Source organism: Triticum aestivum, chromosome 4D (assembly GCF_018294505.1).
Source record: "Triticum aestivum cultivar Chinese Spring chromosome 4D, IWGSC CS RefSeq v2.1, whole genome shotgun sequence".
Lineage (NCBI taxonomy): Eukaryota > Viridiplantae > Streptophyta > Magnoliopsida > Poales > Poaceae > Triticum > Triticum aestivum.
The window spans coordinates 480,565,350-480,637,438 of NC_057805.1; the positions used below are offsets into that span (position 1 = coordinate 480,565,350).

General features: G+C 44.5%; 1 long non-coding RNA gene across 1 annotated transcript; it reads left to right on the forward strand.

Annotated features, from left to right (window-relative positions):
- The first annotated feature begins 10,914 nt into the window (after window positions 1-10,914).
- LOC123100432 (uncharacterized) lies at window positions 10,915-11,926 on the forward strand. The gene is made up of 3 exons (XR_006448398.1): window positions 10,915-11,081; window positions 11,440-11,525; window positions 11,607-11,926. It is a non-coding gene; the product is annotated as an uncharacterized lncRNA (long non-coding RNA).
- The last annotated feature ends 60,163 nt before the right edge of the window (window positions 11,927-72,089 follow it).

The following is a 72,089-nucleotide window of genomic DNA, read 5'->3' on the forward strand; positions in this document are numbered from 1 at the left end:
TGCATCCATGACATGCTTGGTTCTTATGCTATGGCTGAGAATGTATTTGAGCCTGTCATCTACAACCGAACCTGCTTCTAGGCTGCCATGCATCCCGTGCATTGCCGGCGATGGGGTTACTCCGGCCCGAACTCACAGCAGCTACCACAACGCAGAGAACAAAGATCTGGGAAATTACATGGTTAAAGCTTGAACAAATGAACAAATGAGATGTGCAAACAGATTGGGGATTAAGGGCATGGAAATTCAATCCAGCATGCAGACCTAGCCATGGATCAAGACTTGAAGGAGCCCCAAACCAAGCCTGAAGACGAACATCAATGAAAAATAAAAATTCGGATAAAATTTGCAAGCAACCACAAACTCTCCTTCAGCAGGCTGACATGATACATAGAAGTAGGCAGCAAGCCAATAGCATCATACTCCATCACTGCACCTTGAAACCGAACCTGACGCGCTCAAGCACGCTGACTCGCACAACGGCCGCCACAACACAAAGAGAAACGAAGATCCGGGAAATCGCACGGATAAAGTTTGAGCGCATGAGGGGATTAAGCGCTTGGAAAGTTTGAAGGCATGAGGGTACGTATTAAGCATATGGAAAGATTGCTATGATCGACTGGCTGTATGCAGCGAGGCGAACACGGCGGCTGCTTCTGCTGCGGCGGCGGCGTGTGTGAGAGGGTTTTTTATTTTCTGAGATGAGGCGATGGGGAGTTCGTTTTTAGGGGAAGGAGATGGGCAGTTTTTTTAGGGGAAGGAGATGGGGAGTTTGTGACCTACACAATACGATGTAGATTAGGATAGAGTCTTCCATGTATTCTACGTTTACAACCATCAAAGATTGTGGGCTTTAGAAAGATTTTTTTTTTGAAGGAGATGGGGAGGTCGTGACCTACACAGAATTTTTTTATTTGACATGACCTACACAGAATTGGGACAAAGATTAACGTACATTGCATTGCGTATTTTACTAAAGGGCTTAAAATAGACTGGTTAATTTACACCGTTATAATTCGGTCCCACCAGATTAACGGCTCCTAATTACTGATTAACGTGGTAATTTCTTGGGAGTCGCTAATTAGTATAGAATAAGCATGGGCCCCACGGTTAATTGTATTAAATACATCTAGGGACGTTAGTTTCTTCTTCAATATTGTGGGGAAAATACAAAAAAATGGGACTTCGATACAAAAAGAAGAACACACAACTTAAATGGTGACCTACAATTTAATTTTTATATAAGTAATGTCTACTGCATATTGTATCGCTCTAGTTTTTGAACCTCTTGGATAAAAATCTGTCAAAATGTAAAGGTCCCCAGATCAAATTTGGCGTAGGCAATTGGACAGGCGCCCACCAGACTCTAAACCATGAGCCGATGCACTTGGACCTCTCTAGAGGTGCAGATCAAGATGCTAGAAACAACTGCTCGGGTGTCTTGCCGTAAAACTTTGTCTCCAATCTCCATGTACGCCAAGGTCAAATCTGATTAGGTAATGATCATCGTACAAAATCTATTTCTTCTTCAATATAATGCAAAAAATACAAAAAATGGGACTTCAATGCAAACAAAAGAACACGCAACTTAAATGACGACCTTCAATTTAATTTGTATATATAAGTAATGTGTATTGTATATTGTATCCCTCTGGTTTTTGAAACTCTAGGAGAAATATCTGTCGAAATGTAAAGGTCCCCAGATCAAACCTGGTGTAGGCAATTGGATCAGTGCTCACCAGACTCTGAACCATGACTCAATGCACCTGTACTACGCCAGAGGTACAGATCAACATGCTAGAAGCAACTCCTTATGCGTCTTGCTGTACAACTTTGTCTCCAATCTTCATGTACGTCAAGGTCAAATCTGATTAGGTAATGAACATGGTACAAAATCTATTGTATAGGTTAGTAACTATCGAGGAAAACTACAGAAGGTTAGTAACTATAGAGGAAAACTACATGAAGAACGAATATCAGAAGAAGAAATAGCCGGAGCTTCATCGAAGACCAGAAAATCTGATCAAATTGTGACGGAGAACTCAACATGTATACATACATTTTTTATGATGCATATGCGCTAACACAAATATCTCCTAAACATCTTACTTAATACCTGAAAATCCGAGCAAATTGTGAAGGAGAACTCATCATGTCAGCATTCATTATTTATGATGCATATCCACTAACACAGATATCTCCTAAACATCTTACTTAATTCAGCACCAGCATCCCCAATATTTTTTACATCGATTCCAGTTCCATCTGGTGCAGCATAAAAGATAAATGTGGAAGTGGAAGATATATAGATTAGTTGAAAGATATGATTGCGCCTATCAATTCTAATTAAACCGTCTGGCATCCTGGCTCGCTGATCACGTTTCACCCCTGTACATATCTATGCATGCATCCATGACATGCTTGGTTCTTATGCTATGGCCGAGAATGTATTTGAGCCTGTCATCTACAACCGAACCTGCTTCTAGGCTGCCATGCATCCCGTGCATTGCCGGCGATGGGGTTACTCCGGCCCGAACTCACAGCAGCTACCACAACGCAGAGAACAAAGATCTGGGAAATTACATGGTTAAAGCTTGAACAAATGAACAAATGAGATGTGCAAACAGATTGGGGATTAAGGGCATGGAAATTCAATCCAGCATGCAGACCTAGCCATGGATCAAGACTTGAAGGAGCCCCAAACCAAGCCTGAAGACGAACATCAATGAAAAATAAAAATTCGGATAAAATTTGCAGGCAACCACAAACTCTCCTTCAGCAGGCTGACATGATACCTAGAAGTAGGCAGCAAGCCAATAGCATCGTACTCCATCACTGCACCTTGAAACCGAACCTGACGCGCTCAAGCACGCTGACTCGCACAACGGCCGCCACAACACAAAGAGAAACGAAGATCCGGGAAATCGCACGGATAAAGTTTGAACGCATGAGGGGATTAAGCGCTTGGAAAGTTTGAAGGCATGAGGGTACGTATTAAGCATATGGAAAGATTGCTATGATCGACCGGCTGTATGCAGCGAGGCGAACACAGCGGCTGCTTCTGCTGCGTCGGCGGCGTGTGTGAGAGGGTTTTTTATTTTCTGAGATGAGGCGATGGGGAGTTCGTTTTTAGGGGAAGGAGATGGGCAGTTTTTTTAGGGGAAGGAGATGGGGAGTTTGTGACCTACACAATACGATGTAGATTAGGATCGAGTCTTCCATGTATTCTACGTTTACAACCATCAAAGATTGTGGGCTTTAGAAAGATTTTTTTTTTTGAAGGAGATGGGGAGGTCGTGACCTACACAGAATTTTTTTTGACATGACCTACACAGAATTGGGACAAAGATTAACGTAGATTGCATTGCGTATTTTACTAAAGGGCTTAAAATAGACTGGTTAATCTACATCGTTATAATTCGGTCCCACCAGATTAACGGCTCCTAATTACTGATTAACGTGGTAATTTCTTGGGAGTCGCTAATTAGTATAGAATAAGCATGGGCCCCACGGTTAATTGTATTAAATACATCTAGGGACGTTACTTTCTTCTTCAATATTGTGGCGAAAAATACAAAAAAATGGGACTTCGATACAAAAAGAAGAACACACAACTTAAATGGTGACCTACAATTTAATTTTTATATAAGTAATGTCTACTGCATATTGTATCGCTCTAGTTTTTGAAACTCTTGGATAAAAATCTGTCAAAATGTAAAGGTCCCCAGAACAAATTTGGCGTAGGCAATTGGACAGGCGCCCACCAGACTCTAAACCAAGAGCCGATGCACTTGGACCTCTCTAGAGGTGCAGATCAAGATGCTAGAAACAACTGCTCGGGTGTCTTGCCGTAAAACTTTGTCTCCAATCTCCATGTACGCCAAGGTCAAATCTGATTAGGTAATGATCATCGTACAAAATCTATTTCTTCTTCAATATAATGCAAAAATTACAAAAAATGGGACTTCAATGCAAACAAAAGAACACGCAACTTAAATGACGACCTTCAATTTAATTTGTATATATAAGTAATGTGTATTGTATATTGTATCCCTCTGGTTTTTGAAACTCTAGGAGAAATATCTGTCGAAATGTAAAGGTCCCCAGATCAAACCTGGTGTAGGCAATTGGATCAGCGCTCACCAGACTCTGAACCATGACTCAATGCACCTGTACTACGCCAGAGGTACAGATCAACATGCTAGAAGCAACTCCTTATGCGTCTTGCTGTACAACTTTGTCTCCAATCTTCATGTACGTCAAGGTCAAATCTGATTAGGTAATGAACATGGTACAAAATCTATTGTATAGGTTAGTAACTATCGAGGAAAACTACAGAAGGTTAGTAACTATAGAGGAAAACTACATGAAGAACGAATATCAGAAGAAGAAATAGCCGGAGCTTCATCGAAGACCAGAAAATCTGATCAAATTGTGACGGAGAACTCAACATGTATACATACATTTTTTATGATGCATATGCGCTAACACAAATATCTCCTAAACATCTTACTTAATACCTGAAAATCCGAGCAAATTGTGAAGGAGAACTCATCATGTCAGCATTCATTATTTATGATGCATATCCACTAACCCAGATATCTCCTAAACATCTTACTTAATTCAGCACCAGCATCCCCAATATTTTTTACATCGATTCCAGTTCCATCTGGTGCAGAATAAAAGATAAATGTGGAAGTGGAAGATATATAGATTAGTTGAAAGATATGATTGCGCCTATCAATTCTAATTAAACCGTCTGGCATCCTGGCTCGCTGATCACGTTTCACCCCCGTACATATCTATGCATGCATCCATGACATGCTTGGTTCTTATGCTATGGCCGAGAATGTATTTGAGCCTGTCATCTACAACCGAACCTGCTTCTAGGCTGCCATGCATCCCGTGCATTGCCGGCGATGGGGTTACTCCGGCCCGAACTCACAGCAGCTACCACAACGCAGAGAACGAAGATCTGAGAAATTACATGGTTAAAGCTTGAACAAATGAACAAATGAGATGTGCAAACAGATTGGGGATTAAGGGCATGGAAATTCAATCCAGCATGCAGACCTAGCCATGGATCAAGACTTGAAGGAGCCCCAAACCAAGCCTGAAGACGAACATCAATGAAAAATAAAAATTCGGATAAAATTTGCAGGCAACCACAAACTCTCCTTCAGCAGGCTGACATGATACCTAGAAGTAGGCAGCAAGCCAATAGCATCATACTCCATCACTGCACCTTGAAACCGAACCTGACGCGCTCAAGCACGCTGACTCGCACAACGGCCGCCACAACACAAAGTGAAACGAAGATCCGGGAAATCGCACGGATAAAGTTTGAGCGCATGAGGGGATTAAGCGCTTGGAAAGTTTGAAGGCATGAGGGTACGTATTAAGCATATGGAAAGATTGCTATGATCGACCAGCTGTATGCAGCGAGGCGAACACGGCGGCTGCTTCTGCTGCGGCGGCGGCGTGTGTGAGAGGGTTTTTTATTTTCTGAGATGAGGCGATGGGGAGTTCGTTTTTAGGGGAAGGAGATGGGCAGTTTTTTTAGGGGAAGGAGATGGGGAGTTTGTGACCTACACAATACGATGTAGATTAGGATAGAGTCTTCCATGTATTCTACGTTTACAACCATCGAAGATTGTGGGCTTTAGAAAGATTTTTTTTTTGAAGGAGATGGGGAGGTCGTGACCTACACAGAATTTTTTTTTTGACATGACCTACACAGAATTGGGACAAAGATTAACGTACATTGCATTGCGTATTTTACTAAAGGGCTTAAAATAGACTGGTTAATCTACATCGTTATAATTCGGTCCCACCAGATTAACGGCTCCTAATTACTGATTAACATGGTAATTTCTTGGGAGTCGCTAATTAGTATAGAATAAGCATGGGCCCCACGGTTAATTGTATTAAATACATCTAGGGACGTTAGTTTCTTCTTCAATATTGTGGGGAAAAATACAAAAAAATGGGACTTCGATACAAAAAGAAGAACACACAACTTAAATGGTGACCTACAATTTAATTTTTATATAAGTAATGTCTACTGCATATTGTATCGCTCTAGTTTTTGAACCTCTTGGATAAAAATCTGTTAAAATGTAAAGGTCCCCAGATCAAATTTGGCATAGGCAATTGGACAGGCGCCCACCAAACTCTAAACCATGAGTCGATGCACTTGGACCTCTCTAGAGGTGCAGATCAAGATGCTAGAAACAACTGCTCGGGTGTCTTGCCGTAAAACTTTGTCTCCAATCTCCATGTACGCCAAGGTCAAATCTGATTAGGTAATGATCATCGTACAAAATCTATTTCTTCTTCAATATAATGCAAAAAATACAAAAAATGGGACTTCAATGCAAACAAAAGAACACGCAACTTAAATGACGACCTTCAATTTAATTTGTATATATAAGTAATGTGTATTGTATATTGTATCCCTCTGGTTTTTGAAACTCTAGGAGAAATATCTGTCGAAATGTAAAGGTCCCCAGATCAAACCTGGTGTAGGCAATTGGATCAGCGCTCACCAGACTCTGAACCATGACTCAATGCACCTGTACTACGCCAAAGGTACAGATCAACATGCTAGAAGCAACTCCTTATGCGTCTTGCTGTACAACTTTGTCTCCAATCTTCATGTACGTCAAGGTCAAATCTGATTAGGTAATGAACATGGTACAAAATCTATTGTATAGGTTAGTAACTATCGAGGAAAACTACAGAAGGTTAGTAACTATAGAGGAAAACTACATGAAGAACGAATATCAGAAGAAGAAATAGCCGGAGCTTCATCGAAGACCAGAAAATCTGATCAAATTGTGACGGAGAACTCAACATGTATACATACATTTTTTATGATGCATATGCGCTAACACAAATATCTCCTAAACATCTTACTTAATACCTGAAAATCCGAGCAAATTGTGAAGGAGAACTCATCATGTCAGCATTCATTATTTATGACGCATATCCACTAACCCAGATATCTCCTAAACATCTTACTTAATTCAGCACCAGCATCCCCAATATTTTTTACATCGATTCCAGTTCCATCTGGTGCAGAATAAAAGATAAATGTGGAAGTGGAAGATATATAGATTAGTTGAAAGATATGATTGCGCCTATCAATTCTAATTAAACCGTCTGGCATCCTGGCTCGCTGATCACGTTTCACCCCTGTACATATCTATGCATGCATCCATGACATGCTTGGTTCTTATGCTATGGCTGAGAATGTATTTGAGCCTGTCATCTACAACCGAACCTGCTTCTAGGCTGCCATGCATTCCGTGCATTGCCGGCGATGGGGTTACTCCGGCCCGAACTCACAGCAGCTACCACAACGCAGAGAACAAAGATCTGGGAAATTACATGGTTAAAGCTTGAACAAATGAACAAATGAGATGTGCAAACAGATTGGGGATTAAGGGCATGGAAATTCAATCCAGCATGCAGACCTAGCCATGGATCAAGACTTGAAGGAGCCCCAAACCAAGCCTGAAGACGAACATCAATGAAAAATAAAAATTCGGATAAAATTTGCAAGCAACCACAAACTCTCCTTCAGCAGGCTGACATGATACCTAGAAGTAGGCAGCAAGCCAATAGCATCATACTCCATCACTGCACCTTGAAACCGAACCTGACGCGCTGAAGCACGCTGACTCGCACAACGGCCGCCACAACACAAAGAGAAACGAAGATCCGGGAAATCGCACGGATAAAGTTTGAGCGCATGAGGGGATTAAGCGCTTGGAAAGTTTGAAGGCATGAGGGTACGTATTAAGCATATGGAAAGATTGCTATGATCGACCAGCTGTATGCAGCGAGGCGAACACGGCGGCTGCTTCTGCTGCGGCGGCGGCGTGTGTGAGAGGGTTTTTTATTTTCTGAGATGAGGCGATGGGGAGTTCGTTTTTAGGGGAAGGAGATGGGCAGTTTTTTTAGGGGAAGGAGATGGGGAGTTTGTGACCTACACAATACGATCTAGATTAGGATCGAGTCTTCCATGTATTCTACGTTTACAACCATCAAAGATTGTGGGCTTTAGAAAGATTTTTTTTTTGAAGGAGATGGGGAGGTCGTGACCTACACAGAATTTTTTTTTTGACATGACCTACACAGAATTGGGACAAAGATTAACGTACATTGCATTGCGTATTTTACTAAAGGGCTTAAAATAGACTGGTTAATTTACACCGTTATAATTCGGTCCCACCGGATTAACGGCTCCTAATTACTGATTAACGTGGTAATTTCTTGGGAGTCGCTAATTAGTATAGAATAAGCATGGGCCCCACGGTTAATTGTATTAAATACCTCTAGGGACGTTAGTTTCTTCTTCAATATTGTGGGGAAAATACAAAAAAATGGGACTTCGATACAAAAAGAAGAACACACAACTTAAATGGTGACCTACAATTTAATTTTTATATAAGTAATGTCTACTGCATATTGTATCGCTCTAGTTTTTGAACCTCTTGGATAAAAATCTGTCAAAATGTAAAGGTCCCCAGATCAAATTTGGCGTAGGCAATTGGACAGGCGCCCACCAGACTCTAAACCATGAGCCGATGCACTTGGACCTCTCTAGAGGTGCAGATCAAGATGCTAGAAACAACTGCTCGGGTGTCTTGCCGTAAAACTTTGTCTCCAATCTCCATGTACGCCAAGGTCAAATCTGATTAGGTAATGATCATCGTACAAAATCTATTTCTTCTTCAATATAATGCAAAAAATACAAAAAATGGGACTTCAATGCAAACAAAAGAACACGCAACTTAAATGACGACCTTCAATTTAATTTGTATATATAAGTAATGTGTATTGTATATTGTATCCCTCTGGTTTTTGAAACTCTAGGAGAAATATCTGTCGAAATGTAAAGGTCCCCAGATCAAACCTGGTGTAGGCAATTGGATCAGCGCTCACCAGACTCTGAACCATGACTCAATGCACCTGTACTACGCCAGAGGTACAGATCAACATGCTAGAAGCAACTCCTTATGCGTCTTGCTGTACAACTTTGTCTCCAATCTTCATGTACGTCAAGGTCAAATCTGATTAGGTAATGAACATGGTACAAAATCTATTGTATAGGTTAGTAACTATCGAGGAAAACTACAGAAGGTTAGTAACTATAGAGGAAAACTACATGAAGAACGAATATCAGAAGAAGAAATAGCCGGAGCTTCATCGAAGACCAGAAAATCTGATCAAATTGTGACGGAGAACTCAACATGTATACATACATTTTTTATGATGCATATGCGCTAACACAAATATCTCCTAAACATCTTACTTAATACCTGAAAATCCGAGCAAATTGTGAAGGAGAACTCATCATGTCAGCATTCATTATTTATGATGCATATCCACTAACCCAGATATCTCCTAAACATCTTACTTAATTCAGCACCAGCATCCCCAATATTTTTTACATCGATTCCAGTTCCATCTGGTGCAGAATAAAAGATAAATGTGGAAGTGGAAGATATATAGATTAGTTGAAAGATATGATTGCGCCTATCAATTCTAATTAAACCGTCTGGCATCCTGGCTCGCTGATCACGTTTCACCCCTGTACATATCTATGCATGCATCCATGACATGCTTGGTTCTTATGCTATGGCCGAGAATGTATTTGAGCCTGTCATCTACAACCGAACCTGCTTCTAGGCTGCCATGCATCCCGTGCATTGCCGGCGATGGGGTTACTCCGGCCCGAACTCACAGCAGCTACCACAACGCAGAGAACGAAGATCTGGGAAATTACATGGTTAAAGCTTGAACAAATGAACAAATGAGATGTGCAATCAGATTGGGGATTAAGGGCATGGAAATTCAATCCAGCATGCAGACCTAGCCATGGATCAAGACTTGAAGGAGCCCCAAACCAAGCCTGAAGACGAACATCAATGAAAAATAAAAATTCGGATAAAATTTGCAGGCAACCACAAACTCTCCTTCAGCAGGCTGACATGATACCTAGAAGTAGGCAGCAAGCCAATAGCATCATACTCCATCACTGCACCTTGAAACCGAACCTGACGCGCTCAAGCACGCTGACTCGCACAACGGCCGCCACAACACAAAGAGAAACGAAGATCCGGGAAATCGCACGGATAAAGTTTGAGCGCATGAGGGGATTAAGCGCTTGGAAAGTTTGAAGGCATGAGGGTACGTATTAAGCATATGGAAAGATTGCTATGATCGACTGGCTGTATGCAGCGAGGCGAACACGGCGGCTGCTTCTGCTGCGGCGGCGGCGTGTGTGAGAGGGTTTTTTATTTTCTGAGATGAGGCGATGGGGAGTTCGTTTTTAGGGGAAGGAGATGGGCAGTTTTTTTAGGGGAAGGAGATGGGGAGTTTGTGACCTACACAATACGATCTAGATTAGGATCGAGTCTTCCATGTATTCTACGTTTACAACCATCAAAGATTGTGGGCTTTAGAAAGATTTTTTTTTTTCAAGGAGATGGGGAGGTCGTGACCTACACAGAATTTTTTTTTTGACATGACCTACACAGAATTGGGACAAAGATTAACGTAGATTGCATTGCGTATTTTACTAAAGGGCTTAAAATAGACTGGTTAATCTACACCGTTATAATTCGGTCCCACCAGATTAACGGCTCTTAATTACTGATTAACGTGGTAATTTCTTGGGAGTCGCTAATTAGTATAGGTATAGATAGATAGATAGATAGAGGTATAGATAGATAGATAGATAGAGGCGTCGTATCCTATGAATCCTCAAGTTTCATGTATCCCTGCATCCGGATCGTTTTAGTCGTCCGATCTAAATCGTCGCGTTAGAGCTGATTCCGGTGTATTTTTTCATAAATAAGCCCGCAACCTCTGTAAGTCAGGCCTGCGAATTTGCACGGGCACCCCTGTCCCACCCCACGTCGCAGATCCGATCACTACGGCGGCGACCCGCGGACAAAGACGGAGACCTCACCGTGCGCCCTAAACACCGACGACATAGGATACTGATCGATTGCAGTTGGGTTCATCTCGATCTCCTGACGCGGCCGCCGTGTACTTCTTGGTGCGAGGTACGCATGTCAGGGTGACTTGATTTTCTCCCGATGCCCGAGCGATCTGGAGCTAAGGTGCCTCACCTAGGGACTACCAGGTAGCTAGCTCGCCACAACTCACAACACGCAAACACACACATGCAGAAATAGAATTGGTGTGGATGGCCATGTGCAGAGTTGACCAGATCAATAGACCGTATTCTCTTATAGCTTTGCCTAACTAGTATAGAAAATTATTAATTTATTAAAAGGTGAGCAGCCAGATTTTGATTGGCTGGTGGCGTATGAGATGTGGCCAAAATATGGATTTCATATACTGTACATGAGTGATTCTCGTTTCAGAGTCTAATTCTGTATCTGTTTGTGGCTTGTGCAGCAATGCAATCTACCAATAGCTTGCAAATGCAGTTGGAGGAGGAAAGATTTACCACACCTGTAAAGAAAGCAAGTGTTCCTCTCCCCGTGAGTCAATTGCTTCCTGGTTGTATTCACTTCAGTAATTTATACACAACGGTGCTTACTAATTCATTCTTTATGTTTAAGTGTTCGTCTTTTACACCGGAATGTGAAGAGAATTTGAAGCCTAATTTAGGCATGACATTTGAAGGATTAGAGGCTGTTGAGAAGTTCTATAAGTTTTATGGACATGAAGTTGTGTGGTAATGATACCTACAAGATAGAATCATGGGTTGAGCACTACAATCATGGTCACTTGATCAGATCAAATCGTCAAGTTATTGAGAGTGCAAAGAATGCATTATACACATGTAACAAAGCAAGCATAGACACCTGTCAGACATACAGGCTTCTCCAAGTCAGCGAGGGTTCCTGCAGTGAAGCACACTAGGCAAGAGGAATATGAGGCATTTATTGGTTGCAACATCCCATGCCCGCACCCCGGCATCTGACAACCACCATGTCCTGCATGGTCCTCCTTCACCACCTTCCAGGGTCGCCACCCCGACATCCACTACCCTCAAGAGAGTCGCAATGCCTCTCGAACGCCCGCCCCTCAACCCTAGACAAGTTGCACGAACCTACAAGACCCACGAACCGTTGCACCATGATCCGGGGCCGCTGCCGCGACATCCATGTTGTTGACTCCAAGAGCCGCGCTAGCGGTGTTGGTGTTGGAAATATGCCCTAGAGGCAATAATATTTGCATTATTATATTTTCATGTTCATAATTACAGAGTCTATATTCTATGCTATAACTGCTATGATCCTGGAATATGCGATTGAGTGGAAAACTCATACGCATGTGTGGAATGATAAATGGTAAAAATAAAAGGTTCCTAGTCTCGCCTCTAAGACTAGCTCAAGTGTTGTTGGTGATCACGTTTCTGGATCTCAGAATATCGCTAAGTGTAACGATAGCCCTAAAACAACATTGAGATTATGACACACTACTTTCTTTGGACCTTGCTTCTTCACTTAATGCTTGCTTTCCGTCTTGCCTTTGCCCAGTGGCTTTTGGTCCCCATCGGAAAGTGCTGAATGGATTGCTCCTTGCAAGGGCCTCTCGACGGGAGTGATTCCCCGAAAAGAGATCGTTCCCAGCATCCTCGAGTTCGAAGTTTCAGATTCTTGGATGAGTGGAACATCATTGAGACAAATCATCTCTACCCGGGTACATAGCTTCATCCAAACCATGGATCCACGAATTGTTGGCCTTGTATCGACCAAGGGAAAAAGAAGGAAAGAATCTCTGAGCGAATCCAAAATTACGATTTTCTGGGTCTAATGAATAAATGGATAGAGCCTGGCTCCAATTTTGGTAAAATAAAAGCAACGAGCTGAACTTCCTTGGAAGAACGAGCATATTGAATCGACCCAAACTTGTTTGTTATGAATTGAGATAATATCATCTGTAATCAATTGTAATAACACGAGATGTTAACATATGGTTTTTCTCCTTAGACCATGAGAGTATCGTAGTCACTTTTTACCGTACAATCGACTTTGGGTTTGCTCAAACGTCACCTGTAAGACGGTGATCATAAGGACAACTTATGGGTTCATCGGAAAGTTTCACAAGGGACTAGATAGCTCGAGAGTGTGAATTGCTCCTCTGACGATGGAGAGATATTCTTAGGGCCCTCTCGGTGTGATAGCATCCATCATCGTCTGGCCAGACACAGGTGACCACGTCACGGGGATGCCAGAACACGACAATGAGAAAGAAGAAGAAAATCGGTAACGAGGATTTTGACATAATGAGAATGTGATGACTCAGGAGGATACGATGCATCCGGGGTTTTGGTAAGTATCGCGAAGCAAAGGTAACATCACATGATAACCAAAGGTTCACTAGAATATCATTCGTGTGCTCATAGGGATCGATATGGACGTCCACGGTTCCGCTATCGGTCATTCAACGAAGGGGTTTCGTTCATGTCTATGAGCTACCGAACCTAAGGGGTCACAATCTTAAAGAAATCACGATCTGATGAGTGTTAGTAGGATGAGAGTGATGAGAATATATTTGTGGAACTATTTCATAAATATTCAAAATAGTTTCAAGAGGATCCGGAAGCGTTTCGGGGTCACCGGAAGGGTTTCGGACAGTATCGGGTAATACGAAGTATTACCGATAAATAATATATAGGTGGAAAATGTATATGGGGCTGTTAAATTATATATAAAAGAGTATTGTATTTATAAGAAGTCTTTTATATTTAATTTAATACCAACGGGCCTTAAGAGGTAAAATAAGAGAAAGAGAATTGGGCCACCAAAGCCCAAAAGGAAGTGGCGCCCCCTTTCCATGTAGGGGGGGGGGGGGCGAATCCTACTTGGGGAGGAGTTGGAATCTTCCCCCTTTGTTGGCGCACCAAGAAGGGTCCTTCCCTCCTTGGTGGCTACCCTCCCCCTCCCCTCTAATCTATATATACTAGAGGAGTTCCTCCCTTTGGACATACAAGTTTTGGAGCCTCCTCTAGTTCTTCTAGTTCTAGTTCTAGTTAGTCTTAGTTTACTAATTAAAGATATGATAATCCTCTTGTCCTCATAATTACAAGCCCCATGAGGTTTTAATCTTCTCCCCCTAGTTCTCCGGCGATGATTAGCTCTGGACGGCGAAGCGCTACCGGATCGTGAAGGTTGCACGCTTGCAACCAAGTAGAGAGACCATGCTTTTGATCTTCTGTTCGAAGGACTGTTCGTGGACAGTTCGCGGGATCGTTCATGACAGTTCGAGGGACTCCAAGTACAATCTACACCAACACGTTCATCTTCCGCTGCAACTCGGTGACGGTAACGATCGTGATCCCAGCCCGTTATGCATCTTTGTATTGATCTTGGGTGTGCATAGGCACGGAATTTTTTGTTTCCTACCATGTTTCCCAATAGTTGGCCACCAAGCGCCCTAGGGTCCTGGACAGGCACCCCAATGACATCAAGGCACTACTAGGGAAAAGCCTAGCATTAGCGCAGGTTTTTGGCCTATCAGTAGCGCGGGAGACCGCACTACTGATATGGCGCTACAGCTAAAGGTTCACAGTAGCGCTGGTTCACCCGCGCTACTGCTATATCCACTTAGTAGTAGCGCTTCCTACAGAATGTGCTACTGGTAATTACTAGTAGCGCGTCTCATTGCCCGCGCTACTACTATTATCCCGTATTCTATTTCTTTTTTATTTCATTTCCTATTCATACACCTTTATACAAGTTTTCATACAGTAGCAATTTAGAGATTGTTTTTACATCATAATGAGTTATTACATCACTGGGTGAAAGAACCGTGGACTAGTTTCAAGTGGATGGACATCCACTTGAAACTAATCAGCGGTTTCTTTCACCCAATGATATAATAAATATCATCATCATCATATCATTAACAACTTATCATCATAATACATCATTGTCATATAACACCACCTCATGATCACCAATTTCATCAATGAGACGTCATATAGTAAGTTGTTCACTAGTCATAATCACAACTCCTCACCATCATCATCAACTCTAACACATTGTAGCACATAATAAGACATTGTACCTAGGACCTACTTCTCTCTGATAGGACCTACTACCCTCTCTTAGGTAAAATAACATAAAGCAAGATAGGCCCTGACTCTCCATTATGAAGAATGGAGATTATCCTATCTCAAATTCTTGCGCTTCGCACAATGTTGCTTCCAAGTAGCTCCCTACGATTGACCATACATTTTCCAATCTTTGATTGTCATGTCTTAATCAGTTTTAGAAATCCGGTATGAACAGGAGTGATTCGTAGGATGACCTGGCCGTAAGTTCAAAACATCAAGGCGACCTTTCAGAAACATCAGATGAGGCACACAATCCTTAGGGATTTTCTGTTGAAAAACATAGAAATAACTTCGTAGTTAGCAATGTGGTTCAGTTTTACAAGAATTTATGCAAAAGATGCATGGATGTCGTAATAGTAAAAAATCTTACCATGACATCTCCATGGATGTTACCGTAGTTCAACATGTGCACTAGTGGCACGTATTGACCACAATGTGGAGGAGTTTGATAATAGATATTGTAATTTTCAAGATTAGTAATAAATGAGATCAGATGATATTTCTCCTGATAAGTTAATTCTGAGCCATCGGTGTAGTAGGTTCTGACTACCATCTTCCGCACATTCTTTGAAGAATGAAAATAAGCTATCAATGGAAATAAGCTGTCAACTATTTTGAAATAAACAATATAAATTACTTAATAACTATGTTTGAGAAACTCACATAACGGTAGAATTGGAAGCGTATCAACAAGGACCCAAATGTCCATATTGTCTTGGGCAATGTCAGGATCACCAAGATCCATGGTGACAAGCATACCCTCATGAAAATCATACATCTTGCAAAGTGCTTCCCAATTCGGGAAACCAAAATGGGATACGCTCTCAGAATTGTGTAGATTTACATCAAAATCCATACCATAATGGGTCCTTAGGTGAATTTTATTTGTTTCCATACTTTCATGATCTTCAAAATCCATCCTCTCCAAGACATAGCGTCTTGCATGGCATGGGATAAGCTAGTCTAATTGTAAAAGACGAAAATTACACGTTTAAGTAGTAGAAGTCGTGCTTAATTATGAAAAAAACACTTGTCATTGCGTACTGTTTCAACACCGAAGGTCTCCTGGAGCTTAATGCTGAAGCGTCGACCTTCGTCCAGGTGAGGCCTGTCGCACAGACCCCGGTCGTCGTTGCACCAGTCGCACTCCCTCGGGAGACTTTCGTCGTCCGATGACGACATTTCCTATGTTCATAATTCAAAGATTAAACTTGTACAATTAAATATATGTACTATAAAAACTAAATTAGATCATTATTATTCATCATAGGTTGACTATCGGTCTGTCGAGTCTTTTCTTGAAAACTCTCAGCTCACGTGGTGTATACATTCGACCATGGGTGATGGTCGCTCCTCCATTCGTCCCCAAGTGCATTACACTAAAATGTCTAGCATAGGGGAACGAAGGAGAAGCGACCCCCACGAAAATAGTCGGGATTCTTCGTCCTCTCATATATGGTGATGACTCCCTCACTGATTCCTCTCTGACATTTGCGACCGTCGGTGATGGTCATCCCTCCCTTCCTTCCCGTGCATTACCAAAAGGTCTATCACGAGAAAGAAGAGGAGGAACGACCCCCACGACAACAGTCGGGATTCTTCGTCCTATCATATATGGTGGAGACTCTCCCTCACTGATTCCTCTCTGACATTTGCAACCGTCGGTGATGGTCATTCATCCCTTCCTTCCCGTGCATTACCAAAAGGTCTATCACGAGAAAGAAGAGGAGGAACGACCCCCACGACAACAGTCGACATTCTTCTTCTCTCATGTTTGGTGGAGTCCCGACAGACTTCAAGTCAACCTGAAATGTCGTTCAATTATCTCCAATTTGAGCATTCAATTATCTCAAGTTTTAGTATTCAAATTAGCATGCATTCAATAAGCAAAGCTAAATCATCTCTTGTGTCTGTACATCGTCGAATATTATCACTAACACATCTCGAATAGTATCATACATATAACATCACTAATACAACTAGAACCCTAGCGAATAACGGGTATCGGCGCGGGCGGTGGACACCCAAAGAGAAGGAACCATCACAGGATCATAGCTCCAGTGAGATCCCTGAAGAACCTGCCAGGTATTGGAGAACCTGCCCTCCAACGCAACCATGTAGCGACGGACGTGCTCGTCCTCCTCGCTGACACGGTAATTTACCACCTCCGCGGTGGACGAAAGCCTCTCCACTATCACTGGCCCACGCGACCGCCACCAAAGAAGGTCTGGGTCAACGAAGGGCTACCTCCTCACCAAGCTGCGCTCCCCGAAAGGTAACACCTCCCAGTACCAGCCTGACGGAGCCCAGTCCCGGACATGGCCCCTCTGATCAAGCAGGCCTCCTCTGCCAAGTCGACGACGAGGATGCGAGATAGGCATCATCGACGTCGAGAACAAATGCTTAATTATGAAAACAAAATTCATAAACACTTTGCGATATATCGAGAAATGACATAGAAAAAATGCCCTATGTTTTGCCAAAATATCATTGAATTCCCGTTCTGGCAAATCACAAGCACTCGATATGTCCTACATTGTAGCACAAGTCGTGCTAAAATTCATGAAAAAAAATCGGCATGACCTTTGCCAAAAACAGGACATATCGAGCGCCTGAAATATGCCGGAACGGAAACGAATCAACATTCCGGCAAAACATAGGCCACTCGGAGGTACAGTGCAAACAAGAACACCAAGACATCCTCTATATTCAGAATGCATCATCATCGACATCAATGACATGGCGACTAGCACTAGCATTTTCATCATCGACATTTACAACACATTATCGTCTATATCAACAGCATGAGGATTTGGCTATTCTCACCTAGAGGTCTTAGGGGGTCGGCGATGGGGATGACTGCGGGGATGAGGCAGGGGCAAACACTTGATTTCTGCATAAACAAAATATATTCTATCAATATGTGTAACGCCCCCAAAATTTAACCATGTTTTGTTTATTAAAATGTTGCTAAGAAATTTTTTTTCTGGATTTATTTTTGATCTCAGAACCTCTCTTTTCTTCTAAGTTGTGGAGTTTTCACCCCAAGTGAAAACTTTCCTATATTTACTGGACTTGTTTACCCTCTCAAATAAAACAATTCTTTTATCAGTGGGATTTTTTATAATTATTTTTCCCTGAGCTTTAGTTCTCTAAAATGGGTGTTCATAAGTTTTAGGGTCCCATTTGCACTGCAACCCTTTGATAAATTCTTTTAAAAATCCCATCAAAATTTGGGGATGACATATGATGTCCCTAAATCACTTTTATGCAAAAATATCCTTTAGTCATTTGGAGATTTTGAGCTTTACCCCTAGTTTTCAAATCTGGTCCAATTGCACTTTTGCACTACAACCTATTTAAATATTTCTTTAAAACTTCCACCAAAATTAGGGGATGTTAGTAGGAGTATATTATTCAACTTTATGCAAAAACCCACTGGTGTTCTTTGAAAAATTTGAGCAAAACACCCTCTTTTGCTCTATGGCCCAGTTTGGTATTTTCTACTGCAACCATATTTTAACTTGCCCTTGTACCCATGATTCTTTTTCCTGCTTATCGACCACTCTACCAAACCCTTAAGTCCAGGAGAGTGGACCCATTGGAGTATTTTTAGTCCATGCAATAGTAGCCTTTAGTTTCTGCCCAGATTTGGTTTTCTCAAAAACTTGCACTAACAAGTTTTTGTTTTTGACAAACTAACCTAGCCACCCTCTTTATCATCTAAAGAGACTATGATCCGGAGATTTTGGCCACCCCAAGAGTTGCCTAGATGCCCTTAGCATTCTGTCAAGCACCTTGTGTGCATGGTCAGAGTTGACATAATTTTTAGTTTGCACACTGGACCTGCTTGCTTTGCCTAACCAGCATGTCTCAGGGCTCTACGCTAGTCTATAGCTCCACACTGTTAAACCCCATGTGGATTGGAGCCCTCTGGCATGCCACGGCATTTCGCCGAACAGCTCGCGTGCGTGCGCTGGGCGCGCCCAGAGCGCACGTTTTGCACGCGCGCGCACCGAGTCGCCGCGTCCCACTGCTGTTGCCCCGCGCTCGTTCTGGCCCCTCCCCACTCGCAGCCGACGCGCCCCGACTCCTCCCTCGCCGCAGAGCCGCTCCTGGAGCTCCACAGCGCCACCACCGCAAGCCGCCACCGCCGCTCCGACAGCTTCTGCCATGGACGGCCGCCCGAGCCACTCCAGCGCGCCAGCTGCCCCTTAGAACAGTCCATCCTCATCCGCTCGCCCTGCCCAACCCGCTAGCCTCCACCACGTCGCCCTGCCAGCAACAGAACGACGGTTCGCCGGCGAGCTTATCCGCAGCCACGGGACCGACGTCGCCGCCTATATATAGGCCCTTCTCCGACTCCCCTCGACATCGAGCAGTGCTCCAATCCTTCCTTAGAGCTACCCCAAGCCACAGATTGACCGGAAGAGGCCATCTCCTTCACCTCCGGCCGAGACGCTTGCCGCCGCCCTTCTGTCTATTCCGACACCACCAAAGCCCCTCCCTTCGCCCTATCACCACCATTAGGTCCACCATGACCCCTAGGATCCTTTCCAGCATTCAATTTTGCCCGGGAGTCGAGGTGTGCAAAGCTTCATCCCCTCCCGAAGCTTCCCCTCCGCCATGAAGGAAGGGCTACCCGCCCTCGAGCTCCGCCGCTCCCCTAACCTCCTCCAATGGATGCGCCATCTTCCCCCAAGCACGTGCATATCTAGAGCGCATCGTTTGGTGCCCGTTGTCGCCGGCAATCCTCGCCGGAGCTCGCCTCTGTCTCTGGCACAGCCGCGCGCGGAGGGGAGAAGACGAACCCGACAGGTGGGGACCACCTGTCGGTGAGCCAGCCCAAGCCGCTAGTGGCGCAACCCGGCTGATACGTTTGCCCTCTGGTGGAAGCGTATTTCCGGTGAGTACGTCTCCCCTTCTCTGGAAACGTATTCTTAGCCGATGCGTTTTCCTTTTTCTGGTTTTATCCAAACAGAACGTTGACTAAACTTTGACTGGGCTTATCTTTTCAAATAAAACTCCAAATGCATTGATTCTTTTTCCTACCTGTCTCAAATTCTGTCTAGTTTATTTTAGTATTTATTTGAAAATTTTCCAAACAAGTTTTTTGTACTGTTTTGAAACCATGTGTTAATTTGAATATTTTCAAAAATAGGATTTTTGGAGAGAGGAGAAAACTTTCAAAAGTTCTGGAATGCACCCTGCCTCTCCACAACTTGAAGGCAAGCATTCTGAACCCTGGCATAATATTTTTCTGTGTTGTTTGATACGGTTACAACACCACCTTGACATGGAGCACTCGTTATTTTATGTGACGATACAGTCATACGCATGAGTGCATAATGAAGATTCTTTGCTGTTAGAAATGGATATGCTTGTGATAGTAATCATCCTCGTATGCTTTTCATGCATACCGGAAGGAAGCCGGGAAAGTCTCTGTCTTGGGTAGACACGAGCTTGTCCCTAGTTCCTCGTCAAGATGAGTGTGTCCGGTATGGCATGATGAGGTATGATGAGTAGTGACTCTATCTGTTAATTGAAATATATTTGTTATGCTAATCATACAGGGAATACTTGGACCTCCTGAGTCGGCCGTAGATCGAGTCTTGTTCCAGTAAACCCCATACTTGTTTCGTACTACCACTTGTCCCTGCCGCAGGTAGGGTACGGTTCAGTAAGTTGTGAACCCCTTCCTAGCACACACCGTACAGAGAGGCCATGGTGGAAGATACCGGAGGCCTCCGGTAGGCATGCCACCTGGTCCGGGGGCATGGGTGTTTCCGGTTGGGACGGAGAGGGGGGCACCCCTTAGTAGCGCGCGTGATAAATTTTGTGATCCCATGCTAAGTCGAGGTTGTAGCCTCCCCACTTAGAGTTTTGCTTGACAGGTGCCGTGGGTGATTCCAGACACCGGTAAGTTAAGCTGGTGTGTGCAGGTCAGGTGTGTTTTCAATTAAAAGACCGTAAATGGAATTAGTCCCGATGGACTAAAGGAATCTGTTACTCGTGGGTAAAGAGTACACCCTCTGCAGAGGTTAAATCTATTCGAATAGCCGTGTCCATGGGTAAGGACAACAGTCTGAGATGGGTCAAGTATCGGTCTTAGTGACGGTCTTCGGAGGAGAAACTACTAAACCGGAACATGGATCATGACTTGTGACTTATGATGATTATGATTATTGTTATATTGGACTAACCCTTTTTATTACTTGAATTATTGAGTATCCCTGGGACGGTTCTACCTCCTGGATATTCATTGTGATTACTTTTTTATAAGCCCTTTTTGTGGTGTCGCTCAGACGCCCGACTGTGGCATGCTTGTTATTTGTTTACTTTATAAGCCCTTTATGTGGTGTCGCTCAGACGCCCGACTGTGGCATGCTTGTTATTTGTTTACTTTATAAGCCCTTTATGTGGTGTCGCTCAGACGCCTGACTGTGGCATGCTTGTTATTTGTTTACTTTATAAGCCCTTTATGTGGTGTCGCTCAGACGCCCGACTGTGGCATGCTTGTTATTTGTTTACTTTATAAGCCCTTTATGCGGTGTCACTCAGACGCCCGACTGTGGCACGCTTGTTATTTTAAATTATTTATAAGCCCTTTATGTGGTGTCGCTCAGACGCCCGACTGAGGCATGCTTTATATTATTATCCTTTCGAGGCGTCGCTTCGGACACCCGATCGGTGCATTCTATTTCTGCTCCCTTATTGCATATTCATATGAACAACCTGCTTGCGTGCATCATGGAATTTTGTTTATTTCGTGAATGACATTGTGATCATAGAATATTTCAGAGCATGATTATCATTCGTTGTATTATACCCGTGTTCATAATGTTTGCGAGTACATTCAAAAGTATTCACTGGCTTGTCCCTGGCTATTTTCTTGGCCAGATTTCTTGCTTGGAGAGGAGCATTACGATGACAGCCCCGGAACCTAAGCAACGGTGATAGCAGCCTCGCGAAGATAGGAGTTATCTAGGTCAGCTGTTCCTGTGGGAAATGGAGTCCCATAGACGCTGATGAACCACAAACCGCTTCCGCCATCAACCACTAGAAACCATTTGTTGTACTCATAGGCCACAATGGTCTTGTACTACATATTTTGTACTTTGCTTGGAATTTCTGTATCAAGTTGGTGCCTCATCAGTTAACAGTAATCCTGGGGCTGGTGAGCACAAGGGCCATTTTCTGGGAAATTAATATCCCGAAAATCGGTCCTGACAATATGTATCTGATAGTATTAACAAATATGACATGTTCATTCTACCAAATGAGTAAATAGTTTGAGTATCACTAGAAACTATCAACTATGTCTAAAAATAATATACTAAAACCCTAGTAATAATTCAGTTAAGTAGAAACTATCAACTATGTCTAAAAATAATATACTAAAACCCTAGTAACAATTCAGTTAAGTAGAAACTATCAACTAAACCCTAGAAACTATCCTAAATCAAAGTGTTATATATGACCAGAGGCTTATATCAACTAAAAAAATATCAACTATGTCTAAATTTTTACTAATCAGTTAATCATACTAAATCAAAATTGTTATATATCAACTACAAACTATAAGTAAATCAAAATGTTGCATGTCAACAAGAAAATATCAACTAGCCTACTAAATCAAAATGTAGCAGGCTGGAGGGGTTGTGGATGGAGGAGGGTGGAGGGAGAAGGAGGGGCGACTGGAGGAGGGAGGAGGACGGAGGAGGAAGGCGGAGCGAGGAGGGGCCGGCCGGCGGCGAATGAAGGAGTGGACGAAGGACGAAGGAGGAGGGGCAAGGAGGATGGAGGACAGAGGAGGAGGAGGGGCGGGCAGGAGGGGGAGGGGGAGGATTACCGAGTACAGGGAGGAGGTGGAGGTGATGGCGGCGCAGAGGGAGGAGGGGTAGGCGACGGCGGCCGGCAGGGGCGAGGGCGGCCGGCGAGGGAGGACCGGCGCGGGGGGATTGAGGGAGGAGAGTGAGTGAGTGTGAGTGTGAGTGGAGAGAGGAGAGTGGCGGCCAGTTGGGGAAGATAGGATGGCTTAGCAGAAGCGCACTTTAGGGAAACACGCTACTGCTAAACACTTTAGCAGTAGCGCCTTTCACCCAAGAAGCGCTACTGCTAAGCCCGTAGCAGTAGCGCCTTCTGCTAAAACGCGCTACTGCTATGTCTAAGCATGTAAAATTAAACATCAAGAATACATTGATCATCAATGATCTTTTTGTGTACAATCTGAATTGTCAATATGAGTCCTCACCTGTTTAGAAACCGGAGAAGACTCATATTGCAGCCACAAACTCTACACACAGAGTTCAATGAAGACCAAGTGGTTGTGATAGTTTGAGAAGTAACATATTTAAGGTGGTAAAAACCCTCTTTGCGGAGCGAGATGGTACTAAATTTAGGTGCAAGGAGTGGAGTAAACTTAGCAGTAGTGAGCATTGTCAAAAGGCGCTACTGCTAAGATCAATAGCAGTAGTGCTGTTTGTAATAAGGCGCTACTACTATAACTAGCTTGGCGGCAAGGTTGTGGCAATTATAGCAGTAACGCAGCTTAGTACAGGTGCGCTATGATACGTCTCAACGTATCTACTTTTCCTAACGCTTTTCCTCTTGTTTTGGACTCTAATTTGCATGATTTGAATGAAACTAACCCCGGACTGACGCTATTTTCAGTAGAACTACGATGGTGTTGTTTTTTGTGCACAACTAAAGTTCTCAGAATGGAAGAAAAATTTGCGAGGATTTTTTATACAACAAATAAGAATTTCTGGAGCCAAGATCCAACGGAGGGGGGCACCCGGGTGGGCACAAGCCACCAGGGCGCCCCCCATCCTGGCGCACCCAGGTGGGTTGTCCCCACCTAGTGGCCCCGCAGACCCTGACACCGACGCTGTAAAATCCTATTTTCCAGAAAAAATTAGGGAGAAAGAATTATCATGTTCCACGAGACGGAGCCGCCATCACCTCATGTTCTTCATCGGGAGGCCAGATTTGGAGTCCGTTTGGGGCTCCGGAGAGGGGGATCTTCGTTCTTCGTCAGCACCAACCCTTCTCCATCGCCAATTCCATGATGCTCCCCACTGGGAGTGAGTAATTCCTTCATAGGATCGCTGGTCGGTGAGGAGTTGGATGAGATTCATCATATAATCGAGTTAGTTTTGTTAGGGCTTGATCCCTAGTATCCACTTTGTTCTAAGATTGATGTTACTATGACTTTGCCATGCTTAATGCTTGTCATTTTGGGCTCGGGTGCCATGATTTCCGATCTGAACCGTTTATGTTATCACCATTATATCCATGTTCTAGATCCGATCTTGCAAGTTATAGTCACCTACTATGTGTTATGATCCGGCAACCCCGGAGTGACAATAGTCGGGACCACTCCCGGTAATGACCGTAGTTTGAGGAGTTCATGTATTCACCATGTGTTAATGCTTTGTTCCGGTTCTCTATTAAAAGGAGGCCTTTATATCCCTTAGTTTCCAATATGGACCCCGCTACCACGGGAGGGTAGGTCAAAAGATGTCATGCAAGTTCTTTCCGTAAGCACGTATGACTATTTACGGAATACATGCCTAGGTTATGACTGTCACATGATGAATATCATCTAACAAGTCACCGATCTAATGCCTACAAATTTATCTTATATTGTTCTTGCTAAGTTACTACTGCTATCGTTACTGTTGCACTTGCTACAAAATTACTGCTATCACTGTTACTGTTACCATTCTTGCTGTCACTATTATCAAAACTATCATATTACTTTGCTACTGATCACGTAGCTGCAGATAATTTATCTCCAGGTGTGGTTGAATTGACAACTCAGCTGCTAATACCTTCAAATATTCTTTGGCTCCCCTTGTCTCGAATCCATAAATTTGGGTTGAATACTCTACCCTCGAAAACTGTTGCGATCCCCTATACTTGTGGGTTATCACGCTACTGCTAACTTTATTTCAGCAGCGCGTTTCGTTGACACGCGCTATTGCTAGATAGCAGCAACGCTTTATTTTAAAGTGCGCTGCTGGTAAGATTATGTGTATAGGCTTTTCCCTAGTAGTGAGGCATGGCTCCACCACATAGAGCCAAACGTCAGGATGTATATCGGGGCCACCGCCTCGGCTTCCACCTCTGGAGATCCGAGAGAAGAATCACTGGTCGGGGTCGCTGCCTGGCATACACCAACCACCCATAGCAAAATCGATAGCACTGGCCTACGCAACATCGTTGTTCACAAACCCCGTCGTGGACCAAGATAGAGCGCCACGCACCCACTGGCCCGAGCATGGGCGAGCAAACCAGAGGTAGGGGCAAGCCACCTGCTCCATGACCATGGCACCAGGAGACGTCGTATGGATGGGGAGCACTCTAGCAACGTGGGAGGAGCGCCAAGATCCCATCGAGATCAGCAACTGCTATCGCGCTGCCGCGAAATGCCTTAGCAATGACGCGCAAGGCCTCTGCCACAACCCGCCACAGCCATGCGCTCTGGCCGAATCACCACCGGCCACCTCCTAGCCCAGCACCGAGCACGTGCCACGCCACAAGCCACCCATCTGAGACCGCTGCCCCAGCGTCCGCAACAAAAGTCCACCTGTGCGGTGTCGCGTCTTGACCACCACAACATGCCGCACCTATCCCACCCTCTACACACCGGTCATCTGCTAGATCCGCGGACATGGCACCACAAGAGGGAAGCTCTACCGCCTGCCAGCTTGAGAAGAATGCGAGGAGGATGCCCACAATGCAAGGACCACGTGGACTTTGCCCGCCGGTGAGCACCGACGATAGCAAGGAGAGGAGATTGAGGAAATGGTTGGGTTTTGTGGTGGCTAAGGTTTGCCTCCCGTGTTACCCAAGCCATACTACGTAGGGTTCATCCTCAGGATAAATTGAAGTTATGATATCTAGTGCTAAACCAACTCATAAAATCAATTTGATTTGGTCAACAGTATATCTACTGAACGAAACACCATTGTGCCCCTCTCCTCACAAATCTTTGTATATTTTCCACACATGTGTGGAGTGAAGTGTTCAATTAGAACATGAAAATGTGACTCAATTGGTCTTACTTAGTCTTCGGGGCGGAGTCGAAGAAGGGCGGAGACTCTCGAACAAGGAAAAGGATCCCTTCAAAAGAATTGACCGAGGAGCCGTATGAGGTGAAAATCTCATGTACGGTTCTGTAAAGGGACAGTAAGGGTGAAATCACACTACTACAAAATAACCCATCAATGAGGCGCCATCTCTCTAATGGGTCATCCAAACCATATAAGACAATGATTGCTCTCTTGTAAGAGTGGTTGGGTATGCCCCAAGTCTAAGAGTGATGTAACCAAGCAATAAGTATTTTCTTCTATACAGAATCAAGGTTTATCGAATCAGAAGGAGTTCTCCGAGCAAACAAATTCACTGGTACCCTGCACACAAAAGACAACATGGACTTGCCCGAACACATGAAGAAGGTTGTCAAGCTTCTTGTCCTACTAGTTACAAGGTTAAATTGCACAGGATAATGGCAGTTGGTAGAAAGGTAAAATGGTACAACAAAGAATAGTAATTGTAACAGAGATCTAAGGAATAGAAAATAGTCCTACCCAGGGGGTCATAGGTTTACTAGTGGCATCTCTCATAAGCATAGCAAAGTAGTGTGGTAAACAAATTACATTTGGACAACGATTAAATTGCAATATTTATATTTATGACTATGATCATTCATGGTATAATCTCATATAGGCATTAGTTTGTGATATGTAGACCTTTATCCAACTGCATCTACAACTAATACTCCACCCCAATACCATTATCCAGCAAGCATCTTAAAGTATTAAGTTCATGATAAATGGAGCATTCCAATCAGAAAGATGACATAACATCGACAGTAAAATATCAAGGAATGTGACATGAAACCATCGGTTTATCCTTAGTGGCAACAATACAATACGTGTCTTGTCCCTTTCTATCACTGGGATATAGATCACTTCAATATCATACCCACTAAAATGCACCACACCCTCTCAAGAAATATCTATCGAACTTGGCCAAGGAAGATAGATAGATCAGAGAGCAAACAAAGCTATTCAATTACATAGCAAATAAAGTTTAAAGTATTCAATTGAATTCAATGAACAATCTGATCATAAAATGATAGTTCATCATATCCCAACAAACACACCACCGATTATATCGAATTGATCCCGGTCAAGATCATGTGAGGAAGCTCACGAGAACATGGTATTGAAGACTGTCGGTGTCAAAACCGGCAGATCTCGGGTAGGGGGTCCCGAACTGTGCGTCTAAGGATTGAAGGTAACAGGAGGCAGGGGATATGATGTTTACCCAGGTTCGGGCCCTCTCAATGGAGGTAATACCCTACTTCCTGCATGATTGACTTTGATGAGTATAAGGGTTACAAGAGTTGATCTACCTCGAGATCGTAATGGCTAAACCCTAGATGTCTAGCCTGTATGATTATGATTGCTACTACGGACTAAACCCTCCGGTTTATATAGACACCGGAGGGGGCTAGGGTTGTACAAGGTCGGTTTACAGAGAAAGGAAAATACATATCCGAATGCCTAGCTTGCTATCCACGCAAAGGAGAGTCCCATCCGGACACGGGGGAAGGACTTCTGTCATGTATCTTCACGGCCCATTAGTCCGGCCCAGGTCACATAACCCGGACGCCCGAGGACCCCATGATCCAGGACACCCTTAGTAGCCCCTGAACCAGGCTTCAATGACGATGTGTCCGGCATGCAGTTTGTCTTCGGCGTTGCAAGCCGGGTTCCTCCTCCCAATACTCCAAAGTAATCTTCTGAACACGAGAACTGTATCCGGCTCTGTTGAACAGTTAAAACCCACAACCGCAAGGGCATAATACTCAATCGAAAAACATGGCATGTCTTTACTGACGGTTTTACTGGTGAGACGTTACGTCTGGCCACTTCATTATTTCGAATCGTTTTTCGACTTCCCGTTTTGCATTTTGAGACGCAACCTCCGGTGACACGTCTTGTCAAAGCAGAGACCGTGTCCCCTTATTGCGGGATTGTCATCAATGGGGGCTTGGGTAATCCAACCGTGCCATCCGCACAACCCCTTGGGAATAGGCAAATTTTAAGGCTTGTGTGGGGTCACTTGATATTCGTGCCCTTTATAAAGGGATAAGGACCCATCTTTTTACCCCACGCCTTCTCCTTTCTCAGCTCTCCCATCCTTGAGCTCCAGTGCCCAAGTCTCAATCTTTCTCCCTTGCCACCACGTACTCCGGCCATGTCTGGATCCGGCTCTCAAGGCAAGTGGGTGGCCTCTTCCATGACCAAGAAGGATATCCAGGGACTCCGGGAGGTGAGGTACTTGACCATGGAAATCGCACACAGGCTCCCGGCCAAGGGGCAAGTCATCCCTACTCCAGAGCCCGGTGAGAGGGTCATGTTCATCCCTCACTTCCTCCGTGGGTTAGGGTTTCCCCTTGACCCCTTTGTTCGCGGCCTCATGTTCTACTGCGGGCTAGATTTTCACGATCTAGCCCCAAACTCCTTCCTCCACATCTCAGCATTCATCGTATGTGCGAGGCATTTCTCCGCATCCCCCCACACTTCAGCCTACGGCTCAAGGTCTTCAACATGAAGCCGAAGGTGGTCGACGGGGAGCGCGCGGATTGCGGCGGTGCCATGGTGAGCAAGCTTCCCCACGCTACCTGGCCTCAAGGGGCCTTTGTGGATACCGTCAAGACATGGCAGCGGGAGTGGTTCTACATCACCGAACCCCGCGGCACCAAGTGGGCGGCCACTCCTGCATTCAGATACGGAACCCCGCTGCGGCTCGCGTCGTGGACCAACAAGGGTCTGGACTAGGGATCGTCTGATGAGGTGTTGATGCTGCAAAAGCGCATCAAAAGTATCATAGAGAAGAACATCCGCCTCACTAACATGATCCAGGTGATGCTCGTCCGCCGAACCCTTCCCTGCCAGCGATGGCCTCTCCGTTTGTGGGAGTTTAATACGGAAGGGCCGCGAACTCTACAACAATTCTTTGGCACGACGCACAAAGAGATCTGGAAACAGCTCTTCAAATCTCAAAAGTCGTGGCCGGGGACGTCCGAGGACGTCGGCCTTGACTGTAACCATCCGGCCACCCCGGTAACGGTTATGTTTCCGCCTATAGCTTGGTTCATTAATCCAAGGGGATATACTGATAATTCCATCCTTTAAACGGGTCTGGACAAAGACGGCAGAGCGTATCAGGTGTCCAGCCCCCCTTCCCGAACACCCAGCTGATCCTCTCTTAATGAGGATGTGTCGGGGTCAGATTTCCGGGACATAAATCCCAGTAAACGGCCCTTGTGTCATCACCAGCCCCAGGATTACTGTTGCTGGTGGACATTTCCTTGCAGAATTCCAAGCAATTACAAGAAATTGGGTACAAGATCACAAAGGTCCAATGAATATAACAAGGATCTTTAGTGGTGTATGACGAAAGCGACTCGTGGATCTCCAGTATTGATGGGACTCCATTCCCACGGGAACAGCTGACTTGGATAACTCCTATCTCGCACGGCTGCTATCTTCGAATCCTAGGCTGCAGGGTGTCGTTGCAGTACTCCTCTCTGAATCATGACCTGGCCAAGACAATAGCCAGGGACAAGCCAGTGAGTACGTTTGAATGTACTCACAAACATGATGAACAAAAGATATACCCACTACTAGGAAAAGGGCTATAGACAATATGCACACTAATGGCGCACCAGACATGTGGTGTGCCAGTACTATATAGCAGTGGCGCACCGTGTGCTGGTGCGCCATTAGTGTGATAGACACTAATAGCGCACCACAACTCTGGTGCGCCACTACTAACAATTTTTTTTCTTTTTTCCAAAAAATACTAATGGTGCACCGTGTGCTGGTGCGCCATTAGTGTGATAGACACTAATGGCGCACCACAAACATGGTGCGCCACTACGAACAAAATTTGTTTTTTATTTTGTTTCTCCAAAAATACTAATGGCGCACCGTGGCACAATGCGCCATTACTAGTGTTAACTAGTAATGGCGCACCAGTCACCCCGTGCGCCACTAGCTCTCCACCCCACATCCATCCACCCACCCATCCATCCATCTAGAGAAACGGCACCCTGCAGCACGGCCTCTCCCTCTCCCTCTCCCTCTCTCGCTCGTCTCTCCCTGCTCCCTACCCCCACCCACGAAACCCTCGCCGCCGCTGCCTACGCCGCTCGATTCCGGCGTGTTCGGGCGGCCCTCGCCGGCGCGCAGCACAGATCTGTGCTCCCCTGCCGCCGCTCTTCCCTTCCCTCCGGCTAGATCCGCCTCTCGCGGCCCCGAGAGCTCACCCACGACCCCTCCCCATGGCTAGGGTTTCGAGGGTGGCGTCCCCTCCAACTCTGGCGTGTCGCTGGCGACTCTGCTCCGCCCTCTCCGACGCCCACCGCAAGTCCCACGGGCAGTTCCGCCTCGTGGTCAGTGCTCCTGCACCCGGTGGCTGCGGGGCGGACGCACGCGGCGGGTAAACTCTGGCGAGACGGCGGTGCACTGCATCGGCTAAAGCACCCCCATGGTGATCCCCTCTGCACTCCTCTGTTCCCCCTTTTCCTTGTATAATGATGCTTCACATTGCTTGATATGAATGTGATTTTGGTCAATCTTCACTTCCGCCTAGCTAGCTAAAAGAAACATGTGTTTGTTTATGTATGCTATAACAAATCCCGTACGTGTATGCTAGCTAAAAGAAGCAACCAAGCTAGTAGCTTAATTGATATACAGGAAACTAGCTAGATGTGCGTCCCTAACAATGTGTTCATCAGGCCACTCTCAGGTATCGTTTGAGTGCGCCAATTAGTTCGGCCAGCCTCTGTGGTTTATTCTCATAGTTGCTGGAGTGCTTCTATTTGTGAAAAATTCGACGCAACAAAAAAATGTTAATCAGTCCGCTCTCTCAAAGTCAAGTTTGGGTTGCTACATATGAATGGATTTCTTTTCTTAGTTTGGGAGCTAGGTACTGGTGGAGGTGGTGTATCCATAGATAGCATACACTTGCGCATTTTTTTGAGTTGTTCTGTTGCGAATGAAAACAACCATCATGGATCTCCTCTGTTTTCAAGCAGCTTGCTTCTCCATGTATGCCTTATGCAGCATATTCATCTTGCTCCTCTTTTATTCAGTAGCAACGGAAGTTGATGAAATTTAAGTGTCGTGTTGTTCTAGAGATGTAGGGAGGGAGGGACGTCCATGGATTGGACTGCAAGGATTGGATGCAAACCAATGCACATGCGGAGGAGAGATGCAAGCCATGCCATGACCTGAAGGTCCCTGCCGTGAACCCCTTCCCCTTGACGTGTATAATCATGCTCAACATATGATTTTTTTTAATCTTCAATTTAGCCTAGCTAGCTGTTGTAGTACTTGCTTGTCTCCTTCCAAATGTTGCCCCAGTCTGTTGAGTTTCTTATTGCTCCAGGTAGTACTGCTATATTTCTGCTCTGCAATTTGACGTGCATGGTTCCAGGCTCCCAGTCTACCACTTTTGTTGCTGTGATGTCGAGCTCTGCTTTCTTTATTATCACGAGTTGCAAAATTAGTAGGAAGTAAACTTTTGTTAACTTGTTGGCTGAACCAATGAAACTACTGTTATATTTGATTTGTCGCTCAACTAGTTCTGCAATGATTGGATTGAATGATGGCATGACCCTACTGTTATCATTGCAATTATCTTGGTCTTATAGATGTTATTGTTCCTGTCATATAGCACATGCTACTTTCTTTATTAGTTGGCTGCTGGTTCTATTTGTTCATATGTATAAGTGCTAATGTTTCTTTGTTATCTTATAAAGGATATAGTCCTTCATTTGTATATAGTTGTAACTCTCTTATTGATCAACATATATTGATTCATCTCTTTACTGCAATTACTCTGTAGTTGATGACTTGCTCCCATAGTGGTATAAAATTATAGTTTCTCTTTCAAGCTGGTATTGTGTTTGATATATACTAGTCTTTATCTAAATACCATGTATTGGTATTTCTTGTATGGTTTAGTACACCATCTACTGGTGGTTTAGTTGTATATTGTACAGGACATAGTCCTGATGGTTGCATGTAGTGATAATTCTTTCTTTGCATTAGCTATTTCATATGTTTCACGTGATTTAGATGCATGCTTATACTCCTATCTATACCAGGTGCATGTGTTGTGCTTGTGTACCTATATACAGAATAGTACCCATGTGTAAGTGGGTGTATGTGTTCTGCTTACAGCAGATGTTTAGTAAATGTGCTATCAATGGCCTATTTCTTCTTGCAGGTTATGGACTATATCTTTCCTTGCCAATTCCCTCTCTCTTAAATCTGATTTGGACAGATGCTACACTGGTCTCTTGACTTTCTTTCTTTCTCTCCTACTCTCACTGATAAGAACAGGTGCTCCTTAATCTTGCCATGCCAATGATGGTGTCCTGAGGTTCTCATCATTACTTAACAACAGATGCTGCACTACTTACCATGTAATTCTGGAAATATATGCTCATATCTAGTTCTACATAAAAAATGACAGTATTGACATGTTATAAATAGTTTATTTGTCTTTCTGTTTATTTTGTTACATTTTGCAGGGATAAAGTGAAGAAAAGAAGAAAAGATTACTAGAAGATTAGTTTTAGGATTTTCTTTTATTTCCTTGCAATTTTTCTTTTATTGGAAACTTGTAAAGACATTGTAATATTCTTACTATAATAAAAATTATGATTCTATTTCATTTTTTGTTTTTGAATTATTTTTCCTTATAGGTTGTTTTATGTAAATTTAGATTTTTTTTGTTTTCCAAATACATTACTAGTGGCGTATTTAAGCCCTTATTAGTGGCGCACCTTCCTTTATTACTAGTGGCGCGCCTATAAGGTTATTAGTGGCGCACCTGGAGGGAATACCAGTGGAGCACCGAATGATATACTAATGGCGCACGGCGTGATGCGCCATTAGTATCTGGTATACTAATGGCGCACCAGTGGTGCGCCATTAGTATTTAATACTAGTGGCGTGGTACTAGTGGCGCACCAGTAGTGCGCCATTAGTAGGCAAAACTGGTACTGGTGCGCCACTAGTAGGCCTTTTCCTAGTAGTGACCGGATGCATATGCTCATGATGACTTAAATTATATGCATGTGCTGACTGAGTATTAAAGCATGGCATGACAAATATTCATACAGTGCAGAAGGGCAAATCAGTCATGTTATTAGTAAATCAAAGAAATGTAATGGAACGCCGAGCGTTGGACCGCCCGAAGAATTCCAAGAGAAATGCCAAACGGGTGTCTAAAAGAGAATCGGGCGAGTCAGGACCGCCCGAGAACTCAAGCGACGCCACGAGAGGTCTTGAAATGAAATGTCAAATGGGTGTCTAAAAGCGACACCTCGAGAGGTCTTGAAAATACATGCCACAGTCGGGTGTCTGAGCGACGCCTCATAAAGGGCTTATAAGAAAATAATCACATGAGTATCCAGGTGGACTGGCCATCCCAAGTGATGCTGACAAATGAAAATAAACTTGAGTATCCCGGGTAGTCTAGCCATCCCAAGTGATACTCAAGATTGCACATAAGAGAAAAAGGTTAGTCCACAACAATATCCATGTTAACAATAATATTCATAATGGCACCAGTAGTGATAGTAATTATCCAGCAAAAGGAACCATGATCACTTTAATTATTTCCTCCGGAGACTGACACTAAGACCGACACTTGACCAACCCAGACTGGAGCCCTTAACCATGGACACGGCTATTCGAATAGATATAACTCTGCAGAGGGTGTACTCTTTAGCCACGTGTATAGGATTTCTTTAGCCAACACCGAGACGCTGACTAATTCCCGTTACGGCCTTTGGATTGAAAACACACCTGACCAGCACACACCAGATTAACTTTCCAGACGCCAGGAATCACCCAAAGCATCGTTCAAGATAAATTCTAAGGCAGGGAGACCATCGTCTCGAGTAGCATGGGATCACTATTAACACGCGCGGATTACAAGGGGTGCCACCCTCTCGGCCCAGCCGGATACACCCATGCCCCCTGGCCCGATGACCGGCATTGCAGCCGGTACCTAGAAACCCTCATCGTGGTCTCTCTGTATGGTGTGTGTAGGGAATGGCGTTAACAACTTACTGAACCGTACCCTACCTATGGCAGGGACAAGTGGTAGCACGAAAGCAGTATGGGGGTTACCGGAACAAGGCTCGATATATGGTCAACTCAGGAGGTTTAAGTTTTCCTGCAGTGGTTAGCACAATATAATTCCTTTGCAGTACCCAACAGGGTCACCACCTGGTATGTCCCCACATACCCTCACTGATCATTCTCGTCACAACGAGATTTCGGTCTCACGGTCACTTTTCTCGTGGCTGATTCTTCCTGCAAATTATCCTGGACCAACACAGGCACATAAGGCACATGAAAGTAACCGTACTCACTTATACTTCATGTTTAAGTGAAAATAAAACACCATCAAGGGGGATCATGCATGTATGATTAGTACCCTGAAAATTTTATATGAAATCAACATATTCATAATTCAATTCTACATGCAAGCAAACAAATATGCATTCACCATATCACGTGTTCAAGATGCTTGCCTTGAGCATGCAGAAAGATTGGGTGCACTCCAAAACTTTGAAAATTATATCTCCCCTCCATTTTCCTATTTTCAAAATAATTCAATTACCACATAAATCCAAAACATTGCAAAAAAGTTGTTTGGAAACTTTTGAAATCAATACTAAAATAAAATATATGAAATTTGAGGAATAAAAGACAAATAATCAAGACATTTGGAGTTCATATGATTTTCCTATGGATTTACTAAGCTGGAATATTAAAGGAAGTGGACTATTTAGTAGATCCAGCAAACACCAGGCCTAGGAAAAATGTTCACCCTATCTGGATAAATAGAGCATGATTTTAAGAGTAGGTAGAAATTTGAATCATCGAATTTGGATATGAAATGGATGCTCTGGATTTATTTGGAATCCGCCGGAAAAAAAGGGAACAGATATTACTGTGATGAGCTGAGAAGAAACGCGCTCTATGCGCGGTATAGCCGCCTGGCGTTACTAGGCTAAGCTCACTCGCTCGACCACGCGGGAGGGCAGCGACGTCGAAGGCGTACTCGCTAGAATACACTTTCCTCGCGGGAAAGAAACTTCAACGGAACATGTCTCCACTTAAGACGAGCTGGCGCTGCGCTGGGTCACTGACAGTGGGCCCGACAAAATAGAGGCGCCATTCCAGCGGCCCTCGCCGGCGAACGGCGGCGAACGACGAGGATCGGAGCACCTGGATGTGTTCAAGGGGTCGAGGCGGACCTGTGGGTACCCTCCATGGTCGCCGAAGTGGACGGAGTCGCCGACGGCAAGCTCTCCGGTGAACGGCGGCGTCGGGGGAAAGAGGTGCTCCGCCTACGGCGGCTCCCGGGGCAAATTGAAGGTGGGGATGGATTCATGGGGCGAGGAGGGGGTCTGTGGTGAGGATAGTGGAGAGGGGGAAGCTGTGGTGGCTTCAGAATCAACGCGGCAGTGGCGGCGGCCATGGTTGCCGGAGTTGGGGGAGACCACCTTTTCCGGTCGTGTGGCTGCTCATGGGAGATCACTGAGGGAGAGGGAGGTGTTTTGTTGCTGATCGAGGGCCTGGGGGTGGCTTTTATAGCCCGTCGAGGCTGGTTCCCGTGGTGTCCAAAGGATAAGCACGGCGGCGGCGTCCATTACGGCGAGGGCGGTGGCCACCCGCAGTTACTCCTGGGAGGAGCTGGACTGCTCGGGACGCGCCACGCGGGTTGGAGAGAGACGTGGCCGTGCGGGACTCGTCAGGCGACGGTCCTGGTCGTCGTGGACGGCGGTGGACGGCGCTAGGGGCCAAGCGAGTGTGTCGGAGAGGGTCTTGGTGGTCGGGCTAATCCAGAGGTGGATCGGATTAAGAGGGGGAGGCAGCAGAGACACGGCAGGAGCTCGGTGCCGACGCGTGCAAAACGCATGCTCTGGCCGTGCCCAGAGCACGTGCACAAAGTGCTCGATGAAATGCCTTGGTGGTCTAGGAGCCTCTGATGCTAATGAAACTTTCCAGATAGTTGAATTAGGGTATGATAGAGCTAGTAGACAAGGTGGTTCAATCAGATGATCAGGTGCCCAATGCAAGTTTATGAACTTGCAGAATTCTGTCATGCACATGAGGTGTTCGACAGAATGCTAGGGCTGGCTAGAAGACTCTTCTGGATCTGAAATTTAGCAGGATGGGGTCTCTTTAGATGATAGAGATGTTGGTGGAGTTATTTTGGCAAGATGAGAAACTTTCTAGTGCAAGTTTTACCAGAATTCAATTCTGGACAAAAACTTCAGGGGAGTGTTTGGTGGACTTAAAAGATGCAAATAGAGCTGATGAACTGGAGTTAAGGTTTTGGTTGAAAGGACTACAAGATGGCAAAGTTTTAGAATTAATGGAGATAGGAAAATTAGGGTTGCAGTTATAACTCAAGAATTGGACAGAATTTGAAAAGGATGTTTCACTCAAAATTTTCAAAAGACCTAGTTATGTTTTTGCACAAAAGTGTTTTATAAGCATTACCTGACCTCTCATAATTTTTGTGGGATTTTAAAACAATTATTTAAAATAATTGTAGTGCAACAGAAGCATTTTAAGTATTGAAAATGCTTTTAAAAGTATTACTTTGTGGAATTTTTTTATTATGAAAATGTTTCCTACTGTTGTTTATGATATAAATAAAATGATTTACAAAACAACTAAGGAGCACAACATTCTACAAAATAGTCTTCTATGGAGGGAAGAATTTTGGAAAACAGAAAAGGCTCTGAGATTAATAAGTGACCTAGTATAATTCAAAATTTATTTCTGGCCAAATTTTAACTAATAAAAATTTGATTAAATTTTTGGGGTGTTACAGGATGCTGGTACCGGCGCCATACCAGGCGTCAGTAAAGAAGGACAAGAAGAAGAAGAACAAGGAGGCCGAAAGTGACCTCCACCATGAAGGTACTTTGGACACTATGTCCGAAGGGACCGAGGCTCCCTCTTCTCACGAGGGAGACGAAGACGCGGACGACGAGGAGGAGGAGGAAGAAGATAACCCTCCTCTCAAAGGGAAAAAGAGGGTGGCCTCCACGGATCTGGAGGCGGGGGCGTCCAAGAGGGGAAAGTTATCCCTCTCGGATGACTCGGATTCGGACGATGAAGCTATCCCCAAGCCCCGCTCCCGGGCCAAGGCCCTTGCCGAATCGTAAGTACCTAAGGATGCGTTACATACATCCAATCCTTTATGAATTGTGAGAATAATATTAAACCATGTGTTTCAGTCCGGCCCGCGATCTCCCTCAATAATCCTCCTCGTCGGGGGATTTGCCGCCGGAGATGATGGAGAGCGAGATGCCTCCGCGAGCTTCCTCACCCCCTAGGTCGGATGACCTTGAGGTGTCATCCCAGAGGATTTCTCCGGATCGCCAAGAGGTGCAGGGGACCATCAAGACGGCTCGAGAGGGTAACATCTCGGCTGTCAAGGGCACGGGGGGCACAACCACCGTGGACACCGGCAATGGGGGCCCTGGATTGTTCGGCCCCCAGCCAAATATTGCTTCGGAGACGGATCTGGAGTCGAGTGAGCGGCCCCTTCAAAGGAGGGGGAGCGCCTATTCCTACGGCAACCTCCATGAATCCGGAGACGCCGAACACTCTGATGGACGCACTGCAGAGTGCATCCGTCTTGGAGGAGCACCGTACCTTGATGGGTACGGTGGTTGAGAAGATTAAGTCCGCTAAAAGCGGGCTGAATGAAGCCTTCACGAGCCTACTAACAAGCTTCGAGGTATGCAATGTAATGTCTTTAGCCGCTTTCCATATGAAAAATATGCCTGTATATAGATAGTAGCCCCTGAGACTCTGGTCGGCCCATGAAGAAGGGCGAACAGAGGATATATAGATATCCGCAGGAAGTAACATACTTATTTGATAGGAAAAACAGGCTTCACTGTTAGCGGCAACCGCCCAGGCCGCTGAGGTTTCCGAACTGAAGCGGGAACTAAAGCTGGCCGATGATGATATTGTACTTATCAACAAGCGGCTCGATGAGGCGCAACGTATGTCTCGAACATCCCGTTTGTGCCTATATTAATGTGCGAACACTAAGTTGAAGCTGATACGTTGTTATGTGCATAATTGCAGATGGCACTGCTGAGGTCGAGACCCTCAGGGGTGATCTTGCCCGGGCCAAGGAGCAGGCAAGGGTGAGCAATGCGGCCGCTGATAAAGCGGCTACAGATTTGAAGGCCCAACAGGCCACCCGGCGCCAGTTCGAGGAGCGGATATCTGCAGTAGAGCAAGAGCTCAAGGACTCCGCCCGCAAGTGCGAGTCCCAATAGGAGGAGAATAAAACCAAGGCAACCGAACTCACCAAGGCCTTTGAGGAGGCCAAAGAGGCGTGGTCCGAATCCAGAGCGGCTCGCAAAGAGATCCGTCAGGCCGGACAGATAGCGGCTGGTAAGCCCTTTCTTTTACAGACTAAGTTTGGCGGTCAGAGATATGCCTTGCTTAATCGACTATGGAGTTCTCCAGACGCTTTTGCGGATCTTCCGAAGAGTGTCGCCGATGCCTCACAATTCTTCCGGGCCCAGGAGGGACATGCGACGGAGAAGCTGTTCTGGTCACAGTTCGCGGCGCAGGAGCTCCCGGCGCTGCTAAACGACCAGATGGCGCATTGGGCCGAGCTACATAAGATGTCTGGCACGGCCATGAAGGACGTCATAGTTCGGCTATGGCCAACCGAACCCATTCCGAGCAGCTATTTCGGCCTGGTGCGGTGACTCGTCGATGCACTACCCCGTATCGACGCAGTCAAGCGGTCAGTGTGCATAGTAGGTGCACGAATGGCCTTCGCCCGCGTTAAGATGCACTGGCAAAGATGAAGGCCGCCAATGTGGCAGTCAAGGACCCTCCCGGAGGCTAGGACCACCGCACACCGAAGCACTACTTAGAAGACGTCCTAGAGGGTGCCTGCTTGATAGAGGGTCAATGCTCAAAGGACATTATGTTCGAGTGAATGTACCCGAACTGCCCAGGTGTTTTATTATGTATTAAGGCTTTGTGATATATTTGTGCCTTCTTTGTCTGAAAGTTCTTTCCTCCTGTGCGGCCATTTTTGCATTCCTGAGAGGTTTCCAGTCGTCGGCTTCAGCCCCCACGTGGATACTACGGGGGTGTTCGGAATAGCACATGATCACACTTGACCCAACGTATTGCTCCGTAAAGGAGGTGGCAGTGCGGCGAACCAGGCAATCAGATTATGTGGCTTTACCACTCTCACTTAGCCGTAGGAGTTTGACGATGGGGCTATAAGATAGCCCCTGGTATGTATGCGGCTATCCGGATGCGGATACGTTACGCACGCGACCAGAAAAAACCAGTCCTTCATGTAATACGGAAAAAATCGCTAAAGGTTTAGTAAGTCGCCGAATGGCTGACCAGCTCTCGCCACATCATGACAGTCAGTTTTCAGCTTTCTCTACTGAGGTGCTTGACTGGGCAAACCAGAAACACAATCGCAGTAGTTCTCCCTTTACTACACTAGCCGAACAACGGAACGTAAGGTAGCAAACACAGGAGCCGGGCAACCCAACTACTAACTAAAGACATGATTCGGAACCGATGCATATAATGCCGAGTTCGGGATGCCAAAGTGTGCTATAAAGCTATTCGGGCTTTTGTTTGGCAACACATATGTGGCCACATAGAGCCCCTGGCAATTTGTGCCGGGGTGTGTGAGTGAAACAACTGAGAAGACGGAATAACATTTATAAATGAAGTCGATACCGAATAAAAATTGTCTTCATTAGAATCTGATTGATACGTCAAAACGTGATCTTACAGAGGGTACCATAATCATCAGGGCCATTTTACATGCCGGGGGTCGAAGATAAGGTGAAAAGCTCTATACATGTCCTTGAATAAAGTTTGATCTACAAAATCCTTTGGACATCCTGCCACACGTCTGCGCCGATTTCGGCTTGGAGAGGGAGATTCCTTGAGAGGAATGGTCTTCGGCTATCTGTACGAAACCGGGCTCGAAGAGAGTCCTTGTAATTCCATAGGATAGATAGGTTTTAATGCACCTGTGGTAAAAGAGAAAAATAATCGACGAAAAAGGGGAGGGCCATATAAGGTCGAACCGTACTATAGACCTGTCCGTGTTGTGCCTCCCCTGATGCCCAAGGTATTTTGAGTGCATAATTATGCACGCGCGGTACGAATTTCGCGGATGTGTGAAGCGATCGGCGGAGAAGAAACTGCTAGTCTAGCTCTGGAATTACCGTGCTATCAGCATGCGGAACTGACCGGACTTGTTTAACAAAGTCCGGCAGCTTGATGGCCCATGTGGTGTGCGGCTTGATAGGGGTGCTCTGTACTTCGGCCGCGAGGGCCACGGTATGCTCCTCAGTACGGAGGGAGCGTTCCGTGTTTCCATTGACTGTTATTACGCCACGTGGACCAGGCATCTTGAGCTTTAGATAAGTGTAGTGTAGGACCGCATTAAAACGGGCAAAAGCGGTCCGTCCAAGCAGTGCGTGATAGCCACTGCGGAAGGGGACGATATCGAAGATCAAGTCTTCGCTTCGGAAGTTGTCTGGCGAACCGAAGACGACTTACAATGTTATTGAGCATGTGCAGCGGGCCTCTACACCAGGTATTACTCCTTTAAAGGTAGTTTTAATGGGCTTGATTCTTGACGGATCAATGCCCATTTTGTGGACAGTGTCCTGATAAAGCAGGTTGAGACTGCTGCCGTCGTCCATGAGGACCCGCGTAAGGTGGAATCCGTCAATGATTTGATCGAGGACCAGAGCTGCCGAACCTCCATGACGGATACTGGTTGGGTGGTCCTTTCAATTGAACGTGATCGGACAAGCCGACCATGGGTTGAATTTTGGGGCGATCGGCTCTATGGCATAGACGTCCCTTAATGCGCGCTTGGGCTCCCACTTAGGGATATGTGTAACATATATCATATTCACCATTTTTACCTCGGGGGGAAATTTCTTCTATCCCCCTGTGTTCGGTGGGCGAGGCTCTTCGTTGTCGTCCTCGCTAGGCAGCCCTTTCCCTATGTGTTCGGCGTTGAGCTTGCCGACCTGTTTAAAGACCCAACAGTTTCTGTTGATATGATTGGCAGGCTTATCGGGGGTGCCGTGAATTTGGCAAGGCCGATCGAGTATTCTGTCCAAACTGGATGGACCATCTCTGTTTCCTTTGAATGGCTTCTTCCGCTGACCGGATTTAGAGCCACTGAATCCAGCGTTGACCACCGTGTCTTCGGTACTTTCATTATTGTTTCGACGCTTGTGCTTGTTGCGTCGTGGCTTGACATTGCCGTCCCTGGCTTCGGAGGTGCCGGGGTCGCTGGTGCTATTGCTTCTACGGGCTAGCCAGCTGTCTTCTCCCGCGCAAAAGCGGGTCATGAGTGCAGTAAGGGCTGCCATGGACTTCGGCTTTTCTTGGCCGAGGTGTCTGGCGAGCCATTCGTCGCGGACGCTGTGTTTAAAGGCCGTGAGGGCTTTGGCTTCCGGACAATCGACAATTTGGTTCTTTTTAATTAAGAACCTGGTCCAGAGTTTCCGGGCTGACTCTCCGGGTTGCTGGACTATGTGATTGAGGTCATCGGCGTCTGGGGGCCGTACATAGGTACCTTGGAAGTTGTCTCTAAAGGCATCTTCCAAATCTTCCCAGCCGCCAACAGAGTTTTCTGGAGGCTGTTTAACCAGTGTCGTGCTGGTCCCTTAAGTTTTAGGGGGAGATATTTGATGGCATGTAGATCGTCGCTGTGAGCCATGTGAATGTGGAGAAGAAAATCTTCAATCCAGACTGCGGGATCCGTCCTACCATCGTATGATTCGATGTTCACGGTTAACCCTTCTGGGAACTGGTTCTCCATTACCTCATCGATGAAGCATAGGGGGTGTGCGGCGCCTCTATATCGGGCAACGTCATGACGCAGTTCGGATGAAGTTTGTATGCGATTTTCGGCCCGGGTAAGGTTGTGCTTTGTCGCGCCAGGCCTGATGGCCGTCTTCTCGCGCTGGGGCACGCCCCCTTGATCCATAGATTGATCTGGTCTGACTGGCTCTATTGCCCAGGTCCTTGCGTAGGTCATAGGTATAACCCGGGGCCGTTGCCTCCTTGCCTCGACGGTGGGGTGGCGCGGGCTGGTGTTCGGCATGAGTAGCCGGTCTGTCCCGTCCACGTGGTGGTCAGTCGGGCTCGTCAGCAGTTTTGTGCTTTGGCGGTATTGGCTCAAGGGCCTCATCGTCAAATTGTGGTAGTAGCTTGCGCTTCGGGTAACTCTTAGTTGGGCGTTCGAGGTCGTACTCCTCGGCTGCCAGGACATTAGTCCATCTGTCATTGAGTAAATCCTGATCAGCTTGAAGCTGTTGTTTCTTCTTTTTCAGGTTTCTTGCAGTGGCGATTAGCCAGCGCTTAAAGCGCTCTTGTTCGAGGGGTTCCTCCGGCTCGATGAAATCTTCGTCGCCAAGGCTCACATCCTCTTCGGAGATCGGTAGGTAGTTACTGTCCTCCGAGCCCTCGTTCCCGACAGGATCTTCAGGGTTAACTTGCCCATCCTCCCAATCATCCTGTTCGGATGTTGCCTCGACAGGGGCTTCGGGGTCTTCGGCATTCTCCGGAGAATAGTGTTTACATCATATAGACCATATATATACATACATAAACACTATTCTGATCACGGGATCAGGATATTATTCTAATCACAACATGAACTTCCTGAGTTACACGCATGAACTTCCCCCTGTAGGAACCTGACCTTCGGGCTATCTTCGCAACCATGTCTCCCCACGTGAATTATTCTGGTTAGTCATGTTCTATATGATGTAAGTGTAATCTAGACACAGGTTTTAGCAACTAAATGCCCGTTTTAAATAGGAATCTTGCTCGTTGGCGGATTTTGCTCTTGGGTCGTGATGAACTTGCGTTTTTTGTAATTTCACTGCCTGAGTTGTTCGACCTGAACTTCCCCCGATGATAGGTTGAACTTCCGCCAACATTGCCCAAATGAGGCTTGTGATATACCGTTGGAAAGCTATGGACACGAGTATCATGACCCAAGTTAAATTTTTGGCAAAATGTAAGCGGTTTAAGAGCAGTTTTGAAAACTGTTTTTGTTCATACAAAAAACCTGAATCGTGGTTTCGATCGCATTTCTAAACTGTTTATCGGTATGAGGCAAATAATATGGCGTTGGAAAGCTGCTGCAAAACCACTCCTTCCACATGTTGAAATTTTTCTCTAATTCCCTATGGATAAAGAGTAATTTGGAAAATCGTAAAATTTTGTAAACCGAACAGGCGAGTTCGTATTTTCGATGTCATTTCTAAATCACTAATCCAATTGAGGCAAATGATATGGCGTTCGAAAGCTTGTGAAAATGCGCTACTTTTTCATGTTGACAGTTTTTTCTAATTTTGAACGGTTTGAAAGTAATTTATAAAACGGTACAAGTTCCACCGAGTTTGTATTTTCGAGCTAATTGTTTAACCGTAAGTCTGAGTGCAGCAAATGATACGGCGTTGGAAAACTTTAATAAATGCGAGACATTTTGGTATATATTGTTTCGCCCAATTCTTTACCGTTTTAAGTCAATTTTGAAAATGGCTAAAAACGTATTTTTGCCGTAATTTCTACAAACTTTATTGGAATGGGGCAAATAATATACTGTTGAAAATCTATGAAAAATGTGAAACTTTTTCATGTTGATGGTTTTCTCTGATTCCTAGACGTTTTTAAGTAATTTCAAAAACGGCGAGATCATTCATTCTGCCTTTATCGTGAAACAGTTTATTTGAAAATGCACCGCGTGAACTTTTTTTGCTCTGTTTTTCACGTACTTTTTTTGCTCGTAGATCTCCATCCACTGCTCGAAGCTCTCCACCCACTCACCAAAATTGAGCAAGTGATATACCGATGGAAAGCTGCTATAAACACGCAACTTTCCTGTCTTGATCTTTTTTCTATACTCGCGGCGATTTTAAAAGTTTTTCATATGAAATTCATTCAACATAGTAGTTGAACTTCCTGTTGTTTGCACGTTGAACTTTTGTGACGTATTTTTGTTTGTCATTTTCTCATCCATTCGTGAGTGTTACACAAATGATATTCCCTTTGTACAAACCTCTCTCACAACAATTTTTTTAACTTTCTCCAACCGAGGACTTGAACTTACACAAATGATATTCCTGCCGTTTTGAAGTAAAACAGAAAATGGCGAGAACATGATTTCTGCGTTCATCGCAAACGGAAATGCACTGCGTGAAGTAGTTGAACTTCTCTGGCAGTTCTGTTTGAACTTCACTCTATTTTTACGTGTTGTTTTTTGCCCGTAACTCCCAAACCACTTACCGAAATTGAGCAAATAATATACCGATGGAAAGCTGTTGAAAGCTCGCAACTTTCCTGTGTTGATCAGTTTTTCATACTCGTGATGGTTCAAAACATTTTTTGAATACACAAAAACATGTTTTAAACTGTATACATAAAACTTTTAAACCATTCATCGGAATATAGCATATAATATACCGTTGGAAAGCTTATGAATAGGAGCATCTTTTTCATGTAGACAGATGTTAGAAATTCGTTGTCGTTTGAGTGCAGTTTTAAAAATGGCAAAAACAACATCATTTTTGCCTGTTTTTAACATGTAATTGAAGGTTTGACGTCTCGCAATACAGTTCTTGAACTTCACCGGGAGGAGCACGTGAACTTCTTGCAACAAATGTTTTAGGCTTTTAGTTTTACATTCTTTTATTCTCACCTGAAACGCGTTCCGTGTAGTAGTTGAACTTCCCGTTGTTTTCCCCTTGAACTTTTGTCACGTATTTTTGTTCAACCTCTCTCACAAGAATTTTTAAACTCTCTCGGGCCGAGCACTTGAACTTCCAGGAACAAAACTTTCGGCCTTTGCTTTTTTGTTCTTTTTTTCGTACAAATGCACACCGCGTAGTACATGAACTTCTGGCAGTTATTAAACTGAACTTCTCTTGGTTACGTGAAAATATCTGAGTTTTTTATAGACATTGAACCGCTCTACTTTTCTTATTTGAACTTCATTTGTGTATTTTTAGAAATGTGAAAATTGGAGGGTTTTTTAGAAACATCGAACTTCTTCGTTGTTTGAAATTGAACTTATTCGTTTTATTCTTTGGGATAATTAGATTTATGCCCCTAGTTGTGTCCCACTCGTCTGTTTTACCCCTAATTCCCAAAAGTCACCAGTTCTGTCCAAGTCACTTTGCTCCTCTTATGCTTTTGCCCTTTGACCGTTTGACCATCAGTTTGAAAACTTCATAACTAATTCATACTGAATCAGAAAAAATGCAAATAAGATACCAAAATGTTCAGAAAAACATCACCTATATGTTAGTGTCACTTGCATTCATGAAAAAAGTGTTGGAAAGTGCACATCCGAGTTTTAGCTCTTTTGATACCACCATGAATAGTGAACTCTAAAAAAATTCAAAAAAAATTCAAAAAAAAATGGTGGCGAAGAACAACAAATGTTCTAAGTGCTTGCCAAGTTTCATTAGGGAACGGCATTCATGGAAGTCGTGGCAAAAAAATAATCTATTTTGGAGTGTTGATTGTTTTTTTTGCCGCGGCACCCACGAATGTTATTCCCTGATGAAACTTGGCGGGCACTTAAAACATTTGTCATTCTTTGCCACCAATTTTTTTTAATTTTTTTGAACTTTTTTTATTTTACTATTCATGGTGGTAGCATAAGAGCTAAAACTCGGATGGGCACTTTCCAACACTTTTTTCATGAATGCAAATGACACTGACGTATAGGTGATGTTTTTGTGAACATTTTGGTATCTTGTTTGCATTTTTCTGACTTAGTATGAATTAGTTACGAAGTTTTCAAACTGATGGTCAAACGGTCAAAGGGCAAAAGCATAATAGGAGCAAAGTGACTTGGACAGAACCAGTGACTTTTGGGAATTAGGGGTAAAATAGATGAGTGGGACACAACTAGGGGCATAAATCTAATTATCCCTTATTCTTTAGTGACTAGAAAAATCTGACATTTGAAATAAATATCAAACTGCTCCGCTTTTTCCAATTGAGCTTCTTGGTTTTATTATCTAGTAACGTGAAAACTCGGGTTTTTTATATACATTGAACTACTCATTTTTTGAAATTGAACTTCTTAGTTTTAATCCTTAGCATTGGTGTAAAATCTGAGTTTCTATAAACATCAAATAGCTTCATATTTTTTTATTTTGGACTTCTTGGTGGTATTCATTAGTAACGGGAAAAGTCCTAATTATGTAATAAATATAGAACTTCTCAATTATTTAGAGTTGAACTTCTACATCTTATTTTTAAAAGGGGAAAATCCGTTTTATAAACTTTTTGAACTGCCTGGATTTTTCAATTTGACCTTCTTGATATTGTAATAAACATTGAACTTCCCCGTTATTTAAATTTGAACCTCTAGTTTTTTTAGAACGGGAAAAATTCAATTTATAAAAAACGTTGAATTTCTAACATTCTTTTAATTGAAGTACTTGGTTTTGTTGTTAGAAATGGGAAAACCCTATTTTTTATAAATGTCAAACTGTTCTATTTTTTTAATTTGAACCTCTTTGTTTCATTTTTTAGAAACAGGAAAATACGTTTCCCTTTTACAATTTGAATTTTTTTTTTTACAATTTGGACTTCTCGAAATTTTATTTTTTTCATAAACCAAATACAGAAACAACGGAACGAAAAAAGCAAGAAAAGCATAGTTTATGCTTTGTTCAGAAGACACACTAACGACATTTCGAGAAAAAATACACGCACTAAGATGTGCCAGAGAAAGAAATACATTTTATCAATAAAATGGACAATTTCTTTCCTACCATACACATATATATCCTATCCTCACCCTATCTCTCTCTTCTCATTTCCTCAACCACGGACATCACCAGCACCTAATCTCTCTAGTAGCCATGTTGAATTGCAGCACCAGCGTACTGATTTTTTTTCGAAAAAGAGGAATACCCCTGGCCTCTGCATCTCTTGATGCACATAGCCAAATTATAGACAAATTTAACTAGGACACGAAATGTAGTGAAGTTGTCTGCTTTTAGCACTAAAGTTGCCTCTTGTAGAAGGAAAGCTGCTTATGATGATGATGTGATGTTATCTAGCTCTGTTTCGAAGTTGTTATGTATTATTAGTTAGTTTCTTATTGTTGCTAATTATTTATTTTTAATGGAGTGAAGTTGCTTCTATTTGGCACTAAAGTTGCCTCATCTAGCATAAAAGTTGCTTTGAATTTTTTTAAAGAAACATATCCATGTGGGGTTTAGTTTTGAAGAGCTTGTCGTGACCTGGCTAGGCAACTCATGTGTGTTTTCATCATTATATCTGAAGATTTCAATGATTTTTACAGGCAACTCGACTGAAAATTAAGAATTTACGTAGGCTTGTGGGCAATTGTCTGATCTGCCTCCTATAAAACTTCTGGTTACCCCCTATGCAACTTCTTATCTAACACCCGCGACCTGGCTAGCCAACAGCCACGCACTCGGTAGTGTTGGCATCTTAGGTCCTCTGATGGACAACTTTTATAGTATTTTAAGCAATTAGGGATCACTCGTAGGCAACTTCGTATCGACGGAGGCAAATTGTTGGTTTATGAGTTAGAGAATTTGGAAACCATGTGAGAAAACTTCCCACTTCACGGTGAGCAACTTTCACAGTATGGTAGGCAACTGAACTATGTAGAACTTAGTTTATGATGTATGAAACTAAGCAACCATGGTAACCACCAATTACACTATTGCACACAACTAAGTAGGAGGCTACTAGGCGCAATTCACTTATACATTGGTGAAATTCTTCTAGCATCAAAGTTGCTCATGTTTAGAACTAAACTTGCCTCATCTAGCATCAAAGTTGCTTTTGAAAAAAAATCATCAAAACATGTTCATATGGGATCTAGTTTTAAAGAACTTGTCACAAGGAACCCAACGGTGAAAACAGATCATAATTTTGGCACGTGGTTTGAAAGTTATAGCTTTTTGAATTTTATTGTACCAGAATTAATGCACGTTACATCATTACTGGGTTCACACGGACGGTCGGACGAGGTGAAGAAAATCAACATACTATAGTGGAGGAATCTTTCCGTATATAGAATGAGTGGGTGGGCAGTTTTCCAAATCAGGGATCAGTTTGTCGCGTCGTTCCATCTTTGAGCGTGCGCTCGGATCAACAGAAAAGTGCAGCTGCACTTTCTAGCATTTAGGTTTAGTTTTCCCTCCAAAAAAAGTAGCTTTTAGTTCTAAAGAAACGGTGCTAGTAGTTTTGGTTTTCATTTTTCTTTTTCGAGAGAGAGACATGCTAGTAATACTAGGCAATAGTACTAGATATATATTGTAGTGACTAAAAACTACTCACCCTGTCTCATAATCTGAGACTTTTTCTTATATTAATGGTGTCAAAAAAATGTCTTATATTATGAGACGGAGGGAGTAGTTACTTATTTGCATGCACACGCATTATACATGCAAAGCACTTGCATAACCATCGCCATCTATATATATGCTTTGCTTTGACAGGTATATTTGCTTTCACACACATACATCATATAATAAAAATTAATAGAGTAGAAAAGGAGGAAACTACAACCCAAATTCTAGTCTATTGTATTTAGCAACCATCATGCCAAGTCTTTTAACTAGAATCACACAACAAATTACTGAAGGAAATATGTCCTAGAGTCAATAATAAAGTTGTTATTTATATTTCCTTATATCATGATAAATGTTTATTATTCATGCTAGAATTGTATTAACCGGAAACTTAGTACATGTGAATACATAGACAAACAGAGTGTCACTACACTACTAGGGAAAACCTTATACACAGAATCTTAGCAGCAGCGCAGCACAAAAAGAGGCGCTACTGCTAATTAACAGTAGCGAGGTTAAGAAAAGCACGCTACTCATGTAAATTTAGCAGTAGCGCGTGATGTCTAAACTGCGCTGCTACAAAAATCTACCGACAGTACCCAACAACCTAAGTTTACCAGCAACGCGGTGTCATACTGCGCGCTACTGGTAATGCAGTAGTAGTAGCGCACTTTTTGGTCACATCGCTGCTGCTAATTTTGAAATTGTCCACACGGTTGGCCCGTTTAGCAATAGCGTGTGTGACGAAAGGGCGTTGCTGCCACGCTCTTAGCAGTAGCACGTTTTTCCTCCCGTGCTACTGCTAAGACGCAGCGCCCCACCACCTTTTCCCACCCGTACGTCCTCCCCTCCCCCATCTCCTCTCCTCCCTTTCCCCTACCTCCCACATCCTCCCTCTCTCACTCTTCTTCTTCCTCAATACTTCTCCCCCCATTACTCTCCCTCTTCTACCTACCTTTCTCTCTCTTCATTACTCCTAGCTAACTAACACCACCTCCATTAATGCATCTCCTTTCTCTTTTTTCTTCCCCCTCTACTAGTTGAAGTTGTCTCCTCCCAAATTAGCTAGCTAGGTAGATGTAGCATTTAGCCAAGTGACCTATTTTCCCCCTAACTATATCTATCTTTGTCAAGAAGAGCTTTGTGCACTTTTGATCTCCCTACATCATCATCTCCACCGTGTGCTCGATCTCGAGATAGAGGTGCTTAAAATTTCATGCTTTTGCAAAATGGAAATATGTGTATGTGTGTGTGATATGATAATTGGGCAATATGATGGAAATTGTGTGTGTGGCATGAGTTGACGCCAAATTGTGCTTTTGAGTTGCCTATGTTTTGCCGAAATGTCGATTTATTTCCGTTTCGGCGAATTCCGGGCAAACTCTAGATCTATATATGTCCTATTTTTAGGGAAGGTCATGCCGAATTTTTGTATGACTTTGATGCATGCACGCAATTTTATAATCAATTTGTTTATCATTACCGTGCAGACGTTCATGATGGTCAGTGGAACGATGGTGGACAGGTGGTTGTGGTCGGCGGTGTAGTACATGAAAGAAAATAACCGGACAGAGGTTTTATGTCCGTGTCGAAAATGCAAAGGAATAGTTTGGCTCGACCCCTATGACGATGGTCGTGTCGAAGCGCACCTGCTCATGACTGGTTTCATGGATGGCTATACTCGGTGGATAATTGAAGATGAGGATGACGATGTTGAGGACGCCGACGGGGCAGGCAATGACGACACGGGGCAAGACGAAGAGATGATCGATAATGGCGGCGGGGAAGAGGCCGGACATGGCGGCGGAGAAGGGGGCGGACATGGCGGCGGAGAGAACGACGTGGACTCCACGCAGCAGAGTTCGTCGGTACTAACTTCAATCGTGCGGGACCCTCATGTTCAATCACTGCTTCGCAAGGAGACGAGTACTGAGAGAGCTGCTTCTAGAGAGGAGGCTAAGCTGGAGCAACTGGTGGTAGACTCGAACACTCCATTGTATGATGGTTGCAATCCTGAGGTGACCCGCTTGAGTTTCACGCTCCAACTCCTGAAGACGAAGGCTAAAAACAAATGGACCGACACTAGCCTCGATGAGCATCTCAAGTACCTAAAGGATGTTCTTCCCGCGGGGAATCTATGTCCTACTAGTGTTGATGAGGCCAAGAAGATCGTGTGCCCTCTTGATCTGCCGCACGTTAGATACCATGCACACATCAACGATTGCATAATTTATCGGAAGGAGCACGCGGAAAAAACCAGCTGTCCGGTGTGCAATGATTCTCGATACAAGAAGGCCGGGAAGAAATGTCCCCAGAAAGTTGTATGGTACTTACCGATCACTCCCCGTCTCCAGCGGTATTTCGTAGATCCCAAGGAAGCAAAGCTTAATGCGCTGGCACGTGGAGAGGAAGAAGCCCGACGATGGAGATGATCTGAAGCTGAGACACGTCAAGGATGGAAGCCAGTGGAGAGCATTGAACAGCTTCTATCGGTATTTCGAATGTGATGCAAGGAATATCGTGCTCGGCGCGTGTACCGATGGCATGAAACCGTTTGGCAACCAGAACACCAACCATAGCACATGGCCCGTGTTTGTATGGATGTACAACCTCCCCCCTGGTTGTGCATGAAGTCGAAGTACATTCACATGAGCATGCTTATTCAAGGGCCGAAACAACCAGGAAATAATATTAATTTGTATCTTGGGCTACTTCAAGAGGTGTTAGACATGTTATGGAAAACACCGGCCAAGGCATGGGATGCCAGGAAAGGCGAGTATTTCTACATGAGAGCCACGCTGATCACGACGGTGCACGACTATCTCGGTTACGGATATGTCGCAGGCCAGGTGTGCCATGGATATTGCGGATGCACGTGGTGCATGGATGATACGACGTCTCAGCAGCTAACGTCAAGGAAAGATGGCGGTTCTGGGAAAATCGTGTACATGGGGCATGGAAGATGGCTCGAACAGGACGACCCGTGGAGAAACCGTGGAGATCTATTCAATGGTCACGCTAAGCATCGAGGACCTCCACGTAAGCGGAGCGGTGCCGAAATCGATGGGATGTTGAAAAATTGGAAGGAGTTCCCCGCACCGGGAAAGACGATGAAAAAGGCGCCGGAGCCGCTGCTGAAGGCATGGAAGACGAGGTTTGTGTTCTGGGATTTGGAGTACTGGCACAAACTCGATACACCTCATTGCCTTGATCAAATGCATATCTGTAAGAATGTCCTTGAGAGCTTGCTCGCGACACTGATGAACATGCCGGATAAGACCAAGGATGGGCCGAAGGCAAGAAAAGACTTGCAAGATTTGAAAATCAGGGAAGATCTGCACATGCCGCCCCATAAAAAGTCAGACGAGAGAGAGATGGAGACAGAGGCGCGGGAGAAGAAGGGCAAGAAAATAAAGAAAGAGGATTATTGCCCCCTTCTTGCTTCACCTTAAGTCAGGCTGAGATCGATCAATACTTTAAGTGCCTTACCGGAGTCAAAGTTAGTTCCGATTACTTTGGCAAGATAAGCAGATTTCTAGACACGGACAAGAAAAGTTTCAACGGGATGAAGTCCCATGACTGTCATGTGATGATGACACAGATACTACCTGTTGCCCTTAGAGGGATAATGGACAAGCACGTCCGTGACACGCTTATTGGTCACTGCAACTTTTTCGACGTCATCTCTCGAAAGTCGATCAGTCTGAAGCAGCTCCGAAGGCTACAGGAAGAGAACATTGTGATACTGAATGAGCTTGAGATGTACTTCCCGCCCGCGTTCTTTGACGTGATGGTGCATCTGTGTGTCCATATTGTGGACGACATAATAGACCTGGGGCCGTCATTTCTGCACAACATGATGCCGTTTGAGAGGATGAATGGGATCATCAAAGGATTCGTTCGTAACATGTCCCGTCCAGATGGAAGCATCGTCCACGGCTATCTGACACAAGAGTGCATCTCTTTCTGCGAGAATTTTCTATATGGCGCAGACCAGCCGCCTCGTGTTAGTGTTGGTTTGCCCGTTAACAAGCACGATGGGATGCTCGAAGGAGAAGGTCACTCCAACGGTCGCAGGGAACTGCACGTGGCATACTCAGATCGATGCAGCGACTTTGACAGAGCAAACTTGGTAGTGCTACAACACCTAGACGAGGTAGATCCTTTCGTGGCACCGCACAAAGAAATTATCGCAAAGAAGTATCATGACCGGGGGGTATGCAGGACAGACGCCGAAGTTACTAGAGAGCACAAATCCACTTTCCTTCATTGGTTCAAAGAGCATATTATTGCTAATCCCCTGGAGGAGGGCTCGAAGGACGGATTACTCATATACGCCTTAGCACATGGCCCCTCGCCCAACCTCGTAACCTATCAGGCATACAATATCAACAGATACACGTTCTACACGGAGGCCAAAGATATGAACAGTGATGATCTGAACTCAGGGGTGACGATGGAATGCATGACCGGCAGCGACAACGGCGCAACTAAAAGATTTTACGGAAGGGTCGAGAAGATCTGGGAGCTTGACTACTCTGGACTGCACAACACGATGATGTTCCGTGTCAGATGTGCTAAGAATGTCGAAAGAGATAACCGGAATTTCACTACCATGACTCACTAGTAGAAAACAGGGCTTTGGTCACAGAGCAGTATTCACATTAGTCCCGGTTCAGTCACGAACCGGGACTAATGTGAGCATTCATCCCGGTTCGTGCGGCTGAGGCATTAGTCCCGGTTCACCTGGGCCCTTTAGTCCCGGTTGGTGCCACGAACCGGGACTAAAGGGTGCGATGCCCATTAGTCCCGGTTGGTGGCACCAACCGGGACTAAAGGTTAGACATTTAGTCCCGGTTGGTGCCACCAACCGGTACTAATGGGTTTTGAGGCATTAGTACCGGTTCATGGCACGAACCGGTACTAAAGGTCCCATTTTCAAACTCTACTCCCCCCCGTGGACCGCCTTTTTCAGTTTTAGAAAAAACAAAAGAAAATGATGAAATGTCAAAAAAATAAAATAAAATAAGTTTCCCATGTGATATGAGGTCTAGTTGTTGGGAAAATTTACAAATATGAATTTCGACTTTATTTGCAAAATCTCTCTGGAATTTGTAAAATGGGCATAAATTTTGCATACGAACTCGGATGAAAAAGTTTTTTATATGAAAAATCATCTACTCGAAAAGTTACATCCAAATTTAACAGGGGGAACCCCGTTAAACATTTCAAAATCCTCAAAAACCTAACAGAAAAAAGTTACGGGGCTTTTAAGATCTAGAGTGGAAAAAATCGAAAAAATTTCAAACTTACTAGTGGCGCACCATTTGCTAGGTGCGCTACTAGTAACAGAAAAAAAAATATAGTTTCAAATTTTTTTTTGGAAAAAATGTGGTCAAATCTGGTCAAACTGTGGTCAAACAATGGTCAAACTAATTATTCTAGAATATTATTGTTACTAAATAATTATTTCAGTTATTTTGAATTTTGGTCAAATCTGGTCAAACTGTGGTCAAACAATGGTCAAACTAATTATTCTAGAATATTAGTGTTACTAAATAATTATTTCAGTTATTTTGAATTTTGGTCAAATCTGGTCAAACTATGGTCAAACTGTGGTCAAACAATGGTCAAACTAATTATTCAAGAAATATTAGTGTTACTAAATAATTATTGTTTTTTAAAACAATAGTTTCAAACTCAAACAGTGAAATGTGTCACTTCATGCTCAAGCAAAATTCCTGAGGTTTAATAGGATTGACATCTTACTATTGTCAGGAAAACAACAAGTGCAGACTTGGAAACGAGGGAGAATAGAACCCGGAAGTTAAGCGTGCTCAGGCTGGGGGAGTGGGAGGATGGTTTCTTCGTGTAAGAACCGGGACTAAAGGGGAGAGGCATTAGTAACGACCCTTTAGTCCCGGTTCAAAAACCGGGACTAAAGGGCCTTACCAACCGGGCCAAAAGCCCCTTTTTCTACTAGTGACTGTACCCGATGCCAAGAGCGCTACAGTGAATGCTATCGCAAAAAATGAGCCATGGGTAGACGCTAAGCACGTGACACAATGCTTCTTCATAACCGACCCGCGCAATCCCAGCCGTGTTGTCGTGAGGAGAGGCAAAAGGAACATCATTGGAATGGATGGAGTCACGAACGAGGAAGACTACGATCAGTACGGCAACCCAATGAGGGAAGATGACGATGATGATGAAGTATACGTCAAAAGAAGAATCAATACTACATTACCTAAGAAAAATCGTACTCCATGGAAAAGGCAAAGTCACAATGAGGGGCTCAATTATTCTTCAACAAACAAGAAGGGAAAGAAGCTGACTCAAAAACGAAAACGTCAACGCTGAGGAACCGTATGTATGTTATTGGTCAAATGATGTAATATATATGTTCCTATTTTGTATACACACTTAGCCATTATTATGCATGGGTCCAATAATGTAATATATATGTTCCTAGTTTGTATACATATTTAACCATCAAATGATGCAATATATATCGCCTTCCCTTCGTTCACTGCTCTCGGAAAAAAAGTGAGAGAAAATAAAGGAAAAGAAAATAGAAGGAAACAAACAGGAAAACTGTTATATAGGTGTTATAGCAGCAGCGCTTTTGTTAGAAAAGAGCTACAGCTAGTCAAGATAGCAGTAGTGGTTTCTACACGAAACCACTATAGCTACCTGGAGTAGCTATAGCGTGTTTTTCCTAAACGCGATACTGCTATGCCCACTTAACCCCCAAAATCGATCCCCACTCCTCTCTTCATCCCGCCTCTTTTCCCCAGAATCCCCCGTCGCGCCGCGTGCCGGAACCCTGCCCTTGCCGGGCCTTTGCGCTCGCCCCCGACCGCGACCCCAACCGACCCCGGCGCCGGCTCCGCCCCCGACCCCGACCCCGACCGACCCCGGCGCCGGCTGCGACCCTGACCCTGACCGGCCCCGGCGCTCTCCCACAGCCCCGGCCCCGACCCTGGCTCCGGCCCCGGCGCTCGCCCACGGCCCCGGCCCCGACCCTGACCCCTCCCAACCTCGGCCGTCGTCGGGCCTGCACCCTCTATAAGCCCCCCACCGCTCCTCCTCTCTCTGGTAGCTAGGGTTTTTGGTTAATTTACTTAGGTTTTAGTTAGGGAAGATGGTTAATTAGGTTATATATTTAGTTATGAATTTAGCTAGGTTTTTTCTTCAAGTTATATATTTTTCTTCCCTTTTCTATACCTACTATTAAAGGGAGGTGATATTCTTGGTTTCGTCCCGTTTTATTTGGTCCCGTTTCAATTAATTTCACGTACGCTATTTGGTTTCGTTACTTGCCACCTGTTTTGGCCCAACGGAGAAAACCCACCTAACGGCGCACTCTGGCCCATGTCCGGAGAGCTGGCAAAAAATAAAATAGCCGATGGCAGGGTTCAATCTCATAACCTGCCAAGGGCCACGCACAGTTTGTCCAACTGACCCAGCTAGAGATATGAGAGGATTTTTTCTCCTGTTGCAACGCACGGGCCTTTTTGCTAGTATATGCAAATTTGAAGTGGACATGTGATATGTGGACATGTGATGTTTTGGACATGTCATATTTGGAATTTGGACATGTCATTTGGACATGATTATTATGTGCAGGGTAAATGATCCGAGTGGCCTATGTTACGCCGGAATGTTGATTCATTTCCGTTCTAGTGAATTTCAGGCGCTCGATATGTCCATTTTTTAGCAAAGGTCATGCCGAAATTTTCCGTGAATTTTGGCATGATTTGTGCTAGACAGTAGGCATATCGAGTGCTGCGAGCTGCTGGGAAACGACATTCCGGCAAACATAGATTTATTTTTTATGTCATTTCTCATTTTTTTTCATAGTTTTAGAATTAAACGAGGAGACTTAATCATAGGAAACATGTCGAACAACGAAGAAACTGGGCCTTCTGACCAAGATGCAGACGAGATGGATTATGAGGGTGAACAAGAGTACCTCGACTATTTGACTGCTAAGCAATTCCAAAGTCAAGGTTTGCAGGTCGGCCTCGATGATGGTACTGACGCCGACATCGACACCGACGGCGCCGGCACCGATGGCGGCGCCGAGACGGGCGAGGAAGGTACCGGCGGGGAAGATATCGGCGGGGAAGGTACCGGCACTGATGCCGCTACCGAAAGGAAGAAGCAGAAGAAGCAGAGGATACGAAAACCTAACAAACTAGGGATTGGACGACTGGTGATCACAAAAATGGCACCTGGCAAGTTTGAGCCATTAGAGCCGGAAGAACCTCGCAAGTGCTATGGGAACCATGTAGGATGCATCCTATGGGAATGCACGAGCATCAACGACGATGACTTATGGAGTAAAGAACATTTGACGCAGTTGCTCCTGACGAAGTTGCACAAGAGATTCAAGTTCCCCGACCGGGATGATAACATAGAACAACAGTGGGATGATCCGAAGATGAAAAAGATTAACAATCACGCCATGGGCATGTTCAGCAATGATTTGGCCTCTTGGAAAGGGAGGGTGAAACGAGCTATTGAGGCTGAGGAACCCCTATCCAAGATTCTGGAGGAAAATCCGACACTTACGGAAGAGGAGTTCGGAAAGTTCAAGGACACTTGCACTACCGAGGCAGCCAAGGCTAAGGCAGCGAAATTCAAGTGCCTTCAGCAAAGGAACACGGGGAAGCATCGCCTCGGAAGCCGTGGCTACCTCGGTAAAAGGCCCATATGGGATAAGGAGGACGCGGAACGTGAAGCCGCGGGTATCCCAGACCCCTTCGCGAAGTTCACCAACCCCTTGGAGCGTGACTTCATCAGGGCCCACTACAAGTGGGACAAGGAAAAGAAGGTTTTTTACACTGACCATATCACGAGGAAATTGATTAGACTACCGTTAATTATTCTTTTACCACCTTACATTTAGCTCCATATCTAGTCGACTACACATTCCTAAACAGTTCACGCTCCTTCTGCAGGAGAAGCAACACCAGCTTGCAGCCGAAAGTCCTACTTCTCTGATGAGGCCCAAGTGGGACACCCCTCTCAACCGGGCCTTGAACGAACTTAAGGGACTCCCTTTGGGCCAGCGGCCGCAATATGGTCGTGCGCACGGCGCTAGAGACGGCGCCACATGGAAGGTGTTTTACAACGAGGGCCCAGAGGCCAAGAAGCAGAAAAAGAAGTTTACTCAGGCGGACATCAACGAGAAGGTGAAGCTTGCGGTCGAGAAAAAAGCAGTTGAGGACGCGAAAAAACAGCAGAGGACAAAAATGAGTTGCTACAACAGGCAGTCAATGCAGCTGTAACTGCCTGCAGAAATGATTTTGCTACTAACTTGGTTCTAGCTATCATCAACTGGACGAAGGAAAATCGAGACAAGACGGTACATGATTTCCCGTTGCCCAGTTTCGTCGGGAGCAACTCCATGAACAACAACACCACCGCACCATCACTTGCTCACGCAACCGGGCCTCCTCTCGCAGTCGCTCCCGCTCATAGCAACCCGTCCTCACTCTCTGGCGCGCTAGGTGGGCCTTCGTCTTTGGCTGAGCTCGACGCCCTCACGGTAATTACATGTCGCACCAACATATATATATATAGAATATTCCATTTTCGTTGCCTTTCGGATGTTTTACGCCACAGACATATGTGTTTGCAGGCCGAAGAAACCCCGTGCACCATACTCTACTTGATCAAAGGCCAGAAGGTGGACGTGGGAAAGGGGATCATAATGAACCCCTTGCAACCCACGTTCCACAACCAGCCGATCCCCACTGGGAACTTCAGGGTTAACTTGTCCAGTGTGAAATCGGGGCACGAGGATTTGCCTCCTCCAGTACAGCATGTGGGAGAGGACGACGAGACCACGCCGCGGATTGGAAGCTGCAAGGGTAGGGTGCTGCTATGGCCAAAGAATCTAGCACACCAATAACCACACATCAACAAGCATGTGCGGAGACCACCACCCCGCCTATGCAATTACCAGCTCCTGTAGTGCCGGGTGAGAGCAGCGGACGACGTGATGAAGGGTGTGCAATAGTACTCTGGCTGCTGTAATCGGTCCTGTAGAACAGAGAATGGATGATGAGACGGAGGTCGACCCAATGGGTTTCCTCAATACAAACGCGTATGACTGTGACTTAGATATGATGAGTCAACCATATGACGAATCAGGCTATCAGCATGCTAATGAGGATATGGATGATCTGCCCGGGCAGGAAGGTCATAGCAGGGATTGCAAAAAGTCTCTCTTCATGAAATCCTCACAGGACACGCCTGAAGATGCCGCCTCAACACAGGCTCAACTAGCCGGGGGTCGTACAGTGCTTAGCCCGGGAAAACTGGGGCAGGGGTTAAGGAAGGGTCTGGAAGGTGTGCCCAAGAAAAAGGAGAGGAAGAGATCGGGGAAGATAGCTGCCTCCAAACAAGCCAGAGCACATAGCAGCCAGACGATGGATTCTGAAGAGCGTGTACCTGTGAAAGGTGCGGCCATGTTCCATCTCACGGGCGAGCCGATGCTACCGCCGAAACCGCTGGAGGCACTATCAGGGGATCTCAGGAGACTGCAGGACCATGTGTTGTCGATTGAGAAAAGCCTACCAGCCTCGAAGGATCTAGGATATCCGACATACGCGGCTCGTGTGCCTGAGGGGAAGTGCTACGTCGACACACGGCCCGCGGAGGTGTTCTTCCTGCGGTTTGACCATATCTTTGAGATGTTTCTGACAAGGCGGCTCGATTTTACAATCGTCCGCCTTTTTGCGCTACATATGAGCTTCGTCATGAAGAGAGAAGAAGTCTCACAAATCTGTGTGGCGGATCCGTACTACATGCACGAGTCTTTCTTGAGTCTCGGCGACTTTGAGCGTGAAACTGCTAGGGACTACCTCCAAAACATCATGGTACAGAATAAGGACCAGGAAATTGTCCTCCTGCCTTATCATCCAAAGTAAGTCAGTTCCGGACAACCCTTTCGTACATTTCAATCATTCCTTCTCGCTCATATGGAGAATAATTTGAGGTGTCTTTTCCCCGCAGCAACGGGCGCGCCGTCCTTATCGTTCTTTACCCGCGAGTCTCCCACGCCGTGTATTTCGACCCTTCCAGAGACTACGAGAAAAAGGACTACACCCACATAATGAATCTTCTAGATGATGATCTCCAAGGCTTAAGCATTAGAGGTGGCCACATGCAGATCAGGAAAAAAGGAACAAGAAGATGGTTTTCGCGCATAAAACTAACTTCTGCTGCATCCATGTCCCAAAACCAAGCAAGAAGGATGGATTCTACATCCTCCATCTCATGATTGAGTTCAGCACGGATCAACAAAAGCTTCGCATGACAAGCAGAAATGATGATCATATCCACAAGTGGCTAGAATCTCATGGAGAAGCAGATTATAAACTTAGAGATGACTTCTTTCGCATCCAAAGGGACATTGCGACGATCATCATGAAAGAAGTTGTCGACGAGAAAGGGATGTTCCACCACGGCCCTATATCGCGAGCTGACGTCCGAACTCGCATAGGCATGCAAAGTCAAGACCTCACGTCGTTCAAGAAGCTAGGGTCCATCCTCGATGATATGGAAGGATGGAACTTCTAGTGATTTATGATGCTGATGATGATGATATGTGTCGGTTGAACTTGTATACATTCTGTAGCGATGAAACTTTGTGATGTCCATGGTCCCTGCCGAACTTGCGTAACGCTACTTTGTTAGTTTGTGTACGATGACATGCGTACCTCTAGTTAATTAGTTTGCGTACTGTATGTTGCATCTAGTTGCTAACCCTTTCTTTTTCGTGTTGCTCTAGTATATTTTGTTGCATATGATTGTACATCCTCTTCATGAAGATGCATCTCTAACAGGTACCTAGTTTCTTGATGGCGAGATGGCAGTGCTATGTCGTGTATAAAGGGAAGGTTCCGGGGGTGTACAACGAGTGGCCTGAGTGTCAGGCGCAAGTGAATGGGGTCTCGGGCGCCAGCCATAAAGGCTTGAAAAGCAGACAAGAAGGAGAAGCTAGTTACTTGAGGTTCACGCTAGCGCGAGAGAGGACTCGTAACCACCGCCTCATGTACTGCATAGTTTCGCTCTCACTCATAGTGATAGCTCTTCTCGCATATACCATTGTTTAGATGGATGACGTTGTAGTTGCAAGTATTCGAGACTTGCATGTATCGCTATTTTCGAGATGATGATGAGATACCACTTTGTGTTGGATGATGATTATGATGAGACTATTTGTATGTATATGCTATGATTACATTTCTGGTCTCGCAGCCATTTGTATGTGTATCATGATGACATTTGTATCTGCTAAAGATTCTTGTATAAAGCCTGTCCAAATACAAAACAAATATGCAGAAAAAAAACAAAAACTACTAAAATTAGCAGTAGCGAGTGGAGAAAAGTTAGCAGCAGCGTCACAGTAGCAATAGCGCATCCAGGCAAAGCGCGCTAGAGCTATTAGTAGTAGCGAGCTTCCACGAAGCACGCTCCTGCTACACTTGTATAGCAGTAGCGTGCGTGCGCACGTGCTGCTGCTACGGGTTAGCTTTAGCGCCTCACTACAAGAAATATGTCAACTTGTGACCCTCACTATTGGCCGCTGAAAGGTCATAGTTTTTCATTTGCGACCTTTTTTTGACCAAAAATAGAAGGTCAAAAGCTGGCGGTCGTAAACTGAAATTAACGACCTTCTGTAAAAGGTCGTTGGTTCTAGGACCAAAATTTTGGTCACTAGCACCCTCCCCAGACCACGTAGGATCCAGCGTGGCAAGCTGACATGGATAAGAATCAGCCCGGTCCAGTTCGGTGTTTTACATGGGTCGAGCCCAACAATTCGGACATTTTTATATATTTTTTTTCTTGATTAATTTTGGTCAGCTACATGGGCCAGCCCAACATTTTAGCCTTTTATTTTTGGGCCATGGCCTTTTTAGTCCATTGATTTTCTAGTTTCAGCCATTATATATTGGGGTACCACTAGTAAGCAAAGCCCCACATGTCATGCTTATCTCAAAATTTGTCCCACACGTCAGAAATTTCGAAATTTGTTAAACAACCATTATAACTTGGACCCTCTTGTCAGGTTTCCATTTCACGGGTATTCAAATCACATACACAATCATTATTTTGAACAGACCATAGAGCAAATGAAATTCGTCCAAAACAACTACATTAGTCTATTACAATTGTTACAGTATACTACAACCCAGATTTGCCTACAATTACAACACATAATATGCTACTCTTTGTTGATATGCTTCACAGCTTCGGCCTTGGATTCGCACTTCACCTGTTCAAAGAATAAGAATGAAAATATAAGAATAAGAATGTGTACAGAACATCAAACAGTAGCCAATGAGGGATCCAATAACTTATAAGCAAGAATTAATAGCAAATGCCATGTAGATAGATAGTATGACTAACACTAACCAGTATGTGTTCATGGAGTGACAAATGTTCTCACTAGCTAGGATTTTTTTCGTTATATAGTATACTGACATGTGCAACTCTAACTAAATTGATCATAGAAATGAAAAGAACTGTAAGAATGAGTTCATTCAGAATCCAGGCATGTCAAATTTTAAGCACCAGCAGAACAGATCTAATAAACCAGACCATAATCAGCATGCATCAGGATTTATGGTTCTAGCAAAACAGTAAGGATACGGAGATACACGCATCAAGCATACCAGCTACTACAATAAGAGGTCCAGATGCTCCAGGAACTATAGGGAGAATGCACCCCGACAGTCATGCAGTAGCTAGGGATTGAGGAGGATGAGCTTGCTCCCATTGTACCTGGATGGTAGACAAGAAAGCAAGTTATGGCAGCAGAAGCATCATGTTGTATCCATTGTACCAGGGTCATATTTAGGTACACAATTAGCTAATATTTCGATAAAAAGTACTCAATAGCTACAATGTATAGGTTACACGTATGAACGAAAGATTCAGCAAAAGCATGTTGATAAATCAGTGAAAACAATGGTATCCGGTATACCGCCATGCATGAGCACTTATTAATATTTATATTCATCATCACAGCAACCTATAACCACCTATGCATGCTTAGGATGGAGCATACAGAACAAGACGAATTTTCGTTGTATTAAGAAAAGGTGAGGACTGTAGTATTATAATCCATAGTATGCACAAAATTGATCTTTTCATAGTACTACATTCATTGTTGTCATCAGCATAAAAAACTATAGTATTGAAATGCTTGGTTTTTTCAGAAACTTTGCTTGCAATAGTCAAAGTAATTGTCATGTCAAATCTGTTCAACAAAATTGATAATCTAGAAGTCCATCATTTGATGGATGGAAATACCTAGAGACAAAAAATTTAATCACCACTTTAGAGACCAGGACTCACTCATCAAGAAAACACCTTATTTATGCAATAGATCATACATAGTCTCATGTCTGTCAGTTAACGACCACAGATTGTTCATACTTGAAATTTTAAGGATACACAGCCATACTTAGATCTCCCTCTACAACACCACTAGGACTTGCATTAACTTGACCACCAGTAACTAAAAGCCATAGTAATTGGCAAGATTTGCATCAAGCCAAACTTACAGAGCTAGTACTGCTTGTTGGTGATGTCTACTACACAACCTTCTTCTTGTAGACGTTGTTGGGCCTCCAAGTGCAGAGGTTTGTAGGACAGTAGCAAATTTCCCTCAAGTGGATGACCTAAGGTTTATCAATCTGTGGGAGGAGTAGGATGAAGATGGTCTCTCTCAAGTAACCCTGCAACCAAATAACAAAGAGTCTCTTGTGTCCCCAAAACACCCAATACAATGGTAAATTGTATAGGTGCACTAGTTCGGCGAAGAGATGGTGATACAAGTGCAATATGGATGGTAGATATGAGTATTTGTAATCTGAAAATACAAAAACAGCAAGGTAGCAAGCGATAAAAGTGAGCACAAACGGTATTGCAATGCTAGGAAACAAGGCCTAGGGTTCATACTTTCACTAGTGCAAGTTCTCTCAACAATAATAACATAATGGGATCATATAACTATCCCTCAACATGCAACAAAGAGTCACTCCAAAGTAACTAATAGCGGAGAACAAAATGAAGAGATTATGGTAGGGTACAAAACCACCTCAAAGTTATTCTTTCCAATCAATCCGTTGGGCTATTCCTATAAGTGTCACAAACAGCCCTAGAGTTCGTACTAGAATAACACCTTAAGACACAAATCAACCAAAACCCTAATGTCACCTAGATACTCCAATGCCACCTCAAGTATACATGGGTATGATTATACGATATGCATCACACAATCTCAGATTCATCTATTCAACCAACACATAGAACCTCAAAGAGTGCCCCAAAGTTTCTACCGGAGAATCAAGACGAAAACGTGTGCCAACCCCTATGCATAGGTTCATGGGCGAAACCCGCAAGTTGATCACCAAAACATACATCAAGTGAATCACGTGATATCCCATTGTCACCACAGATACACACGGCAACACATACATCAAGTGTTCTCAAATCATTAAAGACTCAATCCAATAAGATTACTTCGAAGGGAAAACTTAATCCATTACAAGAGAGTAGAGGGGGAGAAGCAACATAAGATCCAACTATAATAGCAAAGCTCGCGATACATCATGATCGTGCCGAGTCAAGAACACGAGAGAGAGAGAGAGAGAGAGAGAGAGAGAGAGATCAAACACATAGCTACTGGTACATACCCTCAGCCCCGAGGGTGAACTACTCCCTCCTCGTCATGAAGAGCGTCGGGATGATGAAGATGGCCACCGATGAGGGATCCCCCCTCCGGCAGGGTGCCGGAACAGGGTCCCGATTGGTTTTTGGTGGCTACAGAGGCTTGCGGCGGCAGAACTCCCGATCTATTCTATTCCCCGATCGTTTTAGGGTATATGGGTATATATAGGCGAAAGAAGTGCGTTAGGGGAGCCACGAGGGGCCCACGAGGGTGGAGGGCGCGCCCCCTGCCTCGTGCTTTCCTCTTTGCTTCCTTGACGTGGACTCCAAGTCTCCCGGGTTGCTTTCCTTCCAAATAACTTCTCCAGAAGGTTTCATTCCGTTTCGACTCCGTTTGATATTCCTTTTCTTCGAAACACTGAAACAAGGGAAAAAGCAGGAACTGGCACTGGGCTCTGGGTCAATAGGTTAGTCCCAAAAGTAATATAGAAGTGTAAAATAAAGCCCATAAACATCCAAGATGGATAATATCATAGCATGGAACAATCAGAAATTATAGATACGTTGGAGACGTATCAGCATCCCCAAGCTTAATTCCTGCTCGTCCTCGAGTAGGTAAATGATAAAAACAGAATTTTTGATGTGGAATGCTACCTAACATATTTCTCAATGTAATTTTCTTTATTATGGCAAGAATATTCAGATCCATAAGATTCAAGAGAAAAGTTTAATATTGACATGAAAATAATAATACTTCAAGCATACTAACAAAGCAATCATGTCTTCTGAAAATAACATGGCCAAAGAAAGTTATCCCTACAAAATCATATAGTCTGGCTATGCTCTATCTTCATCACACAAAATATTAAATCATGCACAACCCCGATGACAAGCCAAGCAATTGTTTCATACTTTTGATGTTCTCAAACCTTTTCAATCTTCACGCAATACATGAGTGTGAGCCATGGACATAGCACTATAGGTGGAATAGAATGGTGGTTGTGGAGAAGACAAAAAAGGAGAAGATAGTCTCACATCAACTAGGCGTATCAACGGGCTATGGAGATGCCCATCAATAGATATCAATGTGAGTGAGTAGGGATTGCCATGCAATGGATGCACTAGAGCTATAAGTGTATGAAAGCTCAACAAAAGAAACTAAGTGGGTGTGCATCCAACTCGCTTGCTCACGAAGACCTAGGGCATTTTGAGGAAGCCCATCATTGGAATATACAAGCCAAGTTCTATAATGAAAAATTCCCACTAGTATATGAAAGTGACAAAATGAGAGACTCTCTATCATGAAGATCATGGTGATACTTTGAAGCACAAGTGTGGTAAAAGGATAGTAGCATTGCCCCTTCTCTCTTTTTCTCTCATTTTTTATTTTTTTATTTGGGCCCTTTCTCTCTCTTTTTTGGCCTCTTCTTTTTTTTAAGTCCGGAGTCCCATCCCGACTTGTGGGGGAATCATAGTCTCCATCATCCTTTCCTCACTGGGACAATGCTCTAATAATGATGATCATCACACTTTTATTTACTTAGAGCATCTCCAGCCGTTGAGCCCCCCAGGAGGCATTTTTTTCGCCGCCTGGGGGGCTGCCGGCGATAACTTTAGCGTGGGTGTCAAAAAAATTCCACTCGTTGTCCCCCCCCCCACCCCACACCCCCTCGTCTGTCTCTCCTCTGCTCGGCCATGGAGGTGGAGTGCGGCATGGCCCTGCTCGGCCATGGAGGCCGTCCCCGCACTGATCCGGCCGTCCCCGCTCGCGCGCTGCTCCGCCCCGCTCTGCTGCGCCAACGCCGCACCGATCCGACCGTCCCCGCTCGCGCGCCGCTCCACCCCACCTTGGTCTGCGCACGGCTCCGCCCGCTGCCGCGGCGCTCCCGGCCGTCCCCAGCCTGGCCGTGCCTGGCCCTCCGCCCGACTGCGTTGCGGCGCCTCCTTCGCGTGGCTCCTCGCAGCTCTCCGGCGCGCCCAACTTCCTCCTCGGCGCCCTCGCAGCTCTCCGGCACGCCCAGCTTCCTCGACGAGCTTCGGCGCGAGCGCGAGCATCCGCGGGGACGGAGCACGGCGGCTCGGCTAAAGCAGGTGTGGCGGGCGAGCGGGTGCATGGCGGTCTTGCGGTAGGGCAATAGCGGCGACAACACGACGGGGATCGGCGGAGCAGCCGCTCCAAGCGCTGGCTTTTCACCGCGCCTGAGGCCTGTCGCGTCGCCGGGAGCCAAGGCCAAGGCGACGGGGAGGGAGGGAGAGAGGAGAGAGCTGCGATGCGGAGGCGACCGGGCGGCCGGGGCATGGCGGCTCGCCTGAGGCGGCCGTTCCAGGCGGCGGGGAGGGAGAGAGAGAGGAGAGAGCTGGCCAAAAAAATGTGGGGCCTCTGTGTGCGTGGAGGGAGAGAGAGAGGGGAGGGAGCACGTGGGTGAGGAAAAATGAGGGGAGAGGGGAGACGCGGGCCCACAAAACGGCGAAATTAGGCCCCCCGTGAGCCCCCCGGTGCGCTGGGTGTGGCATGGAGCAGCCGGCACTAATTTTTGCTAGTACCGGCGAAAATTGAGGTCTTGGGAGGATGAGTGGGGCGTTTTTTGCCCGCCGGCGCCTAAAAATGGCCTGGGGGGACGTCTTGGGGGGCCTAGTGGAGATGCTCTTACAACTCAAGAATTACAACTCAATACTTAGAACAAGATATGACTCTATATGAATGCCTCCGGCGGTGTACCGGGATGTGCAATGACTCATGAGTGACATGTATGAAAGAATTATGAACGGTGGCTTTGCCACAAATACGATGTCAACAACATGATCATGCAAAGCAATATGACAATGATGAAGCGTGTCATAATAAACGGAACGGTGGTAAGTTGCATGGCAATATATCTCGGAATGGCTATGGAAATGCCATGATAGGTAGGTATGGTGGCTGTTTTGAGGAAGGTATATGGTGGGTGTATGATACCGGCGAAAGGTGCACGGTATTAGAGAGGCTAGCAATGGTGGAAGGATGAGAGTGCATATAATCCATGGACTCAACATTAGTCATAAAGAACTCATATACTTGTTCCAAAAATCTATTAGTTATCGAAGCAAAGTATTACGCGCATGCTCCTAGGGGGATAGATTGGTAGGAAAAGACCATCGCTCGTCCCCGACCGCCACTCATAAGGAAGACAATCTATAAATAAATCATGCTCCGACTTCATCACATAACGGTTCACCATACGTGCATGCTACGGGAATCACAAACTTTTAACACAAGTATTTATCAAATTCACAACTACTCCACTAGCATGACTCTAATATTACCATCTTCATATCTCAAAACAATCATAAAGAATCAAACTTCTCATAGTATTCAATGCACTTTATATGAAAGTTTTTATTATATCCCTCTTGGATGCCTATCATATTAGGACTAGTTTCATAACCAAAGCAAATTACCATGCTGTTTAGGACTCTCAAAACAATATAAGTGAAGCATGAGAGTTCATCTATTTCTTCAAAATAAAACCACCGTCGTGCTCTAAAAGATATAAGTGAAGCACTAGAGCAAACGACAAACTACTTCGAAAGATATAAGTGAAGATCAATGAGTAGTCGGATAATTATGCAACTAATAGAAGACTCTCCCATTTAATAATTTCAGACCTTGGTATTTTATTCAAACAGCAAGCAAAGCTAAAGACAATAAAATGACGCTCCAAGCAAAACACATATCATGTGGTGAATAAAAATATAGCTCCAAGTAAAGTTACCGATGAATGAAGACGAAAGAGGGGATGCCTTCCGGACCATCCCCAAGCTTAGGCTCTTTGTTATCCTTGAATATTACCTTGGGGTGCCTTGGGCATCCCCAAGCTTAAGCTCTTGCCACTCCTTATTCCATAGTCCATCGAATCTTTACCCAAAACTTGAAAACTTCACAACACAAAACTTAACAGAAAACTCGTAAGTTCCGTTAGCGAAAAGAAAACAAAACACCACTTCAAGGTACTGTAATGAACTCATTCTTCACTTATATTGGTGTTAAACCTAATGTATTCCAACTTCTCTATGGTTTATAAACTATTTTACTAGCCATAGATTCATCAAAATAAGCAAACAACATACGAAAAAAGAATCTGTCAAAAACAGAACAGTCTGTAGTAATCTGTAACTAACGCAAACTTTTGGAACTCTAAAAATTCTACCAAAATAGGACGACCTAGAAAATTTGTTTATTGATCTGCTGCAATTGGAATCAGTATTTTATCACGTTCTGGTGATTTTAAACAATTGTTTTCGTGAACAGAAAGTTTCTGGAATTTTCAGCAACATCAAATAACTATCATCCAAGAAGATCCTATAGGTCTTACTTGGCACAAACACTAATTAAAACACAAAAACACATCTAAACAGAAGCTAGATGGATTATTTATTCCTAAACAGAACCAAAAAGCAAGAAATTAAAATAAAATTGGGTTGCCTCCCAACAAGCGCTATCGTTTAATGCCCCTAGCTAGGCATGATGATTTCAATGATGCTCACATAAAAGATAGGAATTGAAACATAAAGAGAGCATCATGAAGAATATGACTAGCACATTTAAGTCTAACCCACTTCCTATGCATAGGGATTTTGTGAGCAAACAACTTCTGGGAACAATAACCAACTAGCATAGGAAGACAAAACAAGCATAACTTTAAAACTTTAAGCACATAGAGAGGAAACTTGATATTATTGCAATTCCTACAAGCATATATTTCCCCCTCATAATAATTTTCAGTAGCATCATGAATGAATTCAACCATATAACCAGCACATAAAGCATTCTTCTCATGATGCATAAGCATAGAATTTTTATTACTCTCCACATAAGCAAATCTATTCTCATCAATAGTAGTGGGAGCAAACTCAACAAAATAACTATCATGTGATTGAAAATTGAAATCAAGATGACAAGTTTCATGGTAATCATTATTCTTTATAGCATACGTGTCATCACAATAATCATCATAGATAGGAGGCATGCTTTCATCATAGTAAATTTGCTCATCAAAACTTGGGGGACTAAACATATCATATTCATCAAACATAGCATCCCCAAGCTTGTGGCTTTGCATATCATTAGCATCATGGATATTCAAGGAATTCATACTAACAACATTCCAATCATGCTCATCATTCAAAGATTTAGTGCCAAACATTTTAATGCATTCTTTTTCTAACACTTTGGCATAATTTTCCTTCCCATCATACTCACGAAAGATATTAAAAAGATAAAGCGTAAGAGGCAAACTCAATTCCATTTTTTTGTAGTTTTCTTGTATAGACTAAACTAGTGATAAAACAAGAAACTAAAAGATTCGATTGCAAGATCTAACGATATACCTTCAAGCACTAACCTCCCCGGCAACGGCGCCAGAAAAGAGCTTATGTCACTACACAACCTTCTTCTTGTAGACGTTGTTGGGCCTCCAAGTGCAGAGGTTTGTAGGACAGTAGCAAATTTCCCTCAAGTGGATGACCTAAGGTTTATCAATCTGTGGGAGGCGTAGGATGAAGATGGTCTCTCCCAAGCAACCCTGCAACCAAATAACAAAGAGTCTCTTGTGTCCCCAACACACCCAATACAATGGTAAATTGTATAGGTGCACAAGTTCAGCGGAGAGATGGTGATACAAGTGCAATATGGATGGTAGATATGAGTATTTGTAATCTGAAAAATATAAAAACAGCAAGGTAGAAAGCGATAAAAGTGAGCACAAACATTATTGCAATGCTAGGAAACAAGGCCTAGGGTTCATAATTTCACTAGTGCAAGTTCTCTCAACAATAATAACATAATTGGATCATATAACTGTCCCTCAACATGCAACAAAGAGTCACTCCAAAGTAATTAATAGCGGAGAACAAAACGAAGAGATTATGGTAGGGTACGAAACCACCTCAAAGTTATTCTTTCCAATCAATCCGTTGGGCTATTCCTATAAGTGTCACAAACAGCCCTAGAGTTCATACTAGAATAACACCTTCAGACACAAATCAACCAAAACCCTAATGTCACCTAGATACTCCAATGTCACCTCAAGTATTCGTGGGTATGATTATACGATATGCATCACACAATCTCAGATTCATCTATTCAACCAACACATAGAACCTCAAAGAGTGCCCCAAAGTTTCTATCGGAGAATCAAGACGAAAACATGTGCCAACCCCTATGCATAGGTTCATGGGCGGAAACCACAAATTGATCACCAAAACATACATCAAGTGAATCACGTGATATCCCATTGTCACCACAGATACGCACGGCAAGACATACATCAAGTGTTCTCAAATCATTAAAGACTCAATCCGATAAGATTACTTCAAAGGGAAAACTCAATCCATTACAAGAGAGTAAAGGGGGAGAAGCAACATAAGATCCAACTATAATAGCAAAGCTCGTGATACATCAAGATCGTGCCGAGTCAAGAACATGAGAGAGAGAGAGATCAAACACATAGCTACTGGTACATACCCTCAGCCCCGAGGGTGAACTACTCCCTCCTCATCATGGAGAGCGCCGGGATGATGAAGATGGCAACCGGTGAGGGATCCCCCCTCCGGCAGGGTGCCGGAACAGGGTCCCGATTGGTTTTTGGTGGCTACAGAGGCTTGCGGCGGCGGAACTCCCGATCTATTCTGTTCCCCGATCGTTTTAGGGTATATGGGTATATATAGGTGAAAGAAGTACGTCAGGGGAGCCACGAGGGGCCCACGAGGGTGGAGGGCGCGCCCAGGGGGGTGGGCGCGCCCCCTGCCTCGTGCCTTCCTCGTTGCTTCCTTGACGTGGACTCCAAGTCTCCCGGGTTGCTTTCCTTCCAAAAATAACTTCTCCAGAAGGTTTCATTCCGTTTCGACTCCGTTTGATATTCCTTTTCTTCGAAACACTGAAACAAGGGAAAAAACAGGAACTGGCACTGGGCTCTAGGTCTATAGGTTAGTCCCAAAAGTAATATAAAAGTGTAAAATAAAGCCCATAAACATCCAAGATGGATAATATCATAGCATGGAACAATCAAAAATTATAGATACGTTGGAGACGTATCATTGGTCTTCTCGGCGACATGCCCAGCACTTGAAGTCGCGGCATCTTGGTCAGTCTCGGCGACATGCCCAACACTTGGCTCCGACACCGCGGACGCCGCCAACCAACGTACGAGGGCGACCACGGTCGGAACCTGCCTGGACTTGCTGGCCATCGCCTGATTTCGCTCCCCCACCCGCTGCTCCGCCTGCAGGTATATATACCAATAAAATGAGGTAAAATGAGAACCAACAGAGCACTTTCTGTATTACCAGAACAAAACTGAAATTCAAACAATAACATGGACCTTGGTATGGAAACAATTCTGCAGGTATATACCAATAAAATGAGGTGAAATGAGAACCAACGGCACAATGTCCAAAAAAGGCCAGCAGGATGAAGCTATAGCCAGCTAGCTATGCACCATCGGTGTCTATACGGCCAGCTCAGAAGCAGAGTGATGCTTGCTGCTTGATCCTTGTTACTACATGGCCATTCGGTGTCATCGCCCAGTCCTGAATCCTGAGTGCAAAGAGGACCCCCTGCTCTAGCGACTGGACTAACGGAAAAGAGACGATTAAGGTTCTCATTACTGCCACACAAAACCCACAATGCTTTATTTCGGGTGGAGATGCTCTAATCATCCTTTTCCTCCTTTTACTAATGCTCTTGAACATGTACAACGCACGCATTCTACC